This window comes from Xyrauchen texanus, chromosome 36, assembly GCF_025860055.1.
Source record: "Xyrauchen texanus isolate HMW12.3.18 chromosome 36, RBS_HiC_50CHRs, whole genome shotgun sequence".
Taxonomy (NCBI): domain Eukaryota; kingdom Metazoa; phylum Chordata; class Actinopteri; order Cypriniformes; family Catostomidae; genus Xyrauchen; species Xyrauchen texanus.
In genome coordinates, this window is record NC_068311.1 from 17,902,184 (window position 1) to 17,974,272 (window position 72,089).

Sequence of the window (72,089 nt, forward strand, 5' to 3'; positions counted from 1 at the left end):
TTTTTTTTTTAGCACCAATCCAACAAAATGAAGAGCATTAGGTGTGTAATTCTTCATCTATCTATATTTTATCATTCTCGTGTAGCTTATAGAACGATGAGAAATGTAGTTGTTGCATTCGCTTGTCGCTGCATGAACCAGTTAAACGAGTCTTATTTTATGGCAAGTTTTTACGTTAATATAGATAACTTTCACGATTTTGTGGTGGCGTTCATTCCAACAAGACTTGAACGTTCCTGTTGAACGGTCATGAAATTGTTCATGATTTTACATTTAAATTAATATTATTATTTTACATATGTTTCAAAAGTACTATTAATTTATTTAGGACTAAAACTTTTTAATGAAGAAAAAATACTGAGTGCACCTTTAAACATTAAAAACGAATAAACAAACACGATTAAAAACGAATTTCTTTTTGTTTAATTAAGTTCTAAAAACTCTATATACCAGGCACCGTTAAATATAGGCCTATATAAAAATTATATTGAATGCCTGCCTTAAATTGTGTCTTTACACGCTGTCACTGCATGATGTACTGTTTTTCTCTCTCTTGGGTACTGCAGACGAACCTGCGTACACTCTGTGCTGTGATCTTGTACAAACGCAAACTCGGGGTCCTCGGTACCACCACCCCGAAACATGGATATTCCATTCTGACCGCTAGACGAGAGCGGCAGTGTATTGAGAACGCTTGTTTGGGGCTACGCCCACACTGAGCTCCCTGATCCTAGGGCAGACAGGCAGAGTGTAAAATGGCGCACAGCTGTCGGTGGCGCTTCCCTGCTCGGCCCGGAGGGAGCAGCAACTCGGGCACCGGGAGGAAAGCGGGCCGAATTCGGGTCACTGCTTCCCTCCAAAACAGCTCGGGGACTCATTCCAACGCGAGTGGGCTCGGGCCCGGTTACGACGCTGCGTTGCAAGTGTCCTCTGCCATCGGCAGCAACCTGCAGAAATTTCGGGATGTTTTGGGGGAGTCGAGCTGCTCCAGCAGCGGGGAGGTAAGCGGGACCCTGGCTAAAGCGTTAGCCTCAGACTTAGCTGCATCCCTGATTCATTTAGAAATTCAAAATCACACGGATAATAACTCCATGGTGAGTTATTATATAACTCTGCTGTGAGAGGAATGAGTGTGGTAGTTATTTTAGTTGCGTAGCAGACACATGTGCTGTTTTTCCTTTCACTCAGCTCACTATGGGACCACTGACAGGCTAAACTGCTAAATATCTCATATCAAAATACATATACATTCTTTACGAATGATTGAAATCCCGGTTGTTGTGTGATTGTTATGTTGAGATGATTAGCATAATAATTAGCATCCATTGGAGTTTAGCGGCATTTTGTTTTGACAGGATGGAGATGTGCACATTGATAACTGTAGCGAGCTCCTGGCTGCTTTGGGTCCGACTAATTTCACTTTAAATTTAACTCTCGTGTGTCAGACGTGTTTTCATTGAAGTGTGCTTTTTGACTTGCTATGAAAAGCAGTCTTAAGCGAAATAACGTATGTGTGCATTGTAACGTAGCGAGAAGGTTGTGTCAAAAATTTGCCCAATGGATGTCTAAGTAAGTATTGTAAACTCGCAGAAAGCATGCATTTTAAACATTAAAGGTATGTGCTCTCATCCCAGTTACTAAACTCAATTCAAACTGTGATTTTGTACTCGTAAGAGATTAAATAAATGGCTCGTAGTTAGCTCACTGTCTCCACAACAACCCCTTAAAACACAACTTAGTTTAAAAGTCTCCGTTTGCTAGTGGTACGTTATAAAATGTGTTACTGGTTTCAAAATATACCTATAATGGTGTATAAAACGCTTTAACATGATGCCCAAGAAGCATTTTTGACTGAAGCACCTGGTGCCAGTTGGTTGTTGTTGTCTGAGCATAGCTGTAGCACGCAGTGTTTGGATGTATCTCAACTGCAGTACTGATTTTAGAGTATGTACTAATATGGTAGGGTAGATTGGGCTAGGCAAAAGGAGTGCTTTCACTCCACAGCTATTTTATACGTGCATGTTGGCACTTTTTTTTAATATTGTTTTGCTTGGTTAGACGTTGCCCTCTAGCTTGGTTTGAAGAATAAGTGATGCTAGTAGCCTAAAAAGTGCTGCTATCAAAATATGCTGCTTTGCATGTTTTCTCGTGGTTAGATTAGTTTATCGTCTCTTCTGTTGAATAAGTTTGCAATATGTAATTTCAAAACCCATCTGTCTGCTCTAATTCACCATCTAGAGGAGGTTGGCTAACGTGTTAGCCTGTTAGCACCCGCTGATGCACGGGAAAATGGGTGGTGGACATGTTTTTCCCCCCTCTTTCATATTGCGTAGTAGCAGTATGCATTCGGAAAATCTTGTGTGTATATGTGTGTGTGTGTGTGTATGCGTATATATTTTTTTTTACTAGAATCAGCTTGTTCCTGTGCAAAGTATTTGCTAGGCATAAGGTGGTCATTTGTTTTATCAAATGCACATTTATTTGCCAAATGCAGCGCTTTGAGGGATGCAAAAGGCGGCTGCAACAATAAGGCAGCGTCTGACGGAGGTTGTTATGTGTGGGGGTGTGTACTGTGACAAACTACCATCTTCCACCATCTCGGTGCTGCTGCGCATCGGAAACGCGGGGAGATCGAAAAACAAGTGCGGGCCCGGATGAGAAACATGCAAATAGCGCGTTTGATGCTAAGCTTCGGCTTGTGCGTTCTCCGGGAAATGATGCCTTTGAAAACGTGGCGCAGATTTAAGAGCATCGAGATGTTGTTACTAGGGATGCTTCCCTAAGTCCTCCTGCATTCACTATGCTTACCCTTCTTCACATGTAGCTGTTTTTATTGCTTTGGTCCTTTGGTCCGCTTTGTTGTTTTTAAATGCTTTATGAATGCATTTGATTGGACTTATAATTTGTAAAATACATTATTTAGATTAGTGGCATAATTAAACGTTTAGTAATAATACGAGTCCGTTAGGGTTAAATTTTGGTCTCTAATTACATGCACTGTGTAGATTACTTTTAATATGTGCAACTTGTGCATCCTGGAGTTTTTTTTTTGTTGTTGTTAATTTTTTTTATTATATGTCCTGTCTTTAGAGACCCGGGACCTCATTTCACCCCTGTACCTCATCCATTTTTTTAGTTGTTCCCACACCTCTAGATTTCCTTGATTTTTTTAACCGTAGTACCAAAAGTGTATAGGATATCTATTTCCAGAAGTGTAGGATATCTATTTCTTTGTTAATTACAAGGTAAATTAATAAGATAATCTAATAAATAAATACAATATCACATTGATTTTCTGTGCAACAATGGTGAATGATCTGTATCCTATATATGTTTAAACTGATAATATACATGCTATTTCTTACTCAAGGTGGAGCTGATGTTTCAGTGATGGACATGATTTACATTTGACATTGCTATTTGATGAAGAAACTATATTGAAGTCAACTATAGCAAGTGCAACACAAATAGTATGATATGACTATTGTCATTTGGGTGTACTATTGTAATTATATAAGTTGTGCATCTATTTGAACTCCGTATGTGCCTCAGAAAATACTAATATTTTCTAATTGTCTTGAAAATATTTTGAAAATGTCCCACTGTCTGGGAATTTTGTAGATCCATTTTTGAAAGATATATATACCGGTGAAATTCCCATGCATTTAAAGTAGAGATGCACCGATTGCAATTTTCTTGGCCGATTTCCGATTTTTTGCAAGTGTGACCTGCCGATACCGATTTTTTCCGATTTTCTTTCTAAGAACTATTATTGACCACATATACAAACAAAATCTACCTTTCTTCAATGCTACATTTTATTTTCATAATAAAATAAGTTATTAAACATTACAATTTCCCCCAAACTGCACTAAGTTACTGGATCTTCTCTCACTTAAAGTGCTCTGTGACTGTGTAACGGGATCAATGGAAAAGAGGAGGCGAGAACCGGCTTTTCAATATAAATTATAGTTTTAATGAGAAACTTATTTTCATAATAAAATAAATTATTAAACATTACAATTTCCCCCAAACTGCACTAAGTTACTGGATCGTCTCTCACTTAATCAACTCTCAAAATAAAGTGCTCTGTGACTGTGTAACGGGATCAATGGAAAGGAGGAGGCGAGAACCGGCTTTTCAATATAAATTATAGTTTTAATGAGAAACTTAAAACAAAGACACACGACTCTCTCTCTCCACACAATACTCTGCAGTCAACCTTTAAACCTCAGAGGCTTGATTAGCCTAATACGAGACCGGGTGTGTATGATCACGACCCGGCCCCGCCCTCCGCCCTGCCACAGACTGGAAAGAGGTAGAAATAAAAATTAACTGCAAATAAGTTGCTTTATATAACAGATGTCATTTTCCACTATTTTTATAAATGGACTTTTTTCTTTTTATTACTCGTCTAACAAAACAATTCCAAAGATCTGAAAAATCTGAGCCACAACGGGGTCAGTGGTGGCTCAGTGGTTGAGGCTCAGGGTTACTGACCAGAAGGTCAGAGGTTCAAGCCCCAGCACCACCAAGATGCCACTGTTGTGTCCTTGAGCAAGGCACTTAACTCCAGGTTGCTCCGGGGAGATTGTCCCTGTAATAACTGCACTGTAAGAAGCGTCTAAAAGCGTCTGCCAAATGCATAAATGTAAATGTAAAATGTAAAAACTGAAGTGTCCAATACGCTCAACTTACGTTAGATGTACAAATATCAGTTGTAAATCTGAGCACTGCTTCGGGAACCTGTCAACACTCCCGTTTTTCCCGGGAGTCTCCCGTTTTGTTAATTCTCCCAAAAAAACTCCCGTAATTTGTATGGCCCAAACCACGTTATATGAATAATCACATCAATATATTATTCCAAGGTGGTCCAGTTGCCAGATCTTGAATGAAACGCTTCCTACTCACACAATCAACACATCATACACATTACAAATAATTTATGACCACAATCTGGCAACCTACAACCCATTTGCGCTGTTGATATCTGCGCAGGTAGTAGACGCGGGATGTTAAATCAAGCATCACTGGTAGATGGGAGAGGAAGACTCGGCTGGTGCTCCGGTGAAAAAAACAAAATATACATGTAAATTTAACAACAGCTGGATGGAAGAATTGAATTTCATATCCCGAAGCCATACCGACAATGCCCGCGCCTTTTGCAATGTGTGTCGCACTGATTTTAATATCGGACACGGTGGGAAAAATTACGTTAAATCACAACGGCACAATTTGTATGTATTTAGCCTGCCTCTGCCATCCAGCACCCCACTTCCCCTCTCCCGGATTTGTGTACCCAAATGTTGACAGATAACAGGCTGCGTATGTGACATGACACAAGATTAAACAACGGCAACGTGATGTCGGAATGTACCTCCTACTCCGTATCGAGGAAATGTATAAGATTTCTGAACCTCCTGTCCTCAATTATGAAGAACAGCTGGTCATCCAGGGCCATGAATTCCATAATTTTCCTCATAATTGCTTTGGTCAATTATGAGGAAATAATTGGCCGATCACCGGTCCGGGCCGAGCATGCGGAAAATCGGCTAATTCCGGTCCGTGGCCGGTCGATCGGTGCATCTCTAATTTAAAGGTGGTGTAAGCATTATATTAGTTGCAGCTAATTATTGAGGCATAATGCATTTTTATGCCATGTTGTTCAAAACAGTTGTCAGATGAGGGTGCTATTTTGCTGCTGTTGTGTTTAAAAACCATTTTTGCTCTCAATAAACCTAATTTTGGTATCTTTGGAGTTTGGCTCATTTTCGTGGAATTAGAAGGCTTACAACACCTTAAGGGTTTAAAGATGTTTTATTTTTCAGTGTTTCGTAAGTTGAACAATCAACACCAATCAGGGCTTGAGACTAAAAAAACTCCTAAACTAAATATTAAGGAGCCAAATGGCTGTTTTTAGTCACTAAATCACAGAATTTCTTGATTTTGATTGCTGTTCAGATCACTTTCTGCTATCAAAGCAACTGCAAGCTTTTTTTTTCTCTCTTCCAAATACATGTTTTCAATGTTTATTGTGCACACCTCCCACTTTTTTACGTGGCAAACTCGTAAAATCGCCCCTCTGTGGCACTTTCTCCAGCTCCTGTCATGTGGAGGGCGATGAGCTGCTTGACGCTGGCGTTGAACAGAACGTTGACGCCTCTACTCAAACTCATGTGAAATGTGCTTTAAATGATGAAAGAACATTATTGAACCTCAAAATTATTATTATTTGTCTATTATTGTGGTCTTTTTTTGATAAAAATCACGCTCCGCAGTTTAAATACTGTAGGAAAATGATACTGTAGATCTGCTTTGTGTTATACTGAAGTCATTAGATTTGTAGCCATGCAAGTTTTAATAAAGGAGAAGGTAAGGACGTTATCGAAACACTATTATTGTTGTCTTTTTGGATGAAAAATAATGCTCAGACTGAAGGAAGACTATAGATCTGCTTTGTTCTTTTGCTGCTTAAACACTATAAAGCCTCTTTGTAGATTTCGGTCATGAATGACTAAAAATGATTCACTGACTCACTCATAGCACATAAGATACTCATTTGTCGCCACCTAGTGACATTTCCAGGAGGAGTAACTGAACCAATCACTTAATAAAATTTAACACTTTTCTGAAACAGAAGCAAGCCTAACCAAAATTCTCTATATTTTGCAGCTAATTCTGCACAAATTTAAACTTGAATCACTAAAATAGCTGTAATTGGTGCTTTTAGCTTATTCTTTAAAAAAAAAATCAAAAGAAAAAATGTTCGTGGATCAGGGATTTTCTTAACTTTTTCACCCCTCATGAATTTGTATCCCTGTAATTTGTTGTGGCATTGCAAGAACAAATCTACAAAAAGGTTTTTTTTCATTACCCATGTAGCGCTCTTGTTGGGAAACACTGGTATAATATTTAAAAAGTCAAGGATGCACCGTCTCACATATTTACTAATTTGTTGTATTAACATATACCTGAATTTTTTTTTTATAGTGAGTACTCCTTGTTACAGTGCAGTACCCCCAACAAAAAACACTGTAAAATTTAAAAGAGAGGGAAAAGGTCAATGCGGAGCAGCAGTGGGAGAGAGAGAGGAGAGAGTGAGAGAAAAAAACACTTACCGGTTCTCCGATACGCCTAGCTTGGTCCTCGGCCACTCCTCCACCCTCTAACGGACGACAGCCGTGCCTCCCCGGGCGGATCGGAGGCAGTCCTCCAGCCCCTGGCAGACGGAACACCCCGCCGTGTTCTCGGGGGAACAGAAGGGGTCTCCCCCACCCCTCACAGCTGCCTGTAAATGCTCTCTCTCTCACACACCACCGTCCACAGTCGGCCTTTATCCCTCTCGGAGGCTTGATTAGCCTCATAACTTCCGCCCTGTCACATTGTTCTTTGGCTTGCAAGCCTCACTCTTTTTCCTCCAAACATTACGATGGTCATTATGTCCAAACGGTAAAATTTTTGTTTCATCAAACCAGAGGACATTTGTCCAAAAAGTACTTTCACCAAGTAAGAGACTACAAGAGTGAATTAAATCCCAGATGCAGTTTATTGTGCTAATCCAATCCCAATCAGTAATTGCCAGATGAAAAAAAAGTGGTACAGAATATGAGACTTTTAATTATAAAGATGCCCAAAATACACATTTTATTTTTTTTTTTATAAATGTCTGCGCTCTCAGTTGTAAACACACTGATGGCTGATTCACTGAGAAAGTGAATCAGATTCAAACTGCTAACCTGAGCTCCTGAGTTCAAACCCTTATTTCTTTTCGGGTGATTCATGAAAAAGACCCGGCTCTCTCGCGCTCCTCAGAAACAGAATGGGTGAAAAGCGTCTCGAGACACACTGGTGCTCTAAAGATGTATTTAATAATTCACAAGATGATATTGACAACTGGATATGAACGCACATAACCTGACTGTCGCCAGTGACGACTAGATTTAAAATTGTCGCAATCATTTATTTTGGTCGCATTTGCGACCATTTTAGTCGCAGTCTGGAGCCCTGTCAATGTAGGCAAAACCGAACAACCCATTAAAGAGACTGCCTTGTGCCCTCACAGCATAATTTTCATTCCCATCAAAAATTAAATATTGTTCTCAAATACATCTATTATAGCCTTTTTTGAACTGTGTCCAATTAAAAAAGTATACATTTGTGTAGTTGAATGCAATGCAGACAGTCGGCTAAAATCCCAGTGGAGCTTGCAGCTCATGCTAGTTGTGGACACAGCATTTAAAATTTAATTCAGAGGGGATGTTGTGCCTGGGTAGGATTGTTCTGGTTCATCACAGCCTGCTGAGCTCACAGAGCAGCCTAAGGCCAGCAGCATGCTCAGTAAACACAAGCACGATGTGCCCCTCCTTTGCATCAGACCCAAATCCAACAGCACGGGCTCACAGGGCCCCAATAGGATTTCTGTTCTGATGGCTGCCTTTTAGACTACTTCATTAACCCATTTGGATGGCTTAAAATGTTTACATAGAGGTAATGCGGCTCTGTGATTTCTTGCAGCTCCAGAGAAGGGAACTTGGTTTTACTTTGATCTTCTAAATCACGTTTGATTATTTTTCCCCAAATCTAAAGTGCAAATAAAAGTCTGCGGCTGTTTGCTTGACAACTGTTACTTTCAGGAGGTGTCCTGTTTAAGTCTCTATTCATCTGTTCCTTTGTGAGGGACGCCATTTGGCTTGCCTTTTAATGTCTAGAGTAAAGCCCCACTTACAGAAGCAGAATGAGGATCAATATCAAGGCCTCATACAAAAGTGCAGTTGAATGGATACAGCAAATGAATGCTTTGCTCCACTGGTTTCTAATGAATGGCTCAGCCTATACGGAGGGAAGAAGTCCAGCAGGTGTTTGGCCTATTTATCTGGAGAGGGCCCTGTCCCCTAGACAGCATGTCCAGGATCATAGCAGGAAGCTTTGTGTCTGCTTTTATTCCAGCCTTTAAGAAGTGTAGGCAGCTGAAAGAGCACAGACGTGGATATCAAAGGGTGAAGAGCAAGCCCTCCTCCCCCTGGGACAGTGCTGGGAGGGAATTAGACACAGGCCGTCCCATCTATGGCTTTATTCTGCTTTTGTAGGCGGGCTGAAGGGGGTTTTGCCTCCTGCTTTTTTGGTCTGGGGGAGCGGCAGCCATTGAGTGTGCGGAGCAATTCTCTGTGAATTTATGTCCCTCATTACACCTCACAGTAGGCACATCTTTGTTTTTATCAGGCCTCTGTCTTAAAGCCACAGCTCCTCATTAGCGTGGGTGTGAGGTGTTGGAACATGTTGTTTCAGAAACTCAGTTTTGGGTGTCTTGAATGTGGGTGCATAATCAACATCAGAGCATTAGATCTGCCTAACATGAAGGGAAAATTCGCCTAATGCCTTTTGAAAATGTTTCAAGAGGCTTGAATAATCAAAGGTTCAAATTACTGTTTTTGTTTTTTAAAACAACCTAAATGATTTCTCATACGTGACCACAAAGTATTCTTTCTGGTCAGATGACCAGACAACTTTCTTTTGCTATGAGCTGTTGAAGTCCATTTTTGTCTATAAGCAGATAAGCTAGAATTCCATAAGATCTCAATCAACAGCATTTGTGGCATAATGTTGATTACCACAAAAAATAATTTCAGCTTTCTCAACTCGTAAACATTAAAATTCAAAGTATAGCCACAAGACGTAAACATGTTGTTAACATGATTTTAGTTTGAAAGAATTGCGTTGTAGGATGATGTATTCAGATATCAATGATGTCTTACAAAGATCCCCATGACGATGGCACAAAGATGATGATCGACAATATCGGGAAATGGCAAAACCTTGGATCTGGAAAGTCGCCGAATATATTAAACAGTAGCCTAGGTGTGAAACTAGCACACGCCACTCGCAAAATGTGATGGGGCCAAATGTATTTCATGCGCAGGTAATTTTGCTCATCTACCAGCAACAGGCGGGTAACCTCTAAGACCTCTCTGAGTGACACATGGCAAGAAATGCTGTTAGTCACAAAGAAATGCGCATGAAGAAACACACTTTATTATATTTTTAAGAACAGACAAAAGAAAAGCCGTCAATGCTTGTGTCTGATTCGCTGCTTGTTCAGAGGCGTGGAGCACGAGCCTGTGTCGTGGAACAAGTGCTTATAAATAGTTTTCACTTTTTTATTTTTTTCTCTCTGCCAATCATCACATCCAATCATTTCATGAGGTGCTGGGAGTTTAGTTTGCTTTATTTTCAAGTGGTTGGCATGCATTGTAAACGCAACTGCGGGTTCAGTAATATTTATCTTTGTAGTAATGAAACTAAGACGAAGTGATTAAATCATAAAGTGACACGACACGTTTACCTTGAACCTAAAATTAAGTTTTATTTATATTATTTTTATATTATTATTTATAATACAAATTCAATAAGAACACACATTTGGCAGCATTATTTTGGGAACAAACAGGAATTTATTAGGCTTATTTATTAGGAATTATTGTCTTTACCTTTTATAATTTGTCTATTTCTTAATCTGTAGGCTTTTACTAATTTTTCACCTGTTGTCATTGACTGATGCTTGCGTGATGGCAAAAGGAGCCATTGGAGATGATAAATGTTTGGATTTGGGGAGGTGGTTAAACAAGATTTTTTTTATCACTTTATTTTATTGCTTTTTTCAATTAATTTAATGTACACTTTGAATTTAGAAATGTCTTTTGTTTATGTTTTTTTGTTTCAGTAGCTATATAAAATTATTAAAGCAAAATCAATAAAGCCTTTATCTCAACCAAATTCACCGACCCTCGTCAGGGGGGTTGACAATGTAATCAGATATCGCAATATTTTTTAAGGTGGTTAAGGTTAGGGTTTTTATTTATTTATTTATTTATTTTTTTATACATATCCCATTTTTTACATATCGCAGCCCTATTATCAACCTTATCTGTGTAAAGTTATATTACAATACTAAATGTTGTAATTCTGGTAAATCCCTGGTTTTATCAAACAAATCATGTTAGCACTTAATGTTTGTCTTGTGGGTATACTTTTATAATGGTGTGTATTTTAACATTGTGACATGGCGGAGGGCGGAGGGCGGAGGGCGGAGGGCGGAGGGCGGAGGGCGAGAGAGAGAGAGAGAGAGAGAGAGAGAGAGAGAGAGAGAGAGAGAGAGAGAGAGAGAGAGAGAGAGAGAGAGAGAGAGAGAGAGAGAGAGAGAGAGACGTCTGACACCCGTGTTTGTCTTTTAGTTTCAGTTTGATATTAAACTATTATTTATATTCTCAAGCCGGTTCTCGCCTCCTTTACACTGGTGCCGAAACCTGTGAAGGAGGATGGATGCGCCGTAGTAGAGTCCTCGCCACTACCATCCACCCCAACGGAGCAGCTGCGGCCTGGAAGTGGAGGAATGGCCACCAACCGTGAGGGAATGAGGGGCTCCCAACCACCTGGAGCGGTAACCATTGCCAGTGGCGGTGGAGACCCCTACAGTCCACCAAAAATGTGGCAGGCATACCGTCTGCCAGGGGCCGGAGGTCTGCCTCTGATCTGTCCAGGAAGGCGCTCATCCATTAGAGGGTGGAGGAGTGGCCGAGGACCAAGCTTCGGCGTAGCGGGAACCGGCGAGTAAGTATTTTTTTTTCTCTCTCTCTTCCACTGCCACTCAGTGTTGGCCTTTCCCTTTTTTTTTTTAAATGTTTTGTTAATTTGGCATGATCGCCGTTACAGCGTGTAGGTGCCACACTTTTTTCACGTCCCTCCCCTTGTCCCCTCCCTCAACCAGGGGGCTCCCCGGTCTGAGAGATCGAGGGAGGAATGTGACAGGGTGGGGCCGGGTTGTGATTCTGCACAATCTGGCCCCTAATCAGGCTAATCAAGCCTCAGAGAGGGATAAATGCCGACTGGAAGCTGCTGTTCGAGAGAGATTGAGAGCTGCCCGACACCCGTGTGTGTGTGTTTGTCTTTTAGTTTCAGGTTTATATTAAACTATTATTTATATTCTCAAGCCGGTTCTCGCCGCCTCCTTTCCCTTTAATCCCTTTACAAACATTTATGGACTGGCCCAATACACTTCTATTGTAATTTCCTTACTTTAAACATGAGTCTACATAATTTTTTGTAGTAATCAACATTATGCCACAAATGCTGTTGATTGATCTTAATTTAGCCTATATTGAACACAAAATATTATTTTAATTCATCTTTATAAAGGCATTTCTTCAGGTAGTAAGTATTATGAATTGATGTTAAGATATAAATTGCTGTGTTAACCCCTTTTTTCTCCGAAAAAAGAGAACAGTTGTGTCTGACTTCGTAAAACAGAATTTGCTGGTAAAATGTAAGGGTGTGCAAATCTACCAGTTTTCATAATTGCCTGATCGATGCATTGTCTGAGCTATTAGTCGACTATGAATAATTGTGCTGCATTATGTTCATATGGCCATGATCAGATGTCATTTCAGTTACATAGGGATACTAACAGATATTTAATGGATACTTAACAAATAAATAAGCAAAATATAAATACAACTTTTTACTGCACAGAGCTATCAAAGAAAAAAAATTAAAAGTAGTAAACAAGAAAACATATCAGCGGTCAAAACCGCTTATGCGCAACGCAGACACAGAATGACATGCTTAAATTTGCAACTAGCACTTGCCGTCACAGAGCGATGTCTGCGATGTACTTTTGAATGCTTGGCATTCAAAAGTACATTTCTGTTAAATTATAAATATTGCTGGTGTGCAACATGTAGTTTACGGCATCAAACTGTTTGATGAGCCTTTTTACGGCAATTGTTTTACTGCTAAATTATTTGTTAAAGGGTCAAGAACAGAGAATTAAATGAACTCGCGATTTATCGCATAGGTTTTTTTTTGTAGTTAATAGCGATTAATCCCATTATCTTTATAATCATTAGTGGACAAAATATGCTTCCAGATCCTGATGTATTTTTCAGTCATCCACACAAAACCACAAGTTGAACAACAGAAAATGAACACAACGCATTTCAAAATATGGTAGTTGTATTTGTATTATGACAGGATTTATTTTAGGAGTTTGACACACATAATCTTTCCAGGAGCACAGTGGAATTAAATAGCTCTGGTCATGTGACTATTTGCACCACTCATGCAGAAAAGTCTGCACTGTCATTTACAATTGACAACTGAATTGTCATAACTCAAAATAATCAATTAAAAAAAATATATTTCAAAAACTCCTTTTAGACCCCAGTCACAATTGTAACCAGTGGGATTAAATGGGCTAATGACAGTGTAGATTACCTGCAGGGTTCCAGTAATGTCTCCAACTTCTGCATCAAACAGAGACATGTGACAGAACCTTGTAGACAGCAGCAGGGTTTCCGTTCGGTGGTAATCAGTCACGCCGCTCCCTATACACATATTACGCAGTCTGCGTAGGGCACCAACTCCCTAGAAACTCCACTGGCTGCCTTTACTGGCACGTTATACATTGAGCGCAAGGCGATCCTTGAACATACTTTTGCCTTGCAACTTTCGTAGCACGCCGCAAGGCCGTCTTGCAGCTGCAATCGTTTTACAAAGTTCTGAGCTCTATCTGTGCTTTGCAGGCATGTTCTACTGCTGTGCTACATGTATAAAATGCTTGGCGCAGTAATCAGCTAAATTTTTCCCAACAGTCAATGTGACATTATCGGCGTTTGTGCAAAATGACTCGCTTCTCATGAACTATGGTTTATTCAAAGGGTCACATTATGCGTTAACGGCATTAAAAAAAATTGTGCAGACAAATGAATTTTGCGTTAATGAGTTATTAATGCGTTAACTTCGACAGCACTAATATATACAGTGCATCCGGAAAGTATTCACAGCGCTTCAATTTTTTGAAGCTGTTCACCTGACGCTCCCCATCCAACCTGATGGAGCTTGAGAGGTCCTGCAAAGAAGAATGGATGAAACTGCCCAAAAATAGGTGTGCCGAGCTTGTACCATCATACACAAAAACACTTGAGGCTGTAATTGGTTCCAAAGGTGTTTTTTATTTATTTATTTTTTTATTTATTTAAAAATTTGCAAAGATTTCAAACAAACTTCTTTCACGTTGTCATTATGGGGTATTGTTTGTAGAATTTTGAGGAAAATAATGAATTTAATCCATTTTGGAATAAGGCTGTATCATAACAAAATGTGGCAAAAGTAAAGCACTGTGAATACTGTGAATACTTTCTGAATACTTTCCGTATGCACTGTGTGTGCGTGTGTGCTGGCGTGTGTGCTGTGTGCTTGCGTGTGTGAGCGTGTGAGCGTGTATTTATCACTTTGTGGGGACCAAATGTCCCCATAAGGATAGTAAAACCCGAAATTTTTGACCTTGTGGGGACATTTTGTCGGTCCCCATGAGGAAAACAGCTTATAAATCATACTAAATTATGTTTTTTGAAAATGTAAAAATGCAGAAAGTTTTCTGTGAGGGTTAGGTTTAGGGGTAGGGTTAGGTTTAGGGGATAGAATATAAAGTTTGTACAGTATAAAAACCATTATGTCTATGGAAAGTCCCCATAAAACATGGAAACACAACATGTGTGTGTGTGTGTGTGTGTGTGTGTGTATTATATATATTTTATAACAGTGCCTTTAAGCAGTTTGGAAAATTCCAGAAAATTATGCCTTTAGGCAATTAGCTTCTGATAGGCTAATTAGAGTCAATTGGAGGTATACCTGCGGATGTATTTTAAGGCCTACCTTCAAACTAAGTGCCTCTTTGCTTGACATTATAGGATAATCAAAAGAAATCAGCCAAGACCTCAGAAAATAAAATTATGGGCCTCCTCATGTCTGGTTCATCCTTGGGAGATTATTTCCATACACCTGAAGGTACCATGTTTATCTGTAAAAACAATAGTATAAACACCATGGGACCACACAGCCATCATACTGCTCAGGAAGGAGACACATTCTGTCTCCTAGAGATGAACGTTGTTTGGTGCGAAAAATCAATCCCAGCACTACAGCAAAGGACCATGTGAAGATGCTGGAGGAAACGCGTAGACATGTATCTATATCCACAGTAAAACAAGTCCTATATCGAAATAACCTGAAAGGCTGTGCAGCAAGGAAGAAGCCACTGCTCCAAAAAGCCAAACTACAGTTGGCAAGTGCACATGGGGACAAAGATCTTACTTTTGGAGAAATGTCATCTGGTCTGATGAAACAAAAATGTAACTGTTTGGCCATAATGACCATATTTATGTTTGGAGGGAAAAGGGTGAGGCTTGCAAGCCAAAGAACACCATCCTAACCGTGAAGCGTGGGGATGACAGCATAATGTTGTGGGGGTGCTTTGCTGCAGGACTGATTGGTGCACTTCACAATATAGATGGCATCATGAGGAAGGAAAATTATGTGGATGTATTGAAGCAACATCTCAAGACATCAGGCTGGAAGATGAAGCTTTGTTGCGAATGGGTCTTCCAAATGCACAATGACCACAAGCATACCTCCAGTTGTGGCAAAATGGCTAAAGGACAACAAAGTCAAGGTACTGGAGTGGCCATCACAAAGCCCTGACCTCTATCTGATTAATGAAAGAAGTGATTGTGAAGAAGCATGTGCAAGCAAGGAGGCCTAAAATCCTGACTCATTTTTACCAGTTCTGTCTTGAGGAATGGGTCAAAATTCCAGCAACTTATTGTGAGAAGCTTTTGGAAGGCAACCCAAAACATTTGACCCAAGTTAAACCATTTAAAGGCAATGCTTCCAAATACTAACAAAGTGTATGTAAACTTTTGACCCACTGGGAATATGATTAAAGACATATTAGCTGAAATCATTGGCTCTACTATAATTCTGACATTTCATATTATTTTTGTCTGATTAACACATTTTATTGATTCACACAATTGGGAAATAAAAGCAAAACATATATTCACAGAACCAACATTTAACCTCCATTATTCCCTTACCGCCTCCCAATCCCCACCCTTGTCACACTTGAATATACACACACAAAAAAAGAGGAGAAAAAAAATATATAAAATATATATAAAAAGGGGGCCTGGGTAGCTCAGCGAGTAAAGACGCTGACTACCACCCCTGGAGTTCGTGTGTTCGAATCCAGGGTGTGCTGAGTGACTCCAGCCAGGTCTCCTAAGCAAACAAATTGGCCCGGTTGCTAGGGAGGGTAGAGTCACATGGGTAATCACCACATGGTCAATGTGATTCGCTCTCGGTGGAACGCGTGGTGAGTTGTGCGTGGATGCTGCGGTGGATGGTGTTATGCCTCCACATGCGCTATGTCTCTGTGGTAATGCGCTCAACAAGCCATGTGATAAGATGCGCGGATTGATGGTCTCAGACGCAGAGGCAACTGAGATTTGACCTCCACCACCTGGATTGAAGTGAGTCACTATACCACCACGAGGACTTGGGCATTCCAAATTGGTGAGAAAAAGGGGAGAATAAATAAATAAAAATTATCACACACATTTAAAACTACACTTCTCTTTCCACTGCCCCTCCCCGAGAGCCCTCCAAGAAGGCCAAGTAGCATTTTTTTTTATTAATTTAATGTACATTTTGAAGTCTTCTACATGATCTTTCAGACCAACACTATACAATCTAGAGGGGGTCCAATATATCGATGTAAAATCTTAAATTCGCACCCTTGCATCTCTAGATGTAAATGTTTTTTTTTTAATCCTTGCCCACACTCCCTCCTCCAATACCAAGTTTATATCTCTCTCCCATAATCTCTTGAGAGAAGCCGAAGCTCCATCCCCAGACTCTGAGTTAGCAGGGAGTAGGGTTGCAACAGTATGAAATTTTCACGGTATGATAACAGAATTATAATAATAAATCGAATTATAAACATGATAAAAAATAGCATGTAACTGTAACTAAAGCATGTTAGTTTATATGTTAAATTAACTACTAAATGAAAAATAACATCAGCTGTGTGAGCTTTTGAAGTAATGTCATATGATTATTAACAGTTAACATATACTGTAGGTGCGCAACAGTGAGGCCAGACTGCTCTTGTCTGTCCCTATAACTCAGTGGCTCTCAACTGATTTTGCTTCAGGACGCAGATTTTACATTGGACATCAAGTGGCGACCTGCCATAGATTAAACATAACCTGTATTTAATACAGTGGGTACGGAAAGTATTCAGACCCCATTACATTTTTCACTCTTTGTTATATTGCAGCCATTTGCTAAAATCATTTAAGTTCATTTTTTTTCCTCATTATTGTACACACAGCACCCCATATTGACAGAAAAACACAGAATTGTTGACATTTTTGCACATTTATTAGAAAAGAAAAACTGAAATATCACATGGTCCTAAGTATTCAGACCCTTTGCTGTGACACTCATATATTTAACTCAGGTGCTGTCCATTTCTTCTGATCATCCTTGAGATGGTTCTACACCTTCAATTGAGTCCAGCTGTGTTTGATTATACTGATTGGACTTGATTAGGAAAGCCACACACCTGTCTATATAAGACCTTACAGCTCACAGTGCATATCAGAGCAAATGAGAATCATGAGGTCAAAGGAACTGCCTGAAGAGCTCAGAGACAGAATTGTGGCAAGGCACAGATCTGGCCAAGGTTACAAAAAAATTCCTGCTGTTCATAAGAGCACAGTGGCCTCCATAATCCTTAAATGGAAGACGTTTGGGACGACCAGAACCCTTCCTAGAGCTGGCCGTCCGGCCAATCTGAGCTATCGGGGGAGAAGAGCCTTGGTGAGAGAGGTAAAGAAGAACCCAAAGATCACTGTGGCTGAGCTCCAGAGATGCAGTCGGGAGATGGGAGAAAGTTGTAGTAAGTCAACCATCACTGCAGCCATCCACCAGTCGGGGCTTTATGGCAGAGTGGCCCGACAGAAGCCTCTCCTCAGTGCAAGACACATGAAAGCCTGCATGGAGTTTGCTAAAAAAACACCTGAAGGACTCCAAGATGGTGGTAAATAAGATTCTCTGGTCTGATGAGACCAAGATAGAACTTTTTGGCCTTAATTCTAAGCGGTATGTGTGGAGAAAACCAGGCACTGCTCATCACCTGTCCAATACAGTCTCAAAAGTGAAGCATGGTGGTGGCAGCATCATGCTGTGGGGGTGTTTTTCAGCTGCAGGGACAGGACGACTGGTTGCAATCGAGGGAAAGATGAATGTGGCCAAGTACAGGGATATCCTGGACGAAAACCTTCTCCAGAGTGCTCTGGACCTCAGACTGGGCGAAGGTTCACCTTCCAACAAGACAATGACCCTAAGCACACCGCTAAAATAACGAAGGAGTGGCTTCACAACAACTCCGTGACTGTTCTTGAATGGCCCAGCCAGAGCCCTGACTTAAACCCAATTGAGCATCTCTGGAGAGACCTGAAAATGGCTGTCCACCAACGTTTACCATCCAACCTGACAGAACTGGAGAGGATCTGCAAGGAGGAATGGCAGAGGATACCCAAATCCAGATGTGAAAAACTTGTTGCATCTTTCCCAAAAAGACTCATGGCTGTATTAGATCAAAAGGGTGCTTCTACTAAATACTGAACAAAGGGTCTGAATACTTAGGACCATGTGATATTTCAGTTTTTCTTTTTTAATAAATGTGCAAAAATGTCAACAATTCTGTGTTTTTCTGTCAATATGGGGTGCTGTGTGTACAATAATGAGGAAAAAAATGAACTTAAATGATTTTAGCAAATGGCTGCAATATAACAAAGAGTGAAAAATTTAAGGGGGTCTGAATACTTTCCGTACCCACTGTATATCTTGGGTTGCATTTCCTTTTATGTTGCACAGTTTTGTTCATGGTTTTCCAGTACAAGGACATGCATCAAGTGACTATTTTTGTTGTTGATGTCAACGTTTGACTTTCAACACACAACTGAATAACACAGACTGCATGACTATGATAAATGAATATTGCAAGAGATGGATTAACATACAGGCACAAAGGGATTTCAACATTTCTAAATTGCACAAATAATAAATACATATACATATTTGTCTCTGGCTTGCTTTTGCTCGCATGTCAATGATTACTCCTCCATGTGTCAATGATGCCGAGATCTACTTTTATATTTAATTTAATCAATGAGAAGGTATACCTGCAAAATTCGTAGCACCAAACATCAAAAGTAGCCTCAAGAACGGACACAGAGTAGCCGTATAACACTTTTCCTTGAGCAGAATATTGCACTACAGATCGCTAAATTTGTTCAAAGCGCACTCACGTGCATGGTTGCCAGATTGCACAAAATAAGTATTACATTAGGCAGAATCTTTCCAATTTGCGAAGTATAAATCTCAAACTGGGGATGTTGCGTCTCTTATCTGGCAACCATGAGCATGTTATACGCTTGTGGAGACGCGTTACGTCCCAATGCAAGTTAACTGAAATATCCAATGAAAAATAAAAGCGCTTTTACGATAAATGAGCCGCGGGACACATTAAACCATGTGGAGGGCCTGATCCAGTCCGCGGGCTGTAAATTGCCCATGTCTGCTTTAGCTGTTTCGAGATTATCATTAAATCTGCCTCAGCAGTCCTAAATAGTCTATCACTTGGGCGGCCGCTGAAATATCTTCAATGGGAGAACCATGGCATTGCTCTTTCCCTGCTGTCCGAGACCCAGTCCGAATAAACCAGTTGAGAAACACTGCTTTAACTCACACACACACATGCACTCATGTCAGACCCCCTCGCCTTGCTTCGCTCTGACATTTTCTCCGCTGCATTTGTGTGTGTGTGTGCGACGCAAGTTAACGAGTCTGACAGGCAGACAAGGAGGACAGGAGATGTGCAAGCGCATGTGAGATTCTCTGTCCGGTTGCATTTTTTCCTCAATACTGTAGATAAGAAAATGTACATGGTATGATAACCGTCAATATTCAAACAGTGGTATACCGTGAAACCGGTATACCGCTGCAACCCTAGCAGGGAGTAATATACTGATGCCTCATGACCTTTTCCAAAAGCAGTAATCACCACTGCCAGAGTATAGTGTACTGCCAAATATAGTACAGAACAGGTGGTGCAGCTGTAAATACCTAAAGAACTCTCATATTGGTCACCGAGCATATTAACCTCCCTCTTAATACACTCTGTCCAGAAGTGTAATCTGGGAGATTTACCATTCCAAATGAAGGACTTTGCTATGCTATCAAATTGCTTGAAATAACAGAGGGAGACATTTATAGGGAGAGATTGTTGCAGGTAGCTGAATTTTGGAATACAATTCATTTTAATAACATTAACCTTCCCAATCATAGATAAATGTAATGAAGCCCACCTGCCCACATCACTCAAAAAACATAATTAACTCTTCTAAATCACACAAATTTGCTGGTAATAAAATACACAAATAATAATGCCCTGTTTGGGCCTCATCCGGCTCGTCCTTATCCCTCTCTTCATCTGATTAGCCTGATTAGGGGTCTGGCATGTGTAGTCACGGCCCGACCTCGCCCTCCTCCTCGTCACACTGTACATTTCCAAAATCTTAAGACATTCTACAATATCAAACTTCTTTTCGGCATTAAGTGAGATGGCATCAACTGGAGTCTGATCATTTGCAACTGACCACATCATATTGATGAAAGGCCTAATGTTACCAGAAGAGCTACGGCCCCGAATAAACCCCACCTGATCTATATGTATAAGAGATGTCATATCTTAATAGGTTAGCCAAACTTTTTGACTATTTTAACTTCTAGCTGGATCAGGGAAATTGGACCGTAACCCTTTCACTTGCTTGGATCTTTGTCCTTTTTAAGAATCGGATTGATCCGGGCTTGTCATGGTTGGCAGAAGCTTTCCATTCTTTAATGATTCCATATAAACTTCTAGCAAGAGTGGAGCCAGTTCTGTAGCATAAGATCTAAAAAATTAAGCGGCAAAGCCATCTGGCCCCGGAGCCTTGCCTGTAGGCAAGGCCTTAATTACCTCACCAAGCTCCTCCAAGGTTATCTCAGAATCAAGATAATTATTTGCTCAGCTGACAATTATGAAGTTCTAATGGTTCCACAAAGTTTCTAATATCTTTACATTTATAGTACATTTATGCATTTGGCAGGTGCTTTTATCCAAAGCGACTTCCAGTGCACTTATTACAGGGACAGTTCCCCTAGAGCAACCTGGAGCTAAGTGCTTTGCTCAAGGACACAATGGTGGTGGCTGTGGGGATCGAACCAGCAATCTTCTGGTTACCAGTTATATATCATCTTCAGTAGATGAAGATGTGGAACTATAAAGATCAAGATAGAATTCTTTAAAAGCTTTATTAATATCAGTGGCCGCGGTAAATATTTCACCACTAGCGGATTTCACTGAGGGAATGGTAGAAAAACTCTGTTTTATATATATATATATATATATATATATATATATATATATATATATATATATATATATATATATATTGGAGGAAGCTTCCCTGCTTTCTACCCCAACTCGGAGTATGACGTCTCTGAATAGCCAAAACTCGCGCCTGACTGAGGAAGAATTACAAAGCTCACAGTCCAGATGCACTCTTAACTTTCCAAACAGCTTCAGGTGATGTACATCACAAAGTACAAGGGAATTATACAAAAATACAGAAGCACTCTCGTTGTGGAATAAGTGGAGTCTGAGCTCTTAAATGCATCTTAAATGCATTTTTAATGCATTATAGCTTTATTAAAGTTCAAATAATACAGAAGCAGATCATGTAATTAACTACAAACTCAGACTCTGGCATTTCTCTGTGCGGTCAGTGCCTCATCTATGAGTTGCGCGAATGTCCCGATGTAAGGGTGAGAGATTGAAACTGCATCCGGCTGAGGCAAATTCTGTCGTGGAGATGCTTGTCCCTAGAGCTCGCACTTGCTAAAGCTAGATTATAAAGTGATGGTTCGCGACTTATTGAATCATAAAATATGTCACTGTGCATTTGTTATCGTGAAGACAATTGGCAATACGCAGCTTTATTAATAAGCGAGAGCTTGTTTTTTAACTCTTTGTGAGTTAAATATGGATTGAAGTGAACTAAAATATGAGATAGGGTTGTCTTCGCCCCTAAAACAAAGTACAATTTCTTTAGCAGCTATACTGCAGAATTTTATTTATTTATTTATTTATTTAAATTTTTTTAGAGATTGTTGAATATAATATAAATATATATATATATATATATATATATATATATATATATATATATATATATATATATATATATATATATATATATATATATATATCAAAAATCCTTTGTATATCACGTATATTTTGTCTTTACTGCACTTCATGAGGTATAACCAAGTGAAAAAAATACACTTATATTTAAGATACATCCTCTTAAAGCAAGACTAAATATCTTATAAGTAAATGTATCTTGTTTTAAGGATTTTTAGACAATTTTAAATGGAAAACAAGTATTTTTTTCCCCCTTTAATTCAGTGAATGTCATTTAGAGGTATCTTTTAAAAGATTTTTTTTTTTTCCTCTTTATTGTTAGTAAGCACTTTTAATACAACCTTATGAAACAATTAGTCAGAGCTCTAGATAAGGAGTCGGAAGCCTTCAAGTACCTTCAAGACTTCTTCCCTAAGCTGTCTGAAGCAAAGGTCAAAGCCAGTGGCTTTATCGGACAACAGATAAAGAAGGATTTTGGATTCATATGCTGTTTTCTTTTTTTTTTTTATGTGAACGAAAAGACACAAATTAACCCGTTTTATCATTGGAAATGGGTAAATTTCAAAATATCACTGTTCTGGTCTGTAACACTGTTAAAGGATGGGCAAGGAGGAGGCGAGAACCGGCTTGTCAACATAAATGGTAATTTAATTAAACTCCAACCAAAAGCACAAACATAAACACACACATGACGGACATGCCCGTAATTCTCTCTCTCTCGAACCATCGTCACCGGCTGCCTTTATCCCTTGCGCACCTCATCAGGCCGATTGGGGACCGGGCGCGCGATATTCCGTCCCGGCCCCGCCCCCCTCCGCTCCACATGGTCACAAGCATATTTTGTAGGGAATAATAGCCATTTTCTATTCTTTTGAGTGTGTGTTTTGAAAGTAGCGCTTGACCCCATCACGTCCTCAAAATTGTCTTTCTCAAGAATCACAATTTGTAACAGAAATATGTTTGCTTACTGTGATTATAGGGCTGTGTGTATACGTTTAGTATCATCGGCCACACACAAGTAGATCAATTATATCCTGTTCCGGAGAGGGAGTGCCAAGTTGCGGTGTGCTTGCCAGTTTATACCCTGTTCTTAAGCTAACTGTAGATGCCATGTTGAGCAAATTTCCCTGGTTTGTGACCATCTGCTTAGAACAGGACATAATGAGTTTATGTAAACAAATACACTGTTTGTGTACCTTTTATTTACAGGAACAGAGAGGTGACATAAAATTAGACTTTATGTGCTCCTGTTAAAAATATCCGTGTTGATTTTCTTTCCATCCTTCCATGGCTGTGGCTCAACTTATTTGATTGGAGTTTTTTTTAATCTGCCTGTTCACCACCAATTTATGTTATCACTTTCTGCCATAGGGATTTGAAAGACTCAAATTTACAAGTTGGTTTATTTTTCCTCTACAGACACATTTTGCCAGTGGTTTTGGGAGGCGGAAAAAATTATGCTTTTATGTCACACTCTCCACTTTCCCTCCTCCCCATCCTGCAATGGCAGCAGGTGCTCAGGCACCTTGGCCGAGGCGAGTGTCATTTTTGAGCCCAGTATCACCGCTCCCCCTCCATCTCAGCCGTCAGTATTGGTTGAGCAGCTCCGGTGCAATGGATAGTCAGAACTGGTTGTTTATATTAGCTTTTCATGTATGTTTGACCACTTTGCATTTTTATTATGCAGAATTTTCGCTCCATGTCTGTATGATCAGAATGTTACTCAGTCTGTGCACAGTTTTCCCTGCCCTCCTTCCTTTTCTCCTGTCTTGGGATGTTGTTTACATCTTGCAGTGTGCCTCACGCACACAGTGGAGGAGGATGTGTGTATGTGCAAGCACGTGGTTGAGTGCCTGAGGCAGAGTCGTGCTGTCATTGAGAGCTACTCATGGTGTCACACTGACTTTGAGCTCCACTGCTTACAGCTCTCTAGTACTCCATCACCTTCGGCTTAACAGTGGAGCTGCAGTGAAGTCATCGTTTCTCAGAGCTTTTATCACACAGAGCTGGAGTTAAAAAAACAATGTGATTAACAAAAGATATTTCAATGAATATTAAGTTTAAACATTATCTTTGGATTGTGTCTGTTATATCAGCCTAATCTAAATCAGGGGCTCATATTCGGTCATTTAATCACCCACATATTGTACCAAACGGGTATGACTTCTGTGTACTAAAGGAGATGTTTGGCAGATTGACAGAATCAGTCACCATTCACTTTCATTGAATGAAAAAGATGCAATGAAAGTGAATGGTGACTGAGAGGTGTTCTGTTATTTGTTATTAAGATGGGATGCTTTTTGGAGGTATATGTGTGCAGTGTCCAACAGCATCTGTTTTACAATCTAGACCGAAGGGAATTTAGCTGCTGCCCCACATGCTGCTATAAATAAAGATTATGGAATGAAACGCCCCCCCAAGGCTTGAAAATCAACACAATAGCTGTTTAAGGAAATCACAGACAGTTACTAATCTTTTGAAAGTAAATACAGAGTGAAATTGTGTCCGTGCTTGTTTAATCTAAAAAAGACCAGTTTTCTTTTTGTAATAGAATTAATATAGTAGTAACAGTGGTATAGCAAGTTGAAAACCATAAGCAAATGGTTAGAAATATGTATTTGTAAACTAGATGCCTGACATCACTTGCTCACTCTGTTCTGATGTTTAATGTGTGAGCGATCATAGTCACAGGGAAACATTATTCCATAACATCCAAAACATCTTTTGGAACTGGGCCTTGCACACAAGATCAGAGTGTGCCTTCTCCCAGTCTGTACCCTTGTGAGAACAACTTAATTCACACCAAGGACACTTCAGTGACTGAGACATTTTTATCACAACATGAAATGCAGTGCGTCCAGCTGCAGAGCAGATGGTAATTACAGTAATCATCTGCAGTGTAAGCCTGTTGAAAAATCTGATAAATGTGGGAAACGTGGCTGACTTAAAAGGAAATTAAGCATTTAAGTTGCCTCAAAAATGGATTTGGAATTATGGCTTACCTAAAATGTTGTGACTGAATTAGACCAGGAAGGCGAAAGCCCAAATAGCTCATGTAATCAGCATTCCTCACTGTATCCCTCTTGTCAGGTGTGAGATAAGCACCGGGCTATCATAAATGCCTGGAGCTTTATAAAATCCTATCATAGAACGTCTACAAAGCTTAGCCTGTTTGATTGATGGAGGTAGAGCAGTTGTCAGGTGATATGGCCATTGCAACAGATGTCCTGACAGTGAGATCATCGCTTATGTCATGCAGCCTAGCAATAGCAGATGCAAAGGATACCCAAGTGAAAATATGGTGGACTGGTCATCTTGGCAGGAGGTCCCAACAGTAGACAGCAGCACAGATGTGTTTTGTTACTTTCTCAAGTCCAATGTAGAACACTAAGTTGGTGCTTTTGAGTATTTTGGACATCTTCACTTATAATGTATTCCTCTTTTGTAAGTCGCTTGGATAAAAGCATCTGCCAAATGAATAAATGTAAATGTAACTAGTCTAATAGGCTACAGACAGTAATACAGAACTATTCAAGTGCAAGTGTAAATTGACAGTTTTATTTAGTGTACAAATAGTGTGGTGTTTGCACTCAGGAGTTGCTGGATTATTCAGTTCAGATGAACCGCCTCTTCATTCATTAGAGATACTGTTACAGAGCCTGATACCATTAGGGCAGATAAAAGGAGCATATTAAATGCATTTTTACATTTGTATTATAAGGGTTATATTAAGGATACATTAGAAGCTGTTTGGAACAGATGGAGGTTAAACAAATTAATGAAATGTGTTCCCAGAACTAGTGAATATGTAAACTAGTTATTAAGTTGATAATGAAAATTGACTGGATGGAAAAGTAACACCTTTTCTGTCAAATGAGCTTGCATCCATATATTTCGTATTGACAAAGTAGGGCTGTGCCTACACAAAGATACATTGATGTATTTGGATTATTTTTCTCATTAAATTCTATCAGTTTTTTTATATATTTTAATTTATTTTATTTATTTGTGCATTCATATTTCCAACAGTTTAATTAACAAAGGAGGTCATCTAAAACAGCAAACTCTGAAACCATAATTTCTCAGTGCAGTCAGATCTGTATCTATTAGGCACTATACTGGACAAAAATGAAGTGAACTGCAAAAGATGTTGAAACTGATCCCAAAGATTCACTTGCTCTTGCAGACATGCCAGGATTTTTTTTTTTTTGTTGCCATATTTGGTTTATTTTCAAATGCAATCCAGTCTTGATATTGTGATGCATCAAAATGTTCTGAATCATGACGTGAGGTAGTTGTCAAGACCCAGTTCTAGAACAAAGATGGAAATTTTTTTTTACTATAGAGCTCTGAGTAAATGTTAGGTAGATGGTATCAGAATGAGAATGGCTAACATTATGAGTGGCTTGCTGGCCTAAACATTTTCTTGATCATGAGCAGGTAATGTAACAATGGAGCTATGTGAGTCGACAAACAAAAGTTTGGTTTCACTGGGACAATTAAATTTTTTTAAAGAACATTCTTATGCTTGAATCATACACTGACTCCACCAATCTCCCAAGAGTTCATTAAACCTCTCTATTCATTTTTCATCTCTATAGGAAGAATTTGGAGGCTTTAGTACAGTCAGTGACAACGGAAGAATACACAGCCCAGGAAGGACATCAATAGGTAAAGTACCATTTACATTCTCTTGAAATCTTTAAATACATGTAGTATACCTATCTATCTCTAAAAATAGAGCTTTGCATGTTCTACCATTTTCTCAGGCCTTGATTGTGGAATGTTTTCTTTTTCTGTCAGGTCTTATCACACCAGAAAAAAAGCCCAGAGGACGTCCTCCCAGGGCTCTGGCTGTGCAGAAGTTTGCTGCAAATGTTGAGACAGCTCCTACAGAAAAGATAAAGCGACCACCAGGGAGGCCCCCTAGCTCTGGAGAAAAAAGAAGAGGCCGCCCTCCTGCTTCTGCTAGCCAAAGGAGCTGGCAACAGAGTGGACATGCACTGCCTGAAGATGGCAGGAACGCAGCACAAGAGAGCAGCTCCAGTGCTGCGCATCACAAGGACATTGTGGAGGTCAAAGACAAGAAGAAAAGACAAACTCTGATTGGGTCTGGGCAGCATCAGGGATCTGATGCAAAGCTTCACAAAACCAGTCGCGAATCCAAGGTGACCAAACTGAAACGACTGCGGGACATCAAACTGAGCCCACTGAAGTCTAAGCTGAAGGCCATTGTGAGGAAGGGTGTCCCAGTTCCTGTTGTGCAAAGACGGAGGCGGGGCAGGCCACCTTCTGCCGAGCGCCTTAAAGCTGAGGCTGCTGCCGCTGCTGCTCAGGCTGCTATTGCCTCCTCGATCCAGGAGTTGTCCTCTACAGCACCTGGGACTTGCAAACATAAGACCTTCATGGTTCATCGGGTACAAGATTTGGGTCCCAGCACTCCATGTGATCTCAAGCTCGGGGCCTCTCATCCTGCTGATGAAGGCACTAGCCCAGATCCCAATGATTCCCTTTCAACAGTGAATTCTGTAACCCCAACTAAACTTGGGAGGCCATTAGGATTACGTCAGAGCCCTCGACATATCAAGCCTGTGCGCGTTGTGCCTCCCTCCAAACGTACTGATGCCACTATTGCAAAGCAGCTGCTGCAGCGGGCAAAGAAGGGAGCTCAGAAAAAGAAACTATTAGAAAAAGAAGCTATAAGCACCCAGGCCACTACAGGTCTTGAAGGTGGGCGGCACAGGAGGCGAACGCAGATAACAAATATTAGGCAATTTATCATGCCTGTTGTGAGCACAGTGTCCTTGCGCATCATCAAGACTCCAAAGCGGTTCATTGAGGATGAGGCCACCTACAGCACTCCTCCACAACACATGAAAATTGCACGATTGGACTTGGCGGCATCTGCCTCAGCACCACAACCCATAGCCTTATCCTCCCCTGCTCTTCTTTCCACAGCTCTGGTCACAAGTGGAACTGCTACCACACCCGGGGCGGGACCCACTGTTGACACTCTCCCTTCCCCGCTGCCCCCTGTCCCAACACCTAGCATCACCGCTGTTGCAGCTAGTCTTCTTAACAGCAGCTGCAACAACAGCACTAGCAATGGGCGCTTCAGTAGCAGTGCAGCGTCCTGTGGCTCCAGCGCTGTTTCTCAGCATTCCTCTCAGCTCTCCTCTGGTGAATCATCTCGCTCCAGCAGCCCCAGCCTTGACGACTCCTCGTGTGATTCGCAGGTCTCTGAGGGCACTCAGGCTCTCTCAGAGCCTGATCTTTCCCCTGCCTCTCAGGGAGAGACGGAGGCCAGCATACACCACACCTCTCACCCACCATCTCCACCATCTGAGCCAGAACTAGACAATGCAGTTTTGTTGGAGCGTAGCAGGCGGGGTCGCAGAGGTCAGAGTCATAGAAGGGGGGCTTTAGTGGCACGTGGTAGGGGCAGCCTGATAAGTGGAAGGAAACAGGCCATCATCAGTCCAGCCACAGGGGTTTTAATGTCATCTTCTGTTTCACTGGCTGGATCTCAACAAGCCTCTTCCACAGCGTCCTCCTCCCCACCACCTCTTCTCAGCCCTCCTCCGCCTCCCCAGGCAGCTTCATCCAGTGCATCTGAGCATCACTTCCACTCTCCATGGATGATGCCTCATTCCATTGCCCCCTTCCTGCCCACCCCTTCGATGCTCTCTAGCTCTCTTGACAAACGGCGCTTTATACTACGGGAGCCCACATTCCGTTGGAAATCTTTATGTGCAGAAAATAAGTACTTCTCCTCTGCCAAGTATGCAAAGAAGGGCCTTATTCGCAAGCCCACTTTTGACAACTTTCGTCCTCCACCACTCACTGCTGAGGATGTGGGACTCATGCCTCCAGGGCCTGGTGGAGGTGGTGTCACACCAGGAGGATTCCCTATACCAGTTGGTGCAGCTAGGGCAGGTACCAGGCTTTTCTCCCCCATGCATCATCATCACCACCACCACAATCATCAGCATCCCACATCACGGTTGGATACTCCTCTCCAAAAGCGAAGCCCCCTACTTCGCCCCCCTCTCTTCACTCCAAGTGCGGCTCATTCCCGGATTTTTGAGTCAGTCACGCTCCCATCCTCCTCAGGGAGCAGCCCAGGCTCTCTGTCACCTCTTCAGGTCTCACCAACATCAAACAAAAAGAAGGGGTTGAGGTTCTTGCGTGGACAACCTAGGTCACCCTCCCACTCCATGACTACAAGGAGCAGTCAGTCAGCAGTTCAGATAGGAAAAAACAACCCTGAACAACACATGTTAAGCAGTTGTGTTCCCATAAGCGTGACTGGTAATTCCAGCCCTTTGCCTGGAGTTGCAGTCAGTCCAGTTGGTGCCAGTGCCTTAACAGCAACTTTCAGCAACTTCCCCTCAAGCTCCCATATGAGCCATGGTGTTTCTGATGGGCGACGAGCTGCTGGGGGTCTCTGTGTGAGTGGGAGTTCTGCTTCATCTTCACAGCTGTTCCCTCTTTTTACCTCCAGTCCACAAGCTTCAGGTGGGCTTACTGGAAAAGCAGGAATGGAACGGAGTGTTTCTGCTTCTAGAGACACAGGTCCAAAGGACAAGGCCCGGGAGAGGGAAAAGAGTAGGGAGCGTGAAAAGGAAAACAAAAGAGATGGAAGAAAGGATTGGGATAAAAGAGGGAAGAGCCTTCCATCAGAAGCTTCCCCCAATTCTACATCCAGCCTCTTTGCGGTGGAGGCGAGGGGCATTGAAGAAACTCTCACCCAGAAAAGAACTCATGGTCGAAAGAAGTCTGGCACGGTTGACTCTGGTGCGGAGGCCTCCCCAAGCGACTCAGTCGAGCAACCAGGTGGGGTCTTGTCATCCAAGGGTCGTCTGCCTAAAAAAGGCAGACCTTTAGAGAAGAGTATTGAAACTGAGGGAGTAGAGAAGGAGAAGGACAAGGAGAGGTTGAGTGCTCCTATCCTGGTGGGGCAGATGGGAAAACTCCCTGCCACCACATCACAGTACTCCAAGTTTGCTCGTGCAGATGAACAGCCAGTCACAGACAGGCGTGTTGCAGGACTGCTGAGAAAGGCAAAAGCTCAGCTCAATAAAATAGAAAAGAGAGGGTTACAACCTGGTAATCAGCCCAAATTGCAGGTATGCCCCTCTTAAAATGCCTCTCTTGCTACATATTTGGACATGTTAAGGATCTCTTAAATAGAGTAAGGTTTTTCAAGATGTAAAGAGCACAATTTATATTTGTTTGTTTTATTTAGGGTCAGGAAAGTGACTCCTCTGAGGCGTCAGTCCGTGGTCCACGCATTAAGCATGTGTGTCGTCGTGCAGCTGTAGCTCTGGGTCGCAACCGTGCTGTGTTCCCAGATGATATGCCCACCCTTAGTGCCTTGCCATGGGAGGAGAGAGAAAAGATCTTGTCTTCCATGGGAAATGATGGTGAGAAAAAAAATCTTAGAGCTAGTTTAATTCGTAGGCTAATTGTATTTATTGCATGTTCACGTGTTAATGATGCACTCTTATAGACAAATCGTCAGTGGCAGGGTCAGAGGAGGCAGAGCCACCCACACCTCCCATTAAGCCAGTAACAAGGCAGAAAACAGTCCAGGAGGCTCCACCCAGAAAGGGCCGCCGCTCTCGACGCTGCGGGCAGTGTCCAGGCTGCCAGGTCCCAAATGACTGTGGGGTCTGCACAAACTGCCTCGATAAGCCCAAATTTGGGGGACGAAATATTAAAAAGCAGTGCTGCAAGTGAGTGTGAAAACGGTATACAATGTCATCATACTGTGGTTTCAGATCCTTAACACCTAACAAATGTGCTTGTTTCATCACAGAGTAAGGAAGTGTCAAAACTTGCAGTGGATGCCATCAAAGTTTCTTCAGAAGCAGGAAAAAGGTCAGTTTTCTGATACTCATTTGCAGTGCATCCGGAAAGTATTCACAGCAACTGTGGTAAATTCAGTTGATTGGACACGATTTGGAAAGGCACACACGCCTGTCTATATAAGTTCCCACAGTTAATAGTGCATGTCAGAGCACAAACCAAGCCATGTAGTCCAAGGAATTGTCTGTAGACCTCCGAGACAGGATTGTATCGAGGCACAGATCTAGGGAAGGGTACAGAAACATTTCTGCTGCATTGAAGGTCCCAATGAGCACAGTGGCCTCCATCATCTGTAAATGGAAGAAGTTTGGAACCACCAGGATTCTTCCTAGTGCTGGTCGCCCGGCCAAACTGAGTAATCTGGGGAGAAGGGCCTTAGTCAGGGAGGTGACCGAGAACCCGATGGTCACTCCGACAGTGCTCCAGCGAGGAGAACTTTCCAGAAGAACAACCATCTCTGCAGCACTCCTCCAGTCAGGCCTGTATGGTAGAGTGGCCAGACGGAAGCCACTCCTCAGTAAAAGGCTGATTACAGCCTGCCCGGTGTTTGCCAAAAGGCACATGAAGGACTTATCTGGTCTGATGAAACAAAGATTTAATTATTTGGCCTGAATGGCAAGCATCATGTCTGGAGGAAACCAGGCGCACCGCTCATCACCTGGCCAATACCATCCCTAAAGTGAAGCATGGTGGTGGCAGCATCATCCTGTGGGGATGTTTTTCAGCGGCAGGAACTAGGAGACAAGTGAGCATCGAGGAAAAATTAATTCAGCAATGTACAGAGATATCCTTTATAAAAACCTGCTCCAGAGCGCTCTGGACCCCAAGCACACAGCCAAGATAACAAATGAGTGGCTACGGGACAACTCTGTGAATGTCCTTGAGTGGCCCAGCCAGAGCCCAGACTTGAACCCGATTGAAGTATCTCTCTCTGGAGAGATCTGAAAATGGCTGTGCACCAACGCTCCCCTTCCAACCTGATGGAGCTTGAGAGGTCCTGCAAAGAAGAATGGGAGAAACTGCCCAAGAATAGGTGTGCCAAGCTTGTAGCATCATACACAAAAACACTTGAGGCTGTAATTGGTGCCAAAGGTCCTTCAACATTGTATTGAGCAAAGGCTGTGAATACTTATGTACATGTGATTTTTTTTTTTTTTTTTTTTATAAATTTGCAAAGATTTCAAACAAACTTCTTTCACTTTGTCATTATGGGGTATTGTTTGTAGAATTTTGAGGAAAATAATGAATGTAACATTTTGGAATAAGGCTGTAACATAACAAAATGTGGAAAAAGTGAAGCGCTGTGAATACTTTCCAGATGCACTGTAAAAACCAGAGAGGCTCTTTTGTATTTCTGCCTTTCAATTAATTTTCTGTTTACATTAACTACAGGTAAAAAGGATAAGAAGAAGATTAGATTGTCAGAAAAAAAGAATGCACATAACAATGTCAAATCTCAGTGTTCTGAAGCAAGTCCCAAACTAGCCCCTCCTCTTTCAAAGGATGACCCTCCCCATAAGAAAAGTGAAACTCCACCACCTGTGCAGGGAGAAGACAAACAAAAGCAGGCAAAACCAACATCACCACTCTCACTAGCCTCTTCCCCAAAGCAACCTCCGCTCTCTAGTCCTTCTGATGATCCCAAGCTTTCTCAGGTCCCTTTGAGCTCAGCCTCCAGAAAAGAACGGAAGCAGCAGCCCAGTCCTTCATCCACATCTTTGCATGCTGCTCCATCTTCCCCACCAGCACAGTCCCAGCACTCCTTGCAGCAGCAAATCCAAATGGCAGCAAAACGGGAAGGCCTTGCAAAGTCCCAGACCAGTGAGCCCAAGAAGTCGTCTCAGCAACAAAGTCATTCCAGCTCTGCCACAGACACGGGTAAGAACGAGCCGAGAGATGCACTGTATATATGATTTACTGTACATTTGCACATAAAGAAATTAATAGTATTTTTGAAAAATGAGTTACAAATTAGCCCTGCGATGGACTGGCGACCTGTCCAGGGTGTCCCCCGCCTTTCGCCCAATGTTAGCTGGGATAGGCTCCAGCCCCCCGCGACCCTGTACACAGGATAAGCGGTTGACGATGGATGGATGGATGGATGGAGTTACAAATTATGTTTATTTACATGAAATGAGGACTCTAGTCATATCAGTGTTCTAGAAAAAGCTGTTTTATTCTAAGTAGAGCTGTTGAAATCACATGACCAGCTGAATACTACTCTATATCTAATACATCTAGGTAATACCCTTGTTATAAGAGCTTTTGAGCAACAAATTAATCATATGCCTGTGAATAGGACATTTCTACAATTATATTGGTAACTGAAAACTTTGACTTGACATGCAGCACCATGCAAAAGTAAAAGACCTCTATAGTCCTAGACAACGGAAACAACCAAAAATTACTAGTCAGTACATTTTTGTTATATGATCATACCTGTTCTTTTAGCATCCGAAGCAAAACTAAAGAAACAGACTACTCGACGTGTGCAACCACCCAAGCCTAAACCAAAGGAGAAGGTAAACCAAACTTAAACAAAATTATTTTTTAGCAATAAAAATGGTTATAAATGCAAGATTTGTCTCTTACCTCCTCCCTCTGTGCATGGTGGTGGTTTGCAGGAGAAACAAATACCCACCAAACCTGACATTAGTACTTTAAACTCCTGGAGCACTCCCTCGACTGGGGGCACCACCAAGCAGAAAGCACCCTGCGATGGAGTGCATCGAATCAGAGTAGATTTCAAGGAGGACTTTGACATTGAGAATGTGTGGGAGATGGGTGGGCTCAGCATTCTCACCTCCGTGCCAATCACCCCACGGGTGGTGTGCTTTCTTTGTGCCAGCAGCGGTAACGTAGAGGTAAGCTTTGCAATCTCTCATTTTTAATGTTTGGAGATTTAGTTAAGGCACAAGCAGCAAGTGATGGGAATGTGTGCTAATGGCTTGTTGTTGTCAGTTTGTTTTCTGTCAGGTGTGCTGTGAACCCTTCCACCTCTTTTGCTTGGGAGAGACCGAGCGCCCCCATGAGGAACATTGGGAAAACTGGTGTTGTCGCCGATGTCGCTTTTGCCATGTCTGTGGCCGGAAATATCAGAAAACCAAAGTAAGACTTTTGTGTCAGTATTTACATCAGAGTCTATATTCCAGAACTGGCAAAATATGTATAAAATTGTACTTGTGCTGAAAAAGTGAGACTTCCAGTGAAACCACTAAAGGAATGTTACAATGTAACACAATGGCAAGTACAGTGAGGAAAATAAGTATTTGAACACCCTGCTATTTTGCAAGTTCTCCCACTTGGAAATCATGGAGGGGTCTGAAATTGTCATCGTAGGTGCATGTCCACTGTGAGAGACATAATCTAAAAAACTAAATCCAGAAATCACAATGTATGATTTTTTAACTATTTATTTGTATGATACAGCTGCAAATAAGTATTTGAACACCTGAGAAAATCAATGTTAATATTTGGTACAGTAGCCTTTGTTTGCAATTACAGAGGTCAAACGTTTCCTGTAGTTTTTCACCAGGTTTGCACACACTGCAGGAGGGATTTTGGCCCACTCCTCCACACAGATCTTCTCTAGATCAGTCAGGTTTCTGGGCTGTCAGCTGAGAAACACGGAGTTTGAGCTCCCTCCAAAGATTCTCTATTGGGTTTAGGTCTGGAGACTGGCTAGGCCACGCCAGAACCTTGATATGCTTCTTACAGAGCCACTCCTTGGTTATCCTGGCTGTGTGCTTCGGGTCATTGTCATGTTGGAAGACCCAGCCTCGACCCATCTTCAATGCTCTAACTGAGGGAAGGAGATTGTTCCCCAAAATCTCGCAATACATGGCCCCGGTCATCCTCTCCTTAATACAGTGCAGTCAGCCCTGTCCCATGTGCAGAAAAACACCCCAAAAGCATGATGCTACCACCCCCATGCTTCACAGTAGGGATGGTGTTCTTGGGATGGTACTCATCATTTTTCTTCCTCCAAACACGGTTAGTGGAATTATGACCAAAAAGTTCTATTTTGGTCTCATCTGACCACATGACTTTCTCCCATGACTCCTCTGGATCATCCAAATGGTCATTGGCAAACTTAAGACGGGCCTTGACATGTGCTGGTTTAAGCAGGGGAACCTTCCGTGCCATGCATGATTTCAAACCATGACGTCTTAGTGTATTACCAACAGTAACCTTGGAAACGGTGGTCCCAGCTCTTTTCAGGTCATTGACCAGCTCCTCCCGTGTAGTTCTGGGCTGATTTCTCACCTTTCTTAGGATCATTGAGACCCCACGAGGTGAGATCTTGCATGGAGCCCCAGTCTGAGGGAGATTGACAGTCATGTTTAGCTTCTTCCATTTTCTAATGATTGCTCCAACAGTGGACCTTTTTTCACCAAGCTGCTTGGCAATTTCCCGTAGCCCTTTCCAGCCTTGTGGAGGTGTACAATTTTGTCTCTAGTGTCTTTGGACAGCTCTTTGGTCTTGGCCATGTTAGTAGTTGGATTCTTACTGATTGTATGGGGTGGACAGGTGTCTTTATGCAGCTAACAACCTCAAACAGGTGCATCTAATTTAGGATAATAAATGGAGTGGAGGTGGACATTTTAAAGGTAGACTAACAGGTCTTTGAGGGTCAGAATTCTAGCTGATAGACAGGTGTTCAAATACTTATTTGCAGCTGTATCATACAAATAAATAGTTAAAAAATCATACATTGTGATTTCTGGATTTTTTTTTTTAGATTATGTCTCTCATAGTGGACATGCACCTACGATGACAATTTCAGACCCCTCCATGATTTCCAAGTGGGAGAACTTGCAAAATAGCAGGGTGTTCAAATACTTATTTTCCTCACTGTATGTTTCATATTTCAAAGCTAAAGACCGTCTTAGACACTTTGATTTAGTGTTACAGAGAAGCTCTAAACATGAGAATCATACTGTAGACTGCTTCTAACAAAAGCAGCACTGAATTTGAAGGCACACAATTTTGGAATTTGGGGAGGAAGACTTCAAACCTCCAGACTGAAGGGAAAAAGAAGTTTTAATACAACAATAATGTATAATGTCACAGATTTTAAATAAATCAATTTTTTTTTATGTATTTTTTACGGCATGGTAAAAGATCAATGTAAAAAGCTTCGTAATCAGAGCATGAGTCAGCTCTTACTTTTCCCTTCTCAAATTTTGTGGCAAAATTTTTAACAACATCCTGAAGAATGTTCCCGTTTGGTATGTGCTGGTGAAAAATACCTCCTTATGAAATCAAAAACATGGGAGTACTCTGGAATTATAATTTCCTTTTTGTGCACTTTATTACTGTATCAAAAGGAAAAAATAACTAGAAATCCTGGCCCTTAAAGTTTATCTCTCTCTAAAAATACCAGATGCTCTCAGAAACATCAGAAATGGCAAATGATGACTGCCTAAAGCCCCGTTCACACATGCAGCGTCATTATCACTTGATTTCGCTGGTCCCCATACTGCACATCTAGCCATATCTTTTAAAATACTGATCACAGATGAGTCATATTGCTGGTGATACCAAGATATCATTCTAATTGACCCTTAAACTCTGCCCCCCTTGGTTACTACTGCTTGCTATTACAAGCTTTGCAGAACTTCCCATAGGAATGAATGGAAGATTGACATGAACAGTGCGGTTTTTGGCAAAAAATATAAAAGGAATTAATTATATTCTTACGTGGGCTGACATTTTTTGTAAAGACATTTTTTATTGCGCAGTAATTTGATTGAAGAATGTGAATCAAAATTGAGGCAAACGATTATCACAGTCTTATGAAAAGAGAAAAGTGTCATTTCTTGATGACTACACACCTTATAACAATAGTGTAAGTGAACAGAACTGCTTATAATGTCTCATATTACAACACTATGATGCTGTAAATTCTTTATTTACGATCACTTTTAGTAAGACCTAAATCGATACATATATTAATTAACGTTAGGTTATTAGCTTTATTTAACTTGGAGCAAATGTAGATGTACTTACTGATGTAATACATGTTCATATGGGAATGAGGGCTGACATGGTTTAATCCATAGCATGCTCTTCTCAAGATTTTTTAAAAAGAAAGTAAAAATATACCTTGTGTCACTATTACAAATGACCCAGCAACAATGTTTTGTTATCATTTTTGGATAAGTTATATCAAATTTTGCTTAACTACTCAAACACACATTACTCCCATAGACTCTTGTCAGAGATATGGCGTACAGCAACATTTGCTAATTGGTCTGAAACTGTTCGTCAATTTCTTGTCCCTAAAATTTAACATTCTGCAGGGTAGATTGTTTTTATATCAACTTTATCAGTGCTCATTGCATTAGATTATTAACAAGATGAACAATCTGTCAATGTATGAACAAACTCAATCAGACTGCAAACAATTTATTTTTCATGTGTTATCATTTCTTAAAAATTAGATCATGTATGTGGTTACAGAAAAATCATACAGAACATTGAAATTGTAAGAAACTTACACTAGACACCTTTTTCTCACTGGAGATGGATAGCATGAGCCCCACTGATTCCATCTTCATTCTTATTGGTAGTTTCTGCAGAAAGTTCTTTCTATTTTGCACAGTTACACTTTTTTAAAACTTTATGAAAGTTGTTGGACACCCACATATAGTATGTTACCAGGCATCACCAGGTCTCATTGGAAACAGATCCTGTTGCTGCATGTGTTAATGGGACTTCAATGTGAGAGAACCATTTTGTGTGGAATAAAAATTAAAAATGTTATTCTTACTATAATGCAGCAGCTACTGGAGTGTAATACATGCCGAAACAGCTATCACCCTGAGTGCCTGGGACCCAACCACCCTACCAGACCCACCAAGAAGAAAAGAGTCTGGGTATACACACACATACACACTCAATCTTGGATGTCTGTAACATCTGTGGTAATTTTGCATTTGCTCAAATATTTTTCCTGCTGCCACAGATTTGCACCAAATGTGTGCGCTGTAAGAGTTGTGGAGCCACCAAACCAGGGAAGGCCTGGGATGCCCAGTGGTCACATGATTTCTCTTTGTGTCATGACTGTGCCAAACTCATTGCTAAAGGTCAGTACTGACCAACCTTTTTTTATGTGTGTGTTCCAAAATGAACTGTATGTGTTATCAATCATTTTTGTCTCTCAGGAAAATTCTGCTCACTCTGTAATAAGTGCTGTGATGATGATGACTATGATAGCAAAATGAAGTGTGGGAAGTGTGAGTGCTGGGTGCATGCCAAATGTGAAAGTTTAACAGGTGAGTTAACTACATGACAGTTGTGTACCTCACTATTCAACTCTATAACTCAAGACTAAATTAGCTTTAGTCAGCCCAGACTTATAAACAAAGAGTTGATTATTGTTAATTGGGGTCTTTGGAGACAGAACGTTAATGCTCAAACTCAATCTTTACCTTTATTTAGATGATATGTATGAGCTCTTGTTGAACCTGCCTGAGAACGTGGCCTACACCTGCATAAACTGCACTGAGTGCCATCCTGCTGAGTGGCGCACTGTTTTGGAGAAAGAAATTGAGAAGTCCATGCGCCAAGTTCTCACTGCCCTGCTCAACTCCCGGACATCCACTCACCTGCTTCGCTACAGACAAGTGAGCTGCCATCTCCTAAGGAAACAGAACTTCTCACCAGTTTTTTCTCTGACTGTCTTATTGTCTGTATTATTTTCATTGTCTCAGGCGGTTATGAAGCCTCCTGAGCTGAATCCAGAGACTGAAGAGAGCCTTCCCTCACGCCGGTCCCCAGAGGGACCTGACCCTCCTGTGCTGACAGAGGTCTTGCCGCCAAATGATTCGCCACTTGATTTAGAGTCTGTGGAGAAGAAAATGGATTCTGGACGATATAAATCTGTTGTAAGAGTTTTTGAGTACCTCCTTTTCAATGCATGAAGTAAAAAGGTAGCTTTTATGTCTGTGTTCATCTTTGAAAGATTACATTCTCCTTTTTGAGCCTTGGATAGAGAGAACTAATATGCAGCCGTGTTCAGATGCAGGTCACATACATTGTGAGAGTCAGGTGTCATTTTCTTCTCTCTTTCAGCTTGAGTTCAGTGATGACATTGTGAAAATCATCCAGACAGCCATTAATTCAGATGGAGGTCAACTAGAGAGCAGGAAGGCCAACAGCATGATGAAGACCTACTTTATTCGGGTGAGATAAAACTAGTGGACACTGAATTCTGACAATGGAATCTTGCAGTCCTACATTATTGTTGCTAATGGCACAGTTGCTGTTATTTGTTACAGCAAATGGAGCGGATTTTTCCTTGGTTCAAGGTGAAGGAGTCCAAATTCTGGGAGACGCACAAAGTCTCTCCCAAGTGAGTCTTTCCCCTGTAAACCTGTTTTTTAGCGCTAAACAATGTAAATTGTGAGCCATTATGTACAAGCGTCTAATAGTGCTCAAGATTATGTGATGGATGTTAAGATTTTCACTGAAAAATGAATTACATTTTGAATTGTCTCACCAAAATCTATCGTATGCATTTAGAAGACGTAGAACATGACACACTGGACACATGGAATACTTTTATGATACTTAAGGGTTCTTTTTTCGAGCTTTAAAGTGAAGCATGAATCACTGCCATTAGACTGAAAAGACGGCCCACAATATTCATTAAAACATTTTCTTTTGTGTTCATTTTTGGGGGAACTATTCCTTTAATATACAGTACACAAAACAAACTGAGATTTTCAAGATAAAATTTTTTGGGAGGCAAATTAAATTCTTAGCAAAAAATATCACGTCTCTGTATTTGGCCTGTATGGTCTACGGTAATTCCATTGTTTGAGGTCGGCTGGCAGTGTCACATTTCACTTGACAAGTCTTGCGGTTGGCCTTGGTTTGCTTGTTTGTAGAGTTTATTTGTTACCATGAATTATTAAAAGCAGTGCAAGGTTTTGTTTTGTGTGTGCCTGACATTTAATAATCTCTCTATATAGGAATAGCTTACCCAAAACTGAAAATTCTGTTTCAAACTTTTTTTGTTCCATTGAACACGAGATATTTTGAACAATGTTTTCACTGCTCTTTTCTATACAACATCAGTTAAGAGTGACCTCAGCTGACAAGTTCCAAAAAGATTTATAAAAAGCCACCGAAAAAGTTTTAAAAATTACTCTTGTACTATAGAAGTATTCTGAAGTGATACGATAGCTTTGTGTGAGTAACAGACCGAACTATACATTGTTTTCACTAATAATCAGCTCCTTTGCAATAGCTCATAAAAGAGGATACTCTTCATTGTTACTATCACTATTACCTTCTAATGTCATTTATTTTTAAATTTGGTGATGCGGTCACTATTTGATCTGTATTTAACAAAATACTTTTTTTCCCCTAATTTTTTTTAGTAGATAACTTTGTCTTTATCCATATGTTGGGTAATCAGAGACTGATGTTTATACGTACATCTAAGACATGGTTAACATAGGCAGTGTTTTGTCTCTGTCCCTTCACAGTAGTGGACTACTTCCCAATGCTGTCCTGCCCCCTTCTTTGGATCACAACTATGCCCAGAGGCAGGAGAGGGAGGAGATAGCCAGGGCTGAGCAGCCTCAGCTCATGAAAAATATCATCCCTGCTCCCCAGCCTAAAGCTTCTGGAGAGCTTGACACTCCGATGGCCCCCACACCACCTCCACCACCCATGCAAATCCATAGTGAGAAACTCACTTAATGCATATATAAAATGTAGCCAATAGAAACTACTTGCTATGTTATGTTGTTTTAGTGGAGTTAAGTAAAAAATTTTGGTGTAAAATAAATGTGATTGTTTAAAATAATGTTTGTCCAAACAGAGTTGTGATTGTTAGAGCATATATATATACACTCACCTAAAGGATTATTAGGAACACCATGCTAATACTGTGTTTGACCCCCTTTCGCCTTCAGAACTGCCTTAAAGGGTAACTAAACCCCTGCTCAGAATCTGACTCCACCCACTAGCAATATTTGAAAAATGCTGGAAAAGTGGGCAGACCCCAGCGGGGATAGAGGGGACGAACCGAGGGCGGGGCTGAGCGGGGGGGGCGTGCACCTGAGACCCGTATTGACGGATTAATTGACAGCTGCTGTCAGACTCTCAAACTGCGGTTTTAACTCCTGCATCGCAATCGGCATCCGACGATGCTAGCGAAGCAACCGCGCAAGGGAGAATGGGGCCAGTGTCTAGCTCGTACCAAGGGCGTGGTGAGCTGGAACCTGCTTGCGTCTGCTCTCACCGCTTACGTCATAAACTACCGCAAACAGCCAATAGGAAAATTCAACTGCAGTAGCCACCGTTCAACCTGAAGAGGGCAGCACTCAGACGTTTTTACACCATATATTGTAGAATTAAAACACTTTATACACAAATGTCAAAAAAATTACTTGAATCAATGACCAGTACTAATAAAGCCCCATTCTTACAGATCATTAACTAAAAAAAGTTGGTTTAGGGTTTAGTTACCCTTTAATTCTACGTGGCATTGATTCAACAAGGTGCTGAAAGCATTCTTTAGAAATGTTGGCCCATATTGATAGGATAACATCTTGCAGTTGATGGAGATTTGTGGGATGCACATCCAGGGCACGAAGCTCCCGTTCCACCACATCCCAAAGATGCTCTATTGGGTTTAAATCTGGTGACTGTGGGGGGCATTTTAGTACAGTGAACTCATTGTCATGTTCAAGAAACCAATTTGAAATGATTCAAGCTTTGTGACATGGTGCATTATCCTGCTGGAAGTAGCCATCAGAGGATGGGTACATGGTGGCCATAAAGGGATGGACATGGTCAGAAACAATGCTCAGGTAGGCCGTGGCATTCAAACGATGCCCAATTGGCACTAAGGGGCCTAAAGTGTGCCAAGAAAATATCCCCCACACCATTACACCACCACCACCACCAGCCTGCACAGTGGTAACAAGGCATGATGGATCCATGTTCTCATTCTGTTTACGCCAAATTCTGACTCTACCATCTGAATGTCTCAACAGAAATCGAGACTCATCAGACCAGGCAACATTTTTCCAGTCTTCAACTGTCCAATTTTGGTGAGCTCTTGCAAATTGTAGCCTCTTTTTCCTATTTGTAGTGGAGATGAGTGGTACCGGTGGGGTCTTCTGCTGTTGTAGCCCATCTGCCTCAAGGTTGTGCGTGTTGTGGCTTCACAAATGCTTTGCTGCATACCTCGGTTGTAACGAGTGGTTATTTCAGGCAAAGTTGCTCTTCTATCAGCTTGAATCAGTCGGCCCATTCTCCTCTGACGCTCTAGCATCAACAAGGCATTTTCAGCCCACAGGACTGCCGCATACTGGATGTTTTTCCTTTTCACACCATTCTTTGTAAACCCTAGAAATGGTTGTGCGTGAAAATCCCAGTAACTGAGCAGATTGTGAAATACTCAGACCGGCCCGCCTGGCACCAACAACCATGCCACGCTCAAAATTGCTTAAATCACCTTTCTTTCCCATTCTGACATTCAGTTTGGAGTTCAGGAGATTGTCTTGACCAGGACCATACCCCTAAATGCATTGAAGCAACTGCCATGTGATTTGGTTGATTAGATAATTGCATTAATGAGAAATTGAACAGGTGTTCCTAATAATCCTTTAGGTGAGTGTGTGTGTGTATAATATATATATATATATTATAGAACAGGATTTTGTTTGTTGTGTTCAGACCTAAGTCATGAAGTCAGCCCCGAACTCCCCCCTCTTCCTGGTGTCAGTGACAACAGACAGTGTGCACTTTGCCTAAATTATGGAGATGAAAATAAAAATGTGAGTAATCATCCACCAAAATAAAATGTATTAAAAAATACAGATGTGATTTTGCTATTTTTCATGTCCACTTATGAGGTGTTGTTACACTGTATATCAATTTTTTAGGACTGTGGGAGACTGCTTTATATTGGCCAGAATGAGTGGACTCATGTGAATTGTGCACTTTGGTCAGCAGAGGTGTTCGAGGATGTCGACGGTTCTCTAAAAAATGTACATGTGGCAGTCACCCGAGGAAAACAGCTGGTACACATTCTAAGCCAAATGCCATGTGTCATGTTTGTTCTTTTACTTCTAGTGCTATTATATAAAATGTATGTTATTCCTTGTTAATGAAATGCCTGATGAGGAGACTATAGGCAACTAGCCCCACCCCCCACCCCCACACACACACACACACACACACACCAAAATGAATGTATGATGCTTTTTCTCAGCGATGTGAGAATTGTCACAAACCTGGAGCCACAGTGAGTTGCTGCCTGACTTCCTGTGCCCGCAGCTACCACTTCATGTGTGCACGTCAGCAGCAGTGTGCCTTTCTAGAGGACAAGAAGGTTTACTGTCAGCATCATAGAGATCTGATAAAGGGCGAGGTAGGGACATGTCCTAGTGTTTGTAAGCAAGTAATGCACTAATGATTTTGTTTGTGATGTAGAGTATTGGATTTATTATACATTACAAAATGTATTTTTATAGGTGGTGCCGGATTCAGGCTTTGAAGTGACTCGGAGGATCCTTGTGGACTTCAGTCTGAGGGAATCGGTGGGAATCAGTCTGAGAAGGCAGTTTCTTAATGGTCTAGAACCAGACAACATCCACATGATGATAGGTCTGTATTTATTTGCAGGGTGCTTGCAGTTGATAAATTATGAAAAAACATAACATCAAAACGAAACACTTTTTGTTTTTCCATGCAGGGTCTATGACCATCGATTGTCTTGGCATGCTAACAGAGCTGTCAGATTGTGAGAGGAAGCTATTTCCTGTGGAATATCAGTAAGTTTAAGAAATAAAGTGTTGAATTTTAGTAAATAGATCAAGTGTTTTTTCATTTCATGCATTTTTCTGTTTATCCAGATGCTCAAGGGTCTACTGGAGTACTCAAGATGCCCGTAAGCGCTGTGTCTATAAATGTAGAATTCTGGCATGCCGTCCCTCTGTGACAGAAACTATAAATAATTGCACTCAAGAGAACAACTGCACAGTTGCTCATAGTCCTCCACCTGTTTCAGGTAAGATGTAGTTGACAATTGGTATCTTACTCATTTAAAAAAAAAAGTGTTGAAGATTGATCATTATGTAACATTTCAGCTGAAGTGGACACTGCTTTGCCTGGACTCACAGATTCCATTAAACCCCAGAATGTGCCTTTCACACCAAAACCAAGGGTTTATTTCAGGAACAGACACCCCAGCTACCCACCATGTCATCATTCTCCCTCTAACAGACCACTTCCCTCCCCGGGTACCATTTACATATATTTTCTATTGCTTTATCCCCCTAAAACAAATATATTTTGAAAGCTTTTGTGAACATTCTTTTTTTTTCCATTTTGTTTTTACCATTAGATGGTTTTAGCAGTTCCACCCATGAAATTGTGACTGTTGGGGACCTTCTACTGAGCTCCAGTCTACGAAGCATCGGATCTCATAGGCACAGCACTTCCTCTGTGTACCCTCATCCACCTAAGCAAAAGATTTCCTCCTCTCCACAGGGAGGCACAGTATCCAGTAAGACAAGCAATCTTTCTACATCCTTCCTGTCCACAGCCTCCAAGGAACCATTAGCAAGAGACACAATTACAGGAAGAGCACCATCTGGAGACAGATCACACAGTCGAGAGGCAAATACAGTAAACAGTGGGGCACAAAGTCAGCTCCGTTTTGGTTTCAAGGAAAGAATGGATGATAGTAGACAAGTAACCAAAAAGCAGTCTGTGGGTGAAAGTTTGAAATCATTGCAACCAGCTAGTGTAAGTCAGGTGTCACCACCTCTTGGTACTGCAGTTTTGACAGGACATCAGAGAGGAAGTTACAGTCTGAAAACTGAGAAAGGGAAGCAAACCATAAAAGATACTGACCTACCAGCCGGAGTCACTTTTACATCTAGTCATCCACCTACCATTCTTCCAAAAGACAAAACTAATCTAGTCAAGGAGGGAAATGTGACATCAGTGCCTTCATCAAAAGAAACTGGAAAGACTGGGTCTCCTCAACGGATTTACAGCAAAAGTGGAGGTAGGAAGTCCCATGACTATGTGTCTGGCCTAGCTACAGCAGTGGCTATGAAGCCACTCTGGTCATCTGGTGCCAAGGTGGGTGAAGAAGATATAAAGCGTGGCTTCCAGGCAAGTCCTGCCAACATTTCTAGTCATGGAACCTCTAGCACCAAAGAAAAACCGTCCAAAGTGAAAATGAATGTGAACAGGGATGTTTCAGAAGAGAGAAAAGAGACTACTCAAAACAGAATCCAAGTTTTCAACAGCAACTCAAAAGGCAGTAATGTCAAAACACAAAGTCAAGGTCCACCTGCACACAACAGTAGCAATAAAGACACGGCACTGAGCAGTAATGCAGTTCCTGGCTCGGTAGAAGTTAATAAATTTGATCAGAAGGAAGGGGAGAAGCCATTAAAGTTCAAAGAGAGATTTAGCTTAGAGAAAAAGCATAGTTCAGCAGTGGAGACAATTCAGCCGAAAGCAGGGGAAGAGAGAGGTATTAGACCACCACAGCTACACCCTAAATCAAGTAAGGAAGTTACTACAGTTGAGAAGAAATGTGCAGAGAGGTTGCCTCTAATTTCTCCGAAAATGGACCCTAATGGGACCAAAGTTGTCAGCATAACCCCCAACACAAACACATTTTCTTCCATTACAACTGGCACCCAGGGCCCACAAAGAAGGTCTTCTCGGGCAGTGGTATTCTCCCCATCTGCAAGCTCTGAAAGCTCTGAGTCAGACAGCCACATGCACCTTGATGATTCTGAGGAGCACCTAAAAAAACACCAGTGTGCTGATGATGGGGAGGACCACAACTTGGAGGATGAAGGCAGTGTTGACAAACACCATGAGGATGACAGTGACTGTTCAGCAGGTTCGGCAAAGCGCCGATATCCAAGGCGGAGTGCCCGTGCTCGATCTAACATGTTCTTTGGACTAACCCCTTTCTACGGTGTGCAATCATATGGTGCAGAAGTCATACCCTTCTACAGCAGTGGGGAAATCTCCATGAAGAAACGGACAGGGAGCAGCAAGCGCTCCGCTGAAGGACAAGTAGATGGGGCAGATGATATGAGCACATCTTCCTCAGCAGACAGTGGAGAGGATGAAGAGGGAGGAATTGGTTCAAATAAGGATGCGTATTATTACAACTTCACACGCACGATCATAAACCCAAACTCTAGTCTTCCACCTATTGCAGGTATTGATCAATGTTTAGGAAGAGGGTCACATATCCACAGGTTCTTAAGAGATCAGGCAAAGGAGCAGGAAGATGAGAGTGATGAGGTGTCAACTGCAACCAAGAATTTGGAACTCCAACAGATTGGTCAGCTGGATGGTATTGACGATGGGTCTGAGAGTGACGCCAGTATAAGCACCAGCAGCACAACCACTGCTACAACTTCATCCACACACAAAAGATCTACCAAGAGGAGGGGCAGAGAAAGTCGAACAGAGAAATTAAGCATTGACTCAGGGAAACCGGCAGAGAATACCACAAGTGGAGGGGGAGGAGGCTGTAACAGTCAAAACACTCGTAAAAACCAGAAAGATAATCTTCCATTAGGGAGTGTGAAAACACAGGGACAAGATCCTCTTGAAACTCAGTTGACACTAACCACAGATCTCCTGAAGTCTGACTCCGATAACAACAATAGTGATGACTGTGGTAACATCCTACCCTCTGATATTATGGAGTTTGTGCTGAATACCCCCTCTATGCAGGCTTTAGGACAGCAGACAGAAGCTCCCTCTACGGAACCTTTCTCTTTAGATGAGAGTTATGGGGTGGATGTTAACCAAAGAAAGGACATGCTTTTTGAAGATTTCACTCAGCCACTGGCCAGTGCTGAACCTGTAGAGAGTGGGGTCAACACCTCAATTGCTGTAGAAGAGTCATATGGTCTTCCTCTTGAGCTGCCCTCTGACCTTTCTGTGCTAACAACTCGAAGTCCCACAGTAAATAACCAAAATCATGGTTCACTCATTTCTGAGACTTCAGAGCGCACCATGCTGACTATGGCTACAGAGGAATCAGTTAAAGAAAAAAGTGAGAAGAAACAAAGAACAGGGTCCACTGCATCCAGTAAAAGCCCACAGGACTGTTGCAGAGACTCACAGGTTGCAGAAGGTCATATGACTCCAGAACAGTTCATTCCTTCAGGCATTGATGGTGACCATATCAATAGTCCAGGTGTAGTACCTGTGGGAGAGACAGGGAACCAAGATCTGACAAGAACTACTAGCACACCGGGTCTGCCCAGCTCACCCACCCTGCCCCTCCAGAGTCAGAAGTTCATCCCTGCGGCCACCGTTAGCTCGGGTCCATCTCCGATTGCAAGCTCTGCGGTTCAAACGACAACCTCTCAATTGAAGTCTGGCCCAGAGAATCTGATAGTGCTAAACCAGCATCTGCAGCCACTCTATGTATTGCAGACCCTTTCCAATGGTGTAACTCAAAAGATCCAAATTGCACCATCTGTTAGTGGAACAGGTGTCATAAACACTAGTGCCCCTGTTTTGACGGGCATAAGTGCTGGCATCTCCACCTCTCAGTCCGTTTTTCCTGCTGGTGGCAAAGGTTTAGTGCCTGTATCTCATCACCCACAAATCCATGCCTTCACTAGCACCACTCAGACAGGTTTCCAACCAGTTATTCCTAGCACCACATCAGGCCTCCTTATCGGAGTCCCCTCCCATGATCCCCAGATTGGCATGACTGAGGCAGGACATAGGCATGATCATTCCCCTAGTGTTTCTATGGTATCTAGTGCCTCCTCCATCACCCCAAGTCCAACTATGCTACCCACTGGGCATGGCAAGAAACGTCCCATTTCTCGTCTTAAGTCCCATAAAAGCAAGAAACCAGCTCGTACAAAGAGCCAACCCACACTTGCTCCTTCAGATGTTGGGCCCAATATGACCCTCATAAACCTCTCACCTTCACAGATTGCTGCAGGAATCCCTGCACAGACAAGCCTGATGGAGCTAGGAACAATAACCACAACTGCCACATCTCATCGCAAAATTCCCAACATCATAAAACGGCCAAAACAAGGAGTAATGTACATCGAACCTACTCTTCTACCACAACCTATGCCCATTTCATCCACAGCTCAGCCTGGAATTTTGGGACATGATTCCTCAACTCACCTGCTGCCATGCACTGTGTCAGGGCTCAGCCAAAACCAGTCTGTTTTGAATGTGGTGTCGGTGCCTTCCAGTGCACCAGGAAACTTTTTGGGAGCAAGCTCTATATCACTGAGTGCCCCAAGCCTCATTAACTCTACTGAGATCACAGGACCTATAAGCAACCTTCTTATCAAAGCCAACACTCACAACCTGGGCCTTCCAGAGCAACAGATGGTTCTTCATTCAGGAACACCCATGATGTCTCCTCTAACTAATCCTGCCCAGACATCCATCACCAGTAACATCTGTGTTTTTCCTCCAAACCAAAGCATAAGCATGTCTGTCAACCAGCAGGTGGAGAAAGAGTGCAGTGTTCATCTCCAGCACACAGTCAGTCGTGTCTTGGCAGATAAAACCTTTGACCCAAATGCAAATTTGAGTGGTCAAGTGGCTTTTGCCCCTAATCCCATAGCTTCAGACCTGAACAAAGGTCATGTGGTTGGAGTATTCACTCAGAGCTCAAGAACATCTCCCATCTCTCGACCACCACATCAGCAGCAACCCTTGAAATCAACTGCTGGAGCAAACTCCACAGCTGTTAGTAAAGGAAAACAAAAGACCAAAAGGCCTCGGGGGAGCCCAGATAAGACCAGTGGAAAGAAGCATAAGGGGCATAATTCAGATACACCAACTGTTGATGCCTCTGCAATCCAAATCTTCCCAGGGTAAGAGCCTGACATTTTATAATGCATTTTTATTTATTTGGCTGGTCAAAGACAACAAGTGTTTAAAAAATATATTTACTTGTAGGGACCAAGAACTTTCATCACATGAGCCAATGGATACAGGACAGGCTAATGAAACCGGTTCAAAAAAGAGGTACGCAATTATAAATATGAATCTCGATAAGTTTTAATTTCACTTCATTTTATCTGATAAGTTTACTCTATCTATTTGTATGTTTCTTTTACAGTGATTCTGCCACTATGAAAGCTGAGTCCTCTGCTCTTAAACTTAAGACCATACACATTCATGATGAGAAACCAAAGACTGCAGGTTGGTGAAAAACAGATTTACACTTGCATTTATAAAGTTTTTTTTCTCAAAAATATAACTGTCTGTGAGAATGGTTGAAGATGATTTCCACATTGTTGCAGGACTGCCTGGTAAGGCTGATGGGAAAAGATCTAAAGCATTCTCAGTGGAAACATCTGATCATAGGGACAAAGGGAGAGACTCTTCTCTAGACTACAACAAAGGTCTCATATTTGAAATCTGCAGTGATGATGGATTTCAAATTCGATGTGCAAGTATTGAGGGTATGTGAGATCTTAGTTGTGATGTATAATGCTGATTTATTAACACTAGTATGAAGTATGTTTTTTTTGTTAGATAAATATAAATAGGCCTTTACAAAGTCAGCAGTACTTTTCACTGTTATTTAAAAAAAAAAATTATGAGATTATAGATTTTTAATAAAACTCAGTCAGTAATTTCCTGTTCTTTTTCAGAGGCCTGGAAGTCCCTTACAGATAAGGTGCAAGAAGCTCGGTCAAATGCAAGACTTAAGGCACTTTCATTTGATGGTGAGAACATTCTTGAATGTTTCTTTCAGTATACCTGAAATTGACATGTCAATTGTTTTTACTGATCAAATACATTTTTGAAATCTCATATTGTATATTCTACCTTGTTTTTCTTTCAGGAGTGAATGGGTTGAAGATGCTGGGTGTGGTTCATGACGCTGTAGTGTTTCTGCTAGAGCAGCTATATGGAGCCAGGCATTGCCGAAACTATAGATTCCGCTTCCACAAACCTGAGGAGCCAGATGACCCTCCAATCAACCCTCATGGATCTGCCCGTGCTGAGGTTTACCACAGGTATCTCTCAGGGCTGGATGACCTGTGTTCATGTTGTAGATCTATGGATATTCTAAACCTTTCCCCAATGAAGTTGATAATTGAAACCGCAAGAAACTGGTCATTAGAAATGGGATGTTGAATATCTTAGAAACCCATGCATAGCATTTTATTGAATATACTCTCTTTCATCTGATTGTTGCAAATTAATTTCCATTGTAGGAGGTCAGTTCTGGACATGTTTAATTTCCTGGCATCCAAACACCGTCAGCCGCCTGAATACACCCCTCAGGAGGAAAATGAGGAGGAGATGCAGCTAAAGTCTGCTCGGTAAGTCACCTTACAGACCCTTTATTATCCTCCTCTCATTTATGGAGCAAAGAATCACAACATTTGTTGTTTTTTGGTTTTACCCTCCATCTTACAGAAGGGCCACCAGCATGGACCTGCCACTACCTGTAAGGTTCAGGCACTTGAAGACAACATCCAGGAAGGCTGTAGGTGTCTACAGGTATGCAAGCTTTATATTTAAACCATACATGTTTGTAATCTAAACCATAAAATTTGCCAGTATACCACCTTTGTTGCATACCATCTTAGACAACCATGTATCATTCACAGATCAGCCATACACGGCAGAGGTCTGTTCTGCAGAAAGAATATTGACGTTGGAGAAATGGTGATAGAATATTCTGGCAATGTTATTCGCTCTGTCCTCACTGACAAGCGGGAGAAGTACTATGATGGCAAGGTAGAAACCGAATACATCTGCATCATACACCTAATACAATTGCCTATCAATGCAATTTATATGAACATTTTGACCTCTAACAGTGTTCATGCATTTTAATCTTTTTTCTCAGGCAATTGGCTGCTACATGTTTCGTATCGATGACTACGAGGTGGTGGATGCCACCATGCATGGAAATGCAGCCCGTTTCATTAACCACTCCTGTGAGCCCAACTGTTACTCCCGCGTGGTCAACGTTGACAGTCAGAAGCACATTGTCATTTTCGCCATGCGCAAAATCAGTAGAGGCGAGGAGCTCACGCTACGATTACAAGTTCCCTATTGAGGAACCAGGCAATAAGCTGCCTTGCAACTGTGGAGCAAAGAAGTGTCGCAAGTTCCTCAATTAACTTACAAGCTAAGACCAGTTGTCAATAGTGTATACTTTCAAGGAAAGAGACATTTTAAATGTTTTTTGTTTTGTTTTTTAATTGAAGCAGGCTCAGGTTATGAGAGGGTTTATGGTATTGTGCCTCTCAAGATTTGTTTGATTTAAAAAATAAAAAAAAGTCAATTGAACAGATTAATTATGGAAAGGATGGCCCTTATATCCTCTTTATCAATGCCCAATTTAAGAGATTAGTAACTTTTGTATATTATCTTTTATTTGTTTTTCTTTTGTTCTGTTTTAAGAAGGATATTGTGAACAATTTAAAAATTGTAATATTTAGAGTCTGGCCTGCCCTTACTTAAGGAGTGTGACAAATTACTGAAGAATTGCCACATCGTTCCATTTTACACCAAAGTGCAATTTTGGTAGGGAAAGATTGAATCCTTTTATTTTGATGAACTGCAATCAAAACATAACCCTTTTTTTTAAGCCTGACCCGTTTAGACATCTCTCTTTTTGAATGTACATTTAAAACCTTTATGGTGGTCCTTGCCAAGCTGGACCTGATTCTCTGTATGGAAGGCATTGTAAATATAATTTCAGAGATAATGGTGAGGGAAACACTAGGGGGAGCAGTGGTCCCAGGAATAGATCACTTGGAGAAATGAGTATACTTGTACTGTGTTTGAAGAATAGGCTAGAAAAGGGATTGTGGCCTTTAGGGGCTGGCTGGGCAGAGATCCTGGTGGACCAGAGCAATTTCTGAAGTCTGGGGCGGGGGATTACTTTGTTTTTATTTACTATCCATTTTTATTGCAATTCAGATGGATAGTAGCTACGTTTTGTATTGAAAATTAATTATAATTTGCATGTTTTTAGGCATCGTATGAAAGCTAATCGGATTAAATTGTTCATTGCCAAATGCTATAACCAATTTATTTATTGTGTCTCTGTGGTGGGGAGATTATTTCTCCCTAAGCCATAGTTATCTACACAATACCTGTTTATTTTAGGCAATTTGAAACTTGACAAAAAAAAATGTCTCTCTCTCTTGTGTCATTGACAAAGGAATATCATTTTTTTAATATGTAAATAAAATGTATATTTTTCTATACAAAGGACTTAAAAAAAGCACTCATTGGTGAATAGCACTTAATGGTATTTATATTTTTAATAAAACATATTTATTTTATCAGCATTTTTTGTAGGAAATAGAGATTTACAACACTAATGCTTTGTCAGACATTTTTATAGCACTGTCTTGAAATATTTTATTGTTGTCTTTTTTGTTAGAATTGTTTTTTTATTTTTTTTGTAGGCTGAATGTTTCTTTCTATTCCAAAGACAGTTACTGTTCCCACAGAGTGCGGTCCACCAGTGGCTCTCATTGCCAACCCAAGTCAAGCATGCACATTTCAAACATTTCAGAAAAGAGTGTAGGTTTAGGGAGCTATGAAGCATTTGAGGAAGTGCAGATCTTTTTGAATTGACTCTCTCCTTTGTGCCAGCCTTAAAATCACATTCAAGAAGGCCCGCCTTCCCCTAAAATGCCCTCTTGTGTTTTGTAAACTTCAGCGGATCTTCTCTGAAAGGGAAAAAGTGTGAAAAATGTATAAAATTGTTCTCTACTCTATCGAGCAACTGAAAAGTCCTAAAGTTTATTCCATATATTTTGTTATATCAAAATATTTTCGTAAAGATTGGTGAAATGCAAGGAATTCGCCTTGGAGGCTATCCCATATAAATCTACTTTTAAAGCACTATATATATGGAGGAATGGAGGGCAGAGGCTTGGTCTTGTACACTGAAGATCAGTCTTCTTCCCAGTCTTCTTCAACACATGTTGCCTTGACACTGCATGGACGCTCCAGCTAGCCATTCAGTCAGTGCACATTATGTGCTCGTATCATCTCACTCATTTCTCTTTTAAATGTAGACCCCCACCTCCTTACACTCATCCCCATCTGTGCCCTTTTCAGGGCCGAAGCTGTGTTTGACCCCAATTCACCGAAACAGTTGTGATTTTATTATTTTGTGGATGTTCTATGGATTGTTCTTCTTCCATGGTCCTTCCCTCTTTCAAATCTGAAGTTTGTGCCTTCTCAGTCAATTTTTCTTTGTTTATGGGTATACAATCCACTTGTAATTTGACCCTATTGTTTTATTTTTTTTAATGTAAAGCTACGATGATTTTTAAAGGGATGCGGATGGGTATTGCAGAATACCTTGGGATCTGCACATGCCTCTAGACAAAGCTGCTTTGTGAAACTGTGGCTTCCTTAGAAAGCCCCCCCGTCAAGGCCAGTTCCTTTTTGTTGCATTGCCTTGTTATTTTAACTCTTACACAAATGTAGAATTTTTTTTTTTATTGGCCACTGCAGACCCCTCCAGTTCTCACTGTGCCTAGGCTGCAATAATTCAATATTTCCCAGCATTTCACTGTTGAATATGGCACTGAAGATCAGTAGAGTTCTGTATGTTGCCTCTGTGTTTTTGGCTGCTGTATTAACGCCTCGTTTTTGTATTTGTTGTACTCATCAGTTCGTTAAGTAATTGCAGTTTAGCCATCTTTTTCTGCCCGACTTTCCACTTGCTCTGGCACCCCTGTTGAACAGGGACGCATTGAACTTTGCAGCTTGGCCTTTGTTGAATGTATATTTGAATTTGTAATTTGTATGATTTTATTCTTTTTAATTGTTTTGTTTCAACACGAAAGGCTGGGAAGATACGTGACAGCTTTGTTTTTCATAAAATAAGGAGGATTATTCCGCAATGGCAATCTTTGCAGGGTTATACAGAAGCTATTGTTCAGTCTAACAAAATAAGATTTTTATTTTATTAGTAATATATTTTCTTTTTGGTAATGCAGTTACTTTTCCTAAGGGCTTTGTAATAGACTCCTACACAGACATCAACACAACTTTTAGATGCTCCATAAACTGGGCTAACAGTACTCGGACAGTGTTTCAGAAACAGATATGCTCTGTTGTTTCCTGGACTTTACTCTCTTCCACACCACACAAGTGGTACCACACCGTCTCCTGTAATTCTGTTCTACAGTATATACAATATACATAGATATACATATATATAAACTACACGTGTATGAATAGTAACTTGTACTTCAATATACGGAATGGGCAGACGAACCTAGTTACAGTAGCAAACAGCAACTTCATAATGGTTAATTACATTGTTCAGTGTATAATCTATAATGGTTTTGTGTTACAGATAAAGTTTAGAGTAACTAATGTGCAACATTTTTAATATCAAGATCAAGAACCAGTTTTCCTGTGCCTGTGTATGTTCCCTCAAAAGAGCATTGCAGTTTTTATTTGTTTTGTTTTTTGTTTGTTTTTTTGGAAAGGAGCTGTATTTATATTATGAAAAAAGTTCATGTAAATGTGGTTGTAAACTTTTAGAGCTTTGATATTTTGTTTGCTTTTTGATGGTGTAGTTGGCTTTATTTTTACTCTTTGTACATTTTTAATAGTTTGTGGACAAAAATTGTCCTTGCCTAAACCCAGCCATGTCACCTATACCTCTCTCTACTATTAGAACTTAAGTTGTACTTTTCTTATGTGATGTTCTGTAATAAGTAATGGTAACCATTCTATTTATTTATTCCTGCAAACTTTGAAACCTCTCTAGATGTACACTGAGGTAAAGTGGTAAATTAAGCTCCATCTGAGAGCAGGTGGCAGTACTCCCTGTTATTGGAAATGTATCATGGTTCACTTTGTACAGAAATGTGTTGTGGACCACCAGATATACTTTTTAGGGAGTGAGAGTGGTTAGAAATGGAGGGAGAGATTTGTAATTGTTCGTTGTGGAGGAAGTTTTCCTATGTCTTACACATTTCCTTTCCCCTGCAACTTCAGGAGATCATGTGGATGTTGATGCTGACAGTTTAAGGGTTTTTATTTAATTTTTTTTCTCCAAGTTGCCCCATCAGTGTTTTATGATTTTACCGAAAAATGAAGGAAAAATTGTTCATCTAAAATAGTCAACCACAAACTACTTAAGAATGAATGTATAATGAGGAAAAAATTGTACATAACTGTAAAAAGGAAAATTTCTAATCATGTTTATTTTCTATGCACTTTTTTATTTAAGTGATAGTTTAAATAATAAACATGTCTCGTTACTCAAACTTGATATCTTGCCTTTAATCTCATACAAACATACTGCTTCATCAAAATCAGTGGTTCTCACCCACTAGGGGGTCTCAGCAAACCTCCAAGGGGTCTCAAGATGAGTTCAAGGCAAGTTTATATATATATTGCACATTTCATACACAATGGCAATGCAAAGTGTTTTACATATACATTTTAAATAAAATACAAGATACATTAAAACAATAAAAAACAAATAAGAACAAAATAAGAAAAACTAAAATGTGAAAACATTTCAAATAAGACACTTTGAGGAAAAAGTTATATAATACAATGTGTGTGTGTGTGTATATAATATATATATATATATATATATATATATATATATATATATATATATATATATACATACATACACATACACACATATATATATACATATATATATATATATATGTATATATATATGTGTGTATGTGTATGTATGTGTATATATATATATATATATATATGTATGTATGTATATATGTATATATACACACACACTATTGTATTTTCCACCCTTGATGTAAACACTGCCACAGACACACTAAGCTCTACTTTAACAACCTGTCTAGACAACATCTGTCCTCTCTCATCAAGGCTAGCACATACTACACCACCCAGCCCGTGGCTCTCTGATGTCCTTCGTGAACATCGGACTGACCTCAGGGCAGCTGAGAGGAGATGGCGGAAATCTAAAGATCCAGCAGATCTAGGTAAGTATCAGTCTCTGCCAGCAACTTTTTCAGATAACGTTAAATCTGCAAAAACTTCCTACTACAACAACAAGATCAGCAGCACCACTGACACTCGCAGCATGTTTAGAACATTCAACACACTTCTCTACCCTCCCCCTCCACCACCTGACACATCACTGACAGCAGATGTCTTCACATTTTTTACTAATAAGGTTACAACCATCAGTTATACATTCTCAGCACCTCACCCTGTCAAACACCCATCTCATTTATGCAACTCCTCTGTCTCTGTTCTCTCCTCTGACTGACACCGAGATCTCTAAACTCAACCCTTGACCCCATTCCTCCTCACCTTCTCAAGGTCATCTCTCTGTCCATCCTACCTGGACTCACACACTTAATTAACACATCTCTACTTACAGGCACTTTCCCCACTACATTAAATCAGGCTCGAGTAACCCCGCTGCTGAAGAGACCCGCACTAAACCCCACACAAATAGAACACTACAGACTAGTCTCTCTCATCCCCTTCATGGCAAAAACACTTGAAAGGGCAGTTTTTCTCTCATAGAACAAGCTGCTGGATGACAATCAGTCAGGCTTCAAAAGTGGACACTCCACCGAGACTTCCCTGCTGTCTGTCACTTGAGTCGCTGAGACAGAATCCAGATCATCCGTCCTGATTCTGCTGGACATTTCTGCAGCCTTTGACCGAGTCAACCATCAGATTCTACTCTCCACCCTCTCTTCGCTGGGCATCACAGGAATTGTGCTTGACAGGTTTTATTCCTATCTCTCAGGTAGGTCCTTCAAGGTAGCCTGGAGAGGTGAGGCGTCCAAGCCACATCACCTACTTACTGGGGTACCTCAGGGATCAGTGCTTGGGCCACTTCTCTTTTCTGTATATACAACATCACTGGGATCCATAATTCAGACACATGGTTTCTCTTACCACTGCTATGCTGATGACACGCAACTCTACTTGTCTTTCCAGCCCAACGACACAACAGTGACTCGAATCACTGCCTGCCTGGCAGACATCTCAGCTTGGATGAAGCACCACCTGCAACTCAACCCTGCTGTTGAACACAACAGAATTTGACGTGCATCAACTGGCAGCCAGTGGAGAGAGAGACAAAGAGTGGTGTAACATGCGTTCTCTTTGGTTCATTAAAGACCAGATGTACTGCTGCATTCTGGCATAATAGCTACACGCTGTCTCACCTTGTTTTTAGTGAACCCTCTGTATTTCTAACTGATCCTTATGATCTGAGAGGTCTGTTAGGTTTATATTCAACACTCATATCTGAAATGTATTTAGGTCCATGGCTGTTGAGCGATTTATAATAGTAAATAGTAAATCAATTATAAATGTAACTGGAAGCCAGTGTAAAGATCTGAGGACTGGAGTAATATGCTCAGATTTTTTGGTTCGGGTGAGAATCCTGGCAGCGGCATTCTGAATGAGCTCTAGGTGTCTAATGGTCTTTTTGGGAAGGCCGGTCAGTAGTCTACCCTACTGGTGATGAATGCATGAACTAGTTTCTCGAACTCTTGACTGGATACAAAACATATAATTCTGGCTATATTTTTTAGATGTTAGTATGCTGATTTAGTTATTGCTTTGATGTGACTACTGAAACTAAGATCTGACACCAAAATTACACCAAAATTTCTTTCTTGCTTTTTAGTCGGATGGAAAGAGTACTGAAAAATCATACTCAAGAAGAAGTACTGTTACTTCCAAAAAAATTTAGTGTGAGTAGAGTAAAAGTAGCTGTCCTAAAAACTACTCAAGAGTAAAAGAGTAGCTCATTTAAAAGTACTCATGAGTAGTGTGTATTGAGTACTAAGTTGCAAAACTTATGTCCCATTATAATGAACACTGTATGCCAACTTTTAAAATACATCACTTATCTATGATAAACACTACGTGAATCTGATTCCAAAAAATAAAAGGGAGACATGATAACAGAAACGAAAAGATTAAAAAGTTATTTTCAGTAAACTGATCAACATTTTAAATCGTAATGTATGAAACAATTACATTAAAATCACTTTTTATAAACATTAAAACGTTTGTGTGGGGTCTTAATTCCCTTAATGCCGAAAGAGCATTATTGTTGTGCATAAAACATGTTCAAACAATGCAAGGAATACAAAAAAATGCTAAATAAGCAGGATCACTTGGCACGTCATGTCCTGCACAATAGAGGAGGTAGAGCAGGCATGGGGAAAGTTGTTTGGTACAGGGGCTACATCACGCTTAAAAAAAAAATAGTTCACCCAAAAATGAAAATTCTCTCATCATTTACTCACCCTCATGCCATCCTGGATGTGTATGACTTTCTTTCTTCTGCAGAAAAGAAATTAAGATTTTTAGAAGAATATCTTAGCTCTTTTGGTCCATGCAATGAAAGTGAATTAGTGCTAAAATATTGAAGCTCCATAAATCAGCATAAAAGTAGTCTAATCTATGTGCCTCCAGTGGTTTAATCCATGTCTTTAGAAGTGATTTGATAGATGTGGTGAGAAACTGATCAATATTTAAGTAATTTTTTACTATTCTCCTCCCTCCTCAGTCAATCTCCACATTAAATGTAACTTTCTTCTTGTGTTTTTGGTGATTCACATTCTTCATGCATATCGCCACCTACTTGTCCTCCTTTTGAGATACAATGTTCCACATTGATTTAGTTCTTGTATCTTTTAAGCCCAGAAATATTTGTGTTCTCATTCTAATACATGATGCACAATTTTCTGAAGTTTGTGACTGGTGGAATGTTCTGCTGAAGTATTGCTCTGCAAAAAATATTATTATTAAAAATGTCACTGTATTATTCTTTTACATTTATACTTTTAAAGCTATGGTGTACAATTACAGTTTTATAATTTGGCCTAGTGGGAGCATATACAGGTTGAACAGGAGCAGTGCAAGAATTTAGCCTTGTGGGCCTTCGCACGTCATGGATGTCCACTCAGATTCATAGTTGCCCATATTCACATTCTAGATATGACCGTAACCAGCTGAGGACCATCCCAGAGAGCCCTACCCAGTTTTCCAATCTGTCTAGGAGAATGTTGTGGTTAATAGTGTCAAAACCAGCACTGATATCTAATAATACCAGAACTGATATTTTGTCTGAATCAGTATTTAATATCTTTGAGCGCCGTCTCTGTGCTATGATGCGGTCGGAAACCAGACTGTAAATTGTCCAAGTAGCCAATTGAGATTAAGAATTTGTTCAGCTGATTGAAAACAAACTTTTCAATGATTTTGCCTATGAATGGAAGTTTTGAAATTGGTCTGAAGTTGTTCAATATTGAGTTATTTAGATCACTCTTTTTAAGAAGGGCCTTGACAACTGCAGTTTTCAGGGACTTCGGAAGTGTGCCTGAAAGGAGTGACGCATTTACTATTTCTAACAGATCTTTTTCCAGACAGTTAAAAACATTTATGAAAAATGTTGTGGGGAGTGTGTCAAGACAGCAGGTTTTTAAGCAAGTTTTAAGATGCTGTACTATTTCTTCCATGGATTTGCCATCAATTTCCTCAAAATCAGACATAGTGACTAATTTCTGAAGTTTTTGTGGTGGTACTGTCTGACCTCAGTGCAACATGAGGACGAGCTAATCGCCGTTCTCTTCATGAAAAAAGATGCAAACTCGTTGCATTTTCTGTCAGAGACCATTTCATAGGCAACCCGTGTTGGAGGTGTGTTAGTCTCTCTACAGTAGCAAAAATAGTGCAGGTGGTGTTTATATTGCTGTTTATAATGTTTGAGAAGCAATTCTGCATAGCTGTGCCTTGTTCCATATTGAAAGCTTGAAGGCTGTCTTTATAGATATTTTAATGTATTTCAAGTTGTGTTTTCTGCCACATTAATTTTGCTTTCCTGCATTTCTTTTCATGTTTTGCACTGCTGTTTTGTTTCTCCAAGGTGCTTTACTGCCAGTGATCGTCTGGACCTTTACAGGAGCAATGCCCTCAATAGCATTTTTAACGTTTGAGTTAAATTTATTGAGGACACTATCAACACCGTCTGCAGATATACTCCGTTTCAAAGATGTAACCTTGATCAATTACACACTCTTTGAGGCTCATTTATGTACCTCTTTTTGAAATAGACAGATCTAAATTCAGTGGCAGGAGAAATCAATATTTCAAAGCAAACAGTCAAAGCACACCGTCCTTAATAATAGTGGATGAAATGTCCAGACCCTTGCTAATGAGCAGATCAAGAGTGTGTCCGCGATTGTGTGTTGGTCCATCTACATGATGATCAAAGCATTTAAAACTGTTTTGAGTTCTTTGGCAGTGACGACACCATTTTCTTTTTAATCTTTGACAGTTGTCAAAGCACCCCCAAAACCATCTTACCTACACATGGGCAAAGCTAGGTATAATTAAGCAATGTTACATTCCCAATCTGTCTGACATAACAGCACAATTTCGAATGTATGTTGCTTTTACACAATGGTTTAACAAGCAGGTAAATAATTGTGAATAACTTCTTTTTTTTTTAGACAAAAAAATGTCAGTTATTTCATGTGTTCCTTCTCCGTCAGTGAAAAGTTCCAAAAGAAGTCAAAGCATCCAGCACCGCACTTGATGTTGTTTCGCTCAAACATGAATCAGTGTTTTTGAAAAAAAAATTTTTTTAAGTGAACGAATCATTCTCTTTCACTTATATTGTTTCAGTCGTAAACGATTCTGTGTTCTTTAATGGATCACTCGAGTCAATGGCTCACACACCATAAAAGATGCACACTTGTCGCCATTTGCTTGCCTAAATATGCAGTCTGCAGAAATGCTCATTGAATAAATAAGTGAACAATCCAAATAAACGATTAATCGAACCACTATTTGGAAAGCCACCAACAAGTGGAGTGATTTAAATAGTGAAGCATACCATTGCACTCTTGCAATGCTGCTGGGCCAATAACAGTTGAGGACTGTTGTGAAATCACATTTGAACTACAATAACCAAATGCCACTTCTGAATAAGTATTTCTACTTTGTGTGTCAGATATTTTGACACATTGAAAGACAGTTCACACGAGAATGATAATTGTTTCTTACATTCTGTAATAGTCTGGTATAATTGCACAAAGTTTTTCAAAACTTTGGCGTAATGAAAGCCAGATTTATTCATTCTGGCATTTCGCATTTGCTGGTGTTTGATCATCGATGATGTGCCTATTTTTCACAAGTGACTCTGTATGTAAGGCATTGTAGGCTAACTGTCAGTTTGTGTTCATAATGGAAATGGGTGATGTACACCACAATTTGGGGACCACTGATATAAAGGTGCACTCAGTAATTCTAATCCAATACACTTTTTGTCAAATTCTGCAAATATCTCCTCACAGTTTCAATGGAACACTGAAGGGAGGGGGTGTGTTTGTTTTGGAAGTTGAGTTTGAATATCAACAGTGTTTCTCAAGAATCACTGAGTGCACCTTTAATGCTTTGTATTAGTCAAAGGATTTACTGATCATTCATCATAACACAGCTGTTCTCCAAATGCCATTTATACTCATTTTCCTTTGTTTCATGATTCCAGGGAAAATATTTTTTTTACTAGCATGAATTTTAAAAGGGTAAAATTAAGAGGAATGGAATGTTCCTAGTTCAATGAAAACATACTGTTCAAACATTTCCAAAAATCAACATCTATAGAAACTTATTGTGTATTTCAGTCTTCAGGCAGATGAATATAATATAATTTAGCACATGAAGACCCATATACACACGTCATCAACTCTTGATTTGGAGTTCAGAAACTTTGCTCACCCAGTCAAAATGAAGCATTAATGGATGAAACAAAATGGTTCTGAAAAATGATTATGATGGTGTTTGGCACAAAAAGCTTCATCTGTTATTCACTCAAAAAAAAAATATATATTTTTGCTGCTTGTTCAATTTACTTGTTCAAGCAACACAATTCTAGAACATTTTGTCACAACTTGAAATTGATAGGGAGAGTAAATGTTAAAATTAAGTGCTGTTCTATGTGTTTTTGTTCAAGATGAATCTAAAGGGGATAATTGTGTGTGTTTAATATTTTGTTACATAGAGATTTAGAAGAGTTTCTGTTCGTTGAGGAAATGCTGTGCTAACCATAGCATAGTTACTAAACTACACTTTATAGTGCTTCCAAATGGCATGCATTTAACATGTAAACTTTCACTATTTAGTACATAAAGAAATAAAAGACATTTATTTGAATTTCAATGAAACCGCTAATTTGTTGGTTTACACAATTCAACTAGGTTCTTTCTACATACAGTGTTTGTGATGAGATTACACAGTAATGTAAAGTTAAGAGATCTCATTTCAAACATGTGGAGCCACTGTCCACGACTAAATCAAGTTCAGCCAAAGAGTTATTTGTTGAGTTTTAAGCCTTTAGACTTTGGGAATTATAAGGCTACAGAAGTGTTCTAAATAGGCATGGATACCCCTAATGAGGAAGTATTGCCCTCAGTAACCAGAACCATGTGTTTCTATATTGCCACCCATAATATTACTAGCACACCCCAGTACACATTTCCTGTTTGTTTAAAAAAAAAAAAGTATACTCTGTAATCATTCTTTGTCTTCAATAGTTAAATATCCAAGTTGACCACAGGTCTCTTATCCCTGAATTTTTATTTTTGCAAAGTCACCACAATAAAACGGCATTTTTTCATTGTTAACCTCAAACTAATTAACTACAGTTGAAGAGACTCTAGCAGACTGTGCACTGGCGCCCAAGACCCCATCTATAACCCTCTACTGTATCAGATAATGTTTACACTGAGAAAGTTGGACAAGCTACAAACATTCAGTCTTCGTCCCTTGGATGCTCTCTCCTTCCCCCTCCCCATCTCCCTGTCTCACAGCCTCCCTCTTTCTATGTGGCTTCCAACGGCTTGCCATTTCCTCTGAAGAATAGGAGTGCTCAGTTTTTCCCAGACGCCTTGGACAGCAAATAAAAAGAGAAATTTCACTGCTCGTTTCTCTTTTGCCTAGTCAGGACTGTCAATCCAGTGAAGCTTCAGAAATCTAAATGGTGAGTTTTATTTTTTAGATAATACTGCAAAAAGTTTAACATTATAGGTCTGACACAGAGGACTTTTTGGTTTTTGTTGTTGTAGACAAATTCCTCACATTTTCTGCCATTTAGACACTTTAGAAGCAACTATAACTATGTATCCTTTCAGATTTCTACCAATGATGTGCTTTAATGCGCAATAGCACTGTTGTTGAGACTCGAAATGGAAAGATGGATCTTATGTAACTACATGTGACAGAATGTTTTGACCAGAGTGTTTGTTATTGCTGCTTATTCGTGATCTTCTAATTTTGGTCAATTACTTCATGAGAATGAGGTATTGAGACGTTCCCAGTTATGAAGGCAAATAATATATAACCTTTTTTCCACCTTTCTTTATACTAAATGATATGATTAATTTCCATTTGAGACCCATTTATGCTTTGCAGTTTTGAGATAATAACAACAGAAAAAAGCCTAACCTTGCTATAAATCATTGCAGTGTTTTATTTGAAGTACAGTGTTAATATGGCAGTGATCTTATGTGAGATTATAATTTTTTTTATATTCATATATATATTTTAATATATATATATAGACTGTTAGGCAGAATGTTAGGGACTCAGTCGACATTCACTTTTATTGAATCTTTTTCCATACACTGAAATTGAGTATTGTCTAAAGCTGCCAGTCCCTAACATTCTGCATAACATTTCTTTTTGTGTTCCACGGAAGAAAGAAAGTCATACTGGCTTGGCACAACACGAGGGTGACTAAATGGCAGAATTTCCATTTTTGGGTGAACCATTCCTTTAACAGCTCATGCTGGTACAGGGCTGCAATAATAAAGACTGTGAAACATATGTGAATGCGTGATAATCTCACTGAGTTTTGTTTGCAGATCAGTCTGGCAAAATGTCATTAGTATTTGTTCTGTGTTCCTTGGCAGTCCTTCCTCTACTTAAAGGGATAGTTCATCCAAAAATAAAAATTCTCTCTCATCATTTACTCACCCTCATGTCATTCCGAATGTGTATGAGTTTATTTCTTCAGCAGAACACAAACAGTTATTTATAAGAATATTTCAGCTCTGAATGTCCAAACAATGCAAGTAAATGGTGTCCAGAACTTTGAAGGCCCAAAAAGCATATAAAAAGGCAGCAAAAAATGTACTCCAGTGGATGTCATGAATGTCTTCAGAAGTGATCTGATTGGTGTGGTTGAGGAACTGATCAATATTTAGTTAATTTTTTTTACTATAAATTGTCCTCCCTGCCCAGTTGGTGGCGATATGCATGAAGGCTACGAATTGCCCTAAACAAAAGAAGAAGAATGTGGAACTGAAAGTGGGGATTTATGATGAGAAAGGACTGAAATATTGTTCTATTTCTAACCCACACCTAACATATCGCTTCTGAAGATATAGATTTAACCACTGTAATTGTACGGATTACTTTTATGCTGCCCTTATATGCTTTTTGGACCTTCAAATTAATAGAAAGTCATACACATCTTAAATACGATGAGTGCGAGTAAATGATGAGGGAATTCTGCCTGCTCCAAGCACTCAGGATCAAATACAAAAACACTGTCCTGTGAGATAACAAGAAACTGTCCAGATGTCTTAGGACAGATATCTCGAATTCAAGAAATTTGCGTTTTAACTAACTGATCCTGCAGCCTTTAAAAGAATGCTTTGGTGGTCTGGTTGTATTTTTCAATGTGAGGCATCAAAAGTTTCGCAACTTTTATACGAAACAGCTGTTTGAGAGACAGCAGACTTGCAAAGAGTCCTGCTGATTTACAGCAAGACATAAAGTCTTGGACATGCTCAGTTCCAGGCAGGATAACGAGAGCTGACAAGTCCATGAATACTTCCTGCTTTATAGAGGGTGTGTTTGCAGCCTGATTATGCTGCCTGTCTTATGCACCTCATTACTTATTGCGGTGCTTTGTTAGCACATTCCGTGTTTTTAACTGTTCACCCACCGACTGTAAACAGATGTTTAAAATCCCTCAGTGAAAATGTAGACTATTTAATAAGCTATAACTGCTATATTAGGACTGTTACTGTTTCTGCATATGCTATTATGATGTACTATCATATTTCCCTTGGCATGCTCATCTTGTTAACGGAGAGGTGAGATCATGCAACACTTAATGTTGTGCTTTACTGCTTTTCACATTATCTGCAGACTACATACCGCAGCTGTAGTTTCAGCCATAATGATGCTGAAATCATCTCGAAACAAGCAGCGATTATGAGAGCACATTATGTGTTCTGTTAAAGGGACATGTGCCACAAGTTTACACACCCAGATGTCATTCCAAACCTGATTTACTTCTTTTTTTTTCCCCCAAATTGAACACCAAAAGAGAAGTTTTCAACCTAGTCTTCTAGAATCATGTTACTATACCTACATTTTATGTGTCTCGTATTGTGATAGTTTCCTGGTAAAATAAACACTAGAGGCGCTACGACAACTTTTCACACAAGTAATCTTCACAAGTAATAGGGCAGATTATCAGTTTATGAAAACGAACTTTTCAGCAATAGCCTTACTGATAAAGCGTTGCACTTGCGATGCAAATGATTAGGTTTTGAGCACGTTAATCGGCACAGAAGCACCACAAAATGATGTGATTGCTCCAGCAATTACGTTTTTCATGTCACACTTACTTTTCTGACACTATCGGTTACATTTAGGGTAAGGAGGTATGTTTTGTTGATTAAAAACTCTATTTGGGAGAAAATGTAACTCTCTTTTAGTGCCACACAGTGGACATTTCACCTCCTAACTGCCGTGATACGAGTAAGGAATTTCATTAAGCAAAAATGTCACCACAGCCACGTACTTTTCATGAGATCAGGCTGGAAGTTTTAGCAGAATGTCGGAACTGCTCTCCACCATACGATGAATGTGGGCTGTTAAGCTCCAAAGAGGACAAAAAAGCCTTATAAAAGCAGTCTATTCAATGCATTTGGAATAGTTCTTTTAAAGCCATATGATAGCTTTGTGTGAAGAACAAATTTTTTTTAGTTGTTATTCACTGAAAATCTGGTTTGATAGATTTGATCACCATTCACTTTCATTATATGGAAAAGAGCAGCTTGGACATTATGCTATAAATATTTATTTTTGTGTTCACTGGGAGAAAAAAACATTATGGGTTTTTGAAAGGAATGAGGGTATTTACATTTTTGGGTGAACTATCACTTTAACCACCTCACATACTAATAACTGTCTTTTTCCACAGACTGAAAGCAATGACATCTCTGCAGACATGGCCTCTTACCTTCCTGGTTGTTATTGCAGTGCATTGTTCTAACTCGCTAGAAGACAATCAGATCCCCAGTTTGTGCACAGGCAGCCCAGGTATCCCAGGATCTCCCGGGTTGCATGGCAGCCCTGGTCAGCCTGGCAGGGATGGGCGAGATGGGCGTGATGCACAACCAGGAGAGAAAGGGGAAAAAGGCGACAGAGGAGAGCCAGGTGCAAAAGCACCCACCTTCCTGATATTCTTCACTTCTCTATTTAAATATTTTATGCTGAAGTGTCATTTATTCAAATACTTTCCTCTATCCCAGCTTAATCTACAAAGACAACTTTGCAGAAACCTGTTTGAAAACAGTCATCATTTTTGCAATGGTGACACTAGTGATGCAGAAATGACACACTCACCATCAATAGTATAACATGATAATCCCATTGTGTTTATAATTCACAGGTCATTCAGGCGAGAGGGGCCTAACAGGAGACCGAGGGGATCTAGGGGAAAAAGGAGAGAGAGGAACCCCGGGTGAGTGTGCGGTGGCCCCCAAATCAGCTTTTAGTGCCAAGCTCTCTGAGGCCCGCACTACACCGATGGCAGTAGGGGATGCTGTGCGATTTGACACGGTGGTTCTGAATGAGCAGGGGGATTATAATCCTGAGACCGGACGTTTCACCTGCAGAGTGCCAGGTGTTTATTACTTTGCCGTCCACGCCACAGTCTACCGCTCCAGCTTGCAGTTTGACCTCATAAAGAATGGACACACATTGGCCTCCTACTTTCAGTTCTTTGGGAACTGGTCCAAACCAGCCTCACTGTCTGGAGGAACATTAGTGCACTTGATTCCAGGAGATCAGGTGTGGGTGCAGATGGCCCTGGGCGAGTACACAGGCTTTTACTCCAGCTCTAAGACCGACAGCACTTTCACTGGTTTTCTAGTGTACTCAGACTGGAAAAACTCTGCTGTTTTTGCATAGATTCAAAGGGTTGATTCACCCAAAATGCTAATTCTGTTGTTATTAACTCACCATTGTCGTTCACAAAAGGAGATGTTAGGCAGAATGTTAGACCACCATTCACTTTCATTGAATGGAAAAAAGAGTTAATGAAAGTGAGAGTTGACTGAGACTAACATTCTGCCTAACATCTCCTTTTGTGTTCTCCAGAAGAAAGAAAGGCATACAGGTTTGGAACAACATGAGGGTGAGTTATTAATGAAAATAATGAGGTGAATTATCCCTTTAAAGCAAACCACACCTAGATTTCTGTCTGTCTCAGAAAACAATATTGTCATAGATAAGACAAAAGCCTTTTTGGTCTTGACTGCAACAGCTCTCTTCCTTTTCATCCAAGTCAAATATACTTGGCATTACTGTTTTGAAAGGAAATTTTTATTCTGGTGGCAGGCACAATATTTTGTAAAAAAGCATAATTAAATACATTCGAACACTCTTCTGGAATATGAGTTCAATAAAAACGACACACATAATTACCCAATTTGTCATTTAATGTGTTTTTCTAGGGAAAATACATTTCTGCTGCACAGCTTGACTAGAAGCTGTGGTTTCAGGGTGCATTTAAGGCCAATAAACATGGGGTAACATTAAATGTGACACCATATGATGTTGTAGCATTTAAAGGGATATTACATGCAAAAATGTGAATTATTTCATTTACTCACCCTCATGCCATCCTACAGAGCTGAGATATTCTTTGTGTTCAGCAGGAGAAAGAAAGTCATACACATCTGGGATGGCATGAAGAGAATAAATGAGATCATTTTAATTTTGTATTCCTTTAAGACAACAATATATTTGTAGCAGACAGTCCAAAGTCCACTGTTTGTGTTTGGCAGCTTCTGTATGTTGAGTCACAGAGACATCTTGTCATCAAGCCCAGTTTTACAGACTCTAAGATGTAACATCCAATTTCCATAAAACAGAAAAGACCCTCTGCTTCTTTCTTTCTCACACTCTTTATCCCTTTCTCCTGCTTTTCTGTTTTTGATTCGAGACAAGTAATTCCAATTTTCCCCAGTCTGCTGGCAGAGACACACAGAAAGTTTTTCTCAATATTTTTGCACAAAAGTTGAGGAATGAGTTACATTTGTATCATCCCTTTGGGCAATTCATTTCCATTAGGTCATGGCCTACCTCCACCCAGCTGGAGAATAGTGCATTTCAAATAGACCCAACAGTCAAAACAATGTTAGACGGGTGTCTGAATCCAAGCCCTGAAACTCCCAAATACTTCTAGAATTTTGATATAGTTAACATGGTTTTTATATTGTTTATGCCTCTCACCATAGTCCACTTAGTCAACATACCCACAAACCATGTCATACCAGCAAAATATTGTTTTCAAGCACATGTTCTGGTGAGTTTTTTCCACAAATGTATTTTTCAGAGTTTGTCACAGTCATGCATTTAAAGTTGGCATAAACAGTACAGCAAGTGTTACTTGTTCAAAGAACTACAAAATATATGGTAACTTGACTACATTTCTTTATAGTAATTGCAAATTCTAAACTGTATTCAGATGAACTCCCTGTTATATGTTTTATTATTATTATTTAAATAATCAGATTCTGATTTCTAAATCATATGTAATTCTACTGCATTTAAAACATCTGCTTACATAGTAAAGTGGAAGTTCACCCCAAAATTTAAATACTTTTTTTCACAAATGAAGATTTTTAGAAGAATATCAAAGTTCTGAAGGTCATTACAATGCGAATGCTGACCAGAACTTCAAAAGCTCCAAAAAGGAGATAAAGTCAGCATAAAAGTAATCCGTAAAACTCCAGTGGTTTAACAAATGTCTTTTGAAGCGATCCAGTTGGTTTTGGGTGAGAACCGAACAAATTATAACTCCTTTTTTACTGTAAACGGATGAGCCAAAACATTATGACCACCTGCCTAATATGCTGTTTGTCCTCTGCATGCCACTAAAACAGCGCCAAATCGCCAAGGCATTGACTCTACAAGACCATTTAAGGTGTTCTGTGGTATCTGACACCAAGAAATTAGCAGCAGATCCTTCAAGTCCTGTAAGTTGTGAGGTGGAGCTGCTGTGGATCGGACTTGTTGGTCCAGCACATCCCACAGATGCTTAATCAGATTGAGATCTGGGGAATTTGGAGGCTAGGGAAACACCTTGAACTCTTCATCATGTTCCTCAAGCCATTCCAGAACAATGTGTGCAGTGTGGCAGGGTGCATTATCCTGCTGAAAGAGGCCACTGCCATCAGGGAATACCATTGCCATGAAGGGGTGTGCCTGGTCTTCAACTATGTTAAGGTAAGTGGCATGTGTCGAAATGACATCCACATGAATAGCCAGACCCAGGGTTTCCAAGCAGAACATTTCCCAGAGCATCACACTCCCTCCACTAGCTTGTCGTCTTCCCACAGTGCATCCTGGTGCCATCACTTCCCCAGGTAAACACGGCCATTCATGTGATGTAAAAGAAAACGGGACAATCAGACCAGGTGACCTCCTTTCACTGCTCCAAGGTCCATTTCCGATGCTCACGTTCCCAATGTTAAACCACTTTATGCTGACTTTATCTCCTTTTTGGAACTTCTGAAGTTCTGGTCACCATTCACTTAAATTGTAATGACCTTTCAGAGCTTAGATACTCTTCTAAAAATCTTCGTTTGTGTTCATCAGAAAAAAAAAGTAATACACATCTGAGATCGCAAGAGGGTGAGTAAATGATGAGAGGATTTTCATTTATCAATCATATCCCTTTAACATTTTAACTGTGTGATTTACTGTAATAACAGCAGAGGGCGTCTTTTCATCATCATAGCCATGGCTGCATGTTAAACTACACCGTGTATAGATATTCATCCGATTACATTTATATACAGTTGTTACATACAATAATAACAACAGCGAGATATTATTTGTACCATTTAGTATTTAGTCAATAGTTGCCAATTTTAGAAAAACCCTCATCTTCAACTGTAAAAAAAGATAATGACTCCTGTGCAGAACGGAAAGTATTTGTCTCTGTGTGGGTGTGAGTAACTATCGTTTTCCCTCCCAGTCCTTTTTGGCCAGAGACAGAAATGTTCCTTTGACCCAAAGGCAGGGCCTCCTAATTGTAAGACAATTTCAACCATGTTCATACATATAAGTTCAGTGGGCCTGACAAATACACTGTAGCCTACTAAATGTAACTGAACTGAGCTGGATCTAGGCATGCTGCTTGATGCTTCTAGAGTTTTTCCCACTGTAGGGGATCTAGGAAGCCATGTCCAAGTTAATTTCAGCCCCTCCCTATCATTGTATCAATAATGTATTTTTCACTAAAGGAGTTTGTCAAATGCTTAGGGGAGCTACAATGTGGTGCTTTTGCTCTCTCTAACTGCAATGCAAATAACACTGATGACATTTTCTTCATAGCACTGTATTAAATTACAATCTCTACTGTCTATTTTTTTGTGAGATCTTGTGAGAATTATTTAATATTTTCTTTATCCATTTCTTCTCAATAACTGAAGGGTTCCTCCCACATGGCTATTTACTTGGGAGCAAGTCAAAGGGTGGCCATTTATAGATGACAGTGAGCAAGGTTAACTTGTGGCAAATCCATAAATCAATTAACAAATGAATTTTCTCCCAATTTCTCTGCAATCCTTTGCCAGAGAATACTGCTGCCATACTATTGCTACTGTATATCTGTATATACTGTATACAAGTATGACTCCTTAGTTCTTTATGCTCACACTGACTGAAATAAACACTTATAGCAGACAACTTTATCCAAAGATTTCTTCGCAAAGAAATCATGCAAACTGTAAAGTAATATAATTTTCATTTTGTGCTTTTTGTAGCATCTTCATTATATTTGTCAAGGAACTTTGTTGCACGACTTACACGTGTACTGAAACATACACAGACAACCCTAGACTAAAAAGAAATTAAGATAAAATTAAATCTTGAAGTTAAAAATATATTTCATAAACTTTCCATGTCTACATGCTTGGATACAAATATTTTGCTGTTGATAAATAATTAAAAACAAGTTAAAATACTCATTATATTTTATGCCAAGAGTTCATTTCTAAAGGAAATGCCTTAACACAGTCAAGAGACTCATGACATTGTTATGTGACTAACAATCAATGCTAGTTGTTTGATCTCAGGGCTCAAAATAAAACGTTTTTTTTTTTTTTTTAAAAATAGGAAGCATTTCCTGATGTTAAATCTATAATAATGCATCACTTCCTAAACTTTCAGTTACTTTTAATGCTTTGTTCTCAGGTATTTACATTTATGCATTTGGCAGACGCTTTTATCCAAAGCGACTTACAGAGCCCTTATTACAGGAACAATCCCCCCGGAGCAACCTGGAGTTAAGTGCCTTGCTCAAGGACACAATGTTGGTGGCTGTGGAGATTGAACCTTCTGATTACCAGATTACCAGTTATGTGCTTTAGACCACTACACCACCACCACTCCACAGTTACAGATGTAGAGACGCATCTGAATGTTAGTACTATAGGGAAATTCTTGAATACTTTATTTAAAAGTTTACAACTGTGTCTGAATCAAGTTCACGAATTATTTGACTCATCATTTCCACTCCTATGCCAAAATTTTTGAAATGTGGAGCTGTCCAGTGCTGAATGCATCTCCTTTTATACTAACATTTGGATTTCACACAACAAATATCATGTTGATCCACTGAAGGCTGGCCGTGAAGACAAATAACTACTAGTAATTGACATATACTGTACACCAAGGCAGATACTAG

At 40.3% G+C, this 72,089-nt stretch overlaps 3 protein-coding genes across 3 annotated transcripts in view; 2 read left to right on the forward strand and 1 right to left on the reverse strand.

Annotated features, from left to right (window-relative positions):
• Nucleotides 1-745: 745 nt before the first annotated feature.
• On the forward strand, nucleotides 746-55,302 carry LOC127629733 (histone-lysine N-methyltransferase 2A-like). Its single transcript, XM_052106946.1, is given in 36 exon segments — nucleotides 746-1,001; nucleotides 26,749-26,818; nucleotides 26,951-30,276; nucleotides 30,396-30,573; nucleotides 30,660-30,885; nucleotides 30,969-31,030; nucleotides 32,411-32,896; nucleotides 33,470-33,540; nucleotides 33,643-33,882; nucleotides 33,980-34,126; nucleotides 37,804-37,899; nucleotides 37,989-38,109; nucleotides 38,188-38,298; nucleotides 38,465-38,649; nucleotides 38,737-38,910; nucleotides 39,098-39,208; nucleotides 39,304-39,377; nucleotides 40,519-40,718; nucleotides 42,722-42,822; nucleotides 42,931-43,068; nucleotides 43,260-43,418; nucleotides 43,522-43,654; nucleotides 43,743-43,821; nucleotides 43,903-44,057; nucleotides 44,137-44,289; nucleotides 44,394-48,900; nucleotides 48,986-49,054; nucleotides 49,149-49,231; nucleotides 49,333-49,494; nucleotides 49,687-49,761; nucleotides 49,881-50,055; nucleotides 50,257-50,364; nucleotides 50,462-50,545; nucleotides 50,656-50,785; nucleotides 50,898-51,086; nucleotides 51,088-55,302. Coding segments are annotated over 36 exon segments (12,711 nt in total). The 5' UTR covers nucleotides 746-755; the 3' UTR covers nucleotides 51,175-55,302.
• A 7,600-nt stretch (nucleotides 55,303-62,902) lies between these two features.
• Nucleotides 62,903-67,832, forward strand: LOC127630151 (complement C1q tumor necrosis factor-related protein 5-like). The gene is made up of 3 exons (XM_052107607.1): nucleotides 62,903-63,068; nucleotides 66,309-66,544; nucleotides 66,780-67,832. Exons 2-3 carry the CDS (start codon nucleotides 66,319-66,321, stop codon nucleotides 67,298-67,300), a joined length of 747 nt encoding a protein of 248 aa, XP_051963567.1. The 5' UTR covers nucleotides 62,903-63,068; nucleotides 66,309-66,318; the 3' UTR covers nucleotides 67,301-67,832.
• Nucleotides 67,833-71,926: 4,094 nt separating this feature from the next.
• LOC127629743 (E3 ubiquitin-protein ligase RNF26-like) overlaps nucleotides 71,927-72,089 on the reverse strand; it is a 4,942-nt gene continuing 4,779 nt past the window's right edge. Inside the window, exon 1 of the mRNA XM_052106959.1 lies at nucleotides 71,927-72,089. This exon is cut by the window's right edge and continues 4,779 nt beyond it. The gene's annotated coding sequence lies outside the window, so the exon portion shown is untranslated.

Coding starts and splice junctions, on each gene's coding strand:
- LOC127630151 (XM_052107607.1), top strand. CDS start 66,319: ATGACATCTCTGCAGACATGGCCTCTTACCTTCCTGGTTGTTATTGCA. Junction 66,545..66,779: donor AGGCGACAGAGGAGAGCCAG/GTGCAAAAGCAC, acceptor TATAATTCACAG/GTCATTCAGGCGAGAGGGGC.